The following is a 71,789-nucleotide window of genomic DNA, read 5'->3' as shown; positions in this document are numbered from 1 at the left end:
CCCAGCTCCTCATTTAATCCCATAACAACCCTGTGAGGTATGTTAGGCTGAGAAGCAAGGGCACCCGGTGGGCTTTGTGGCTCAGTGGGGAATTGAAGACTGGCCTCCCAGGTCTTAGTCTGGCACTGTAACCACTGCACCACCCTGGTTGGATAGGCAGCTAGTGCAAATCTCTTGAGCCGAGGTGTAATATGCTGATAGACTCTTGATCTCCTGTCAGCAATCGTGCCGCAGCATCCTGCAGCTTCAAGATTGCCCTGTGCTGCTCCGGAGGGCAGTGTCCAACCTAGTGGGTTGAAGTTACAAGAAAGGGGATTCCTACACATCAGAAAGAGCTTTTTGACAGTGGAACAGACTCCCTCAGAAAGTGGTGGACTCTCCTTCACCAGGGGTTTAAAAACAGAGGATGGATGGCCATCTGTGAGGGATTCTTCAGCTGCAATTTATGCATTGCAAGGGGCTGGGAAGGCTCTGTGGCTGTCCGGCATTCAGCAGGTGGTTGAAGCAGAAATCCTGCAAGACTCTCGTCCTACTCTGTGACTCTTTGAAATTTGGTTGTTGTTTTCATGGCCCCTTAGATCACAGTTATCTTTGACGGTTCCACCCCTCCGTCTCTGCAAGTCTGAGAATCACTCCATCTTAGCCTGGGAGCAGCGATGATGAGAACTATGCCAAAATATTCATTACTGTGGGAGGCATTGCATAGAAGTTATAATTCACTATTGTTGCTAACGATGCCTCAGGCTTTCCAGTCCAGCGTTTGCTTAGGTTAAAATGTTTTTGCCTACAGGCATCAGGTTAATGGGGCACTAGGGATTCCTCGCTTTTCCTCTCCTCCCCCTCACAACACAGAGGTCTTTTTTGTTTTATTTTGTTTTTTCTTCTTGATTAATGGGAAAAAATTATGGATATGTAAGAGGGAAGGAAGGTCTTCTATCTCTCTCCCACTCTCCTAAATCAATTAGAAAAACAAACACTTTCCATTATAACAAGGAAGCACACTCTTTCCATGTAAATCATGCTTCACCCAACTTTAAAGGGACAGCACACACACACACACATTTTGGAGTGTCACTACACTCTCCCCATCTCTGCCTCTGAACTTGCCTACCCTGTGGCCAACAGCAGTGCTCATCCACATTCTCACAGTTCATTAGATTTCCTTCTGCTGTGGGTATGTTGGCCATTGAACACATCTGCCGGTGGAGGCTGGTCCATATGAACCAATGGTTTGACTCAGTAAAAGGCAACTTCCTATGGTCACAGAATATTGCCATCTTCACTCTGAAGAGCCTAACGTCACATGTCAGCGATCCTCATGGGAATCTCCTTAGGTGGATCTCAGTGAGGAAGCAGCAGTGTGTATGTGTATGTCCCCTCCACTCCACTTCACTTCACTCAGCAGATTTATTTATTATGTTGCCACTCCGCAATATTATGATGATTTATTATGAAATATTGTTGTGTTTAATTTATACAGCAGGAAGGAGCAGTGTGTACCCAAAACACCTGGAGCAAAATACAGTAATTACAACCTACCATTTTATCCAGTCTTATTAGAGCCAAAGCTTATATCTTGTTAATTCTAGTTCCATGGGACCTTTACCTTGCTAACGGGCAGACACCCTGATGTCTCAATTTTCACTGGCGCCCTGTGCCAATCCAAAATCTGGCATGCCTTCCCTTGGACATAATGGTGGCACCTGCTGCAGCATCCCAGAAGCTCCTTACCTGGTGCAACCACACCAGTTGCACTCCCCTAGAGCCACTTCTGTTGCTAACAAATAAGATTGCAGCCTCAGACCAAGGATCTTATCAACTCCAGTACTCTCTCTTTCAACCAGCGGTGCCTTTTCTACAGAGGCCTTTCCAGCTTAGCTATTTTAACTGGAGAGCCAAGGGATTGAACCTGAGACCTGATACACACCAGGCACATGGCCTTGGTAGGAACATCCTTTGAGCGCAAGACAATGCTCTAGTGATGGCTCCTGAACATAGGGAGGGAGCTCAGATATATTCCTCTCCATTCTAGCACAGTTCCCTCCATAATAATTGTTTTGGCTCCTGATAATGATGCTTTGATGCTCAGTCAACAGGTAAAGGACCCCTGATAGTTAAGTCCAGTTGCGAACAACTCTGGGGTTGCTGCGCTCATCTTGCTTTACTGGCCGAGGGAGCCAACGTTTGTCCGCAAACAGTTTTTCCGAGTTATGTGGCCAGCATGACTAAGCCACTTCTGGCGAAACCAGAGCAGTGCACAGAAACGCTGTTTACCTTTCCATTGGAGCGGTACCTATTTATCTACTTGCACTTTGACGTGCTATCGAACTGCTAAGTTGGCATCACCGACCTTCTGATCGGCAAGCCCTAGGCTCAGTGGTTTAGACCACAGCGCCACCCGCCACTCACATGAAAGAGCCTGTAAATACAGTTTTACCTGAGGATGGGTGGTCATATATAACAAAAGGGCTTTAATGGTTTCTAATGGCCTGTAAATCTCTCTACTTTTTGGAATGTGACACCATTAGAATAGGGGGAAGGGTAGAGAGACAGCTGGAAGCCTTTGCAGTCTGAACTTGGGCGCTGATGAGGCAGAGAAGGGAGAGCTTTTAGCTGGAGTTAGCAAAAACCAAACTATCCTTGGGGTGCGGATACTCAATTTTGGGATCCAAGGCAGCATTAGTGGTTGTTTATTTGGTCCCAAAGCACACTGCTTGTATACTTGTAAATAAACAAATATGGCAAATTCCAGAGGGATGCCAACCGTGTAAGTCTGTTGCATGAAAGATTAACTGATACATGATTGCATAAACTTTTATGGACTGGAGTCCACTGCATCAGAAGTCTTGAAGCTTGAAGTAACATGAGAAACAGCCCTGAGGTTCTCAGGCATTCACATTCTCGGTCAGGCCCCAGATTCCATATAGTGTTTGAACAGATGGACTACGCTGGATGGAATTTACTCTACTGTATCGTATTGACAGTATTGGATGGAATGTTGTCTGGCCAAAGTAGCATGTCTAATCTAATGTATAGAAAGATGTGTGGATTCATTTAGCACAATGTCTTGAGGATGGCTGGTGCTGAATTGGAAGGTGCAAAGTTGTAAAAAGCTTTTTATACATTGCATTGCCCAAGTGAGAGTTCGATTCGCCCTTTTGAAACTGAACAGTAGCCAGGTGTAGAAAGAAGAAAACATAGGCAGTAGTGTTCATTGTGAATGTCGCAAAAGCATTTAAATAAATACATAGGAAGCTATGCTATATGGTTCAACTAGTTCAGTGCTGTCTACACTGCTGCTCTTCAAATGGTAGATTGTGGCTCACTACTGTTGGGTTGCAGACGGACCTAACATCAGTCAGAATGGCAACACTGCCACCATTTAAGTATGTTTAAAAATTTAAGAAGTAAGTCTTCTAATTATTATTATTGTTATTTCATTATTTACAGTCAAACCTCAGTCCCCGAACGCCTCTGTTTTGGAATGTTTTGGCTCCCAAATGGCAAAAACCCGGAAATAAATGCTCTGGTTTTTGAACGTTTTTTGGGAAGCTGAACGTCCAATGCAGTTTCCGCTTGAGCGCAAGAAGCTCCTGCAGCCAATCGGAAGTTGTCAAACATTTTGGAAGCCGAACGGGCTTCTGGAACAGATTAAGTTCGACAACCGAGGTTTGACTGTATATGCTACCCATCTGACTGGGTTGCCCCAGCCACTCTGAGTGGCTTCTCACAATATATATGTGTGTGTGTGCATATGTATGGGTTATAGGTAGGTCCTGGGTGGGAAAAAGTTTGAAGATCACTCATCTTCACTGATGGCAGCAGCTCTCCAGGGTTTCAGACAGGAGTCTTTTTCAGAGGTGTACCTAGGCTCCATTGTGCATCAGTGTCAGGAGAGACAATGGACCAGAAACTCAGAAAGTCTGCTTTTTGTCACCTTTTGTGCTCCACTAGTGACTTCCTCCACGGTCTTTGGGGCTGGATGTGCTCTGCTCCACCTCCCTTCCTCCTCCTACATCAGTCTGTTTCCCCAAACGGACTAGTTTTTCTGCCCAGAAGTGTTGATTAGGAACAGGCTAGGCTCCAATGTCCCCTCTGCTTATTGTGTCCCCCATCCAATCCATGGCTTTACATCAATCCAGTTGAGTTCAATGGAGTTTACTCCCAAGAGTATGCATAGGACTGCAGCCTTAAATCAGAATGTAAGAAGAGCCTTCTGGATCAGGCCAATAGCCCATCTAGTCCAGCATCCTGTTCTCACAGTGGCCAACCAGATGCCAATAAGAAGCCCACAAGCAGGATCTACCGGTAAGCACTAAAGCTCTCTCTCTCTGCAGTTTCCACAACTGGTATCCACAAGCATTACTGCCTCCAACCATTGTGTCTTCTAGCCATTGATAGCCTTTTCCTCCATGAATTTGTTTTATCCTCCTTTAAAGCCATCCGCATGCCACACTATCCACAACAGACAGCACTCTGAGAATAATTTTGTTGTTTAATTAAACTGATTATAAACTTTTGCATGCTTTCCAAAGCTAAAGTGTTCCTCAGCCTTTGCATGAGACGTACAGTGCACGGAATCTACTCACGCAGATTTATGTGTGACATTATTCTCAATCTGACTGTTTCTGTTTATTGCATTTGTTATTTCCAAAAACCAAGTAAACATAATGCTAAAGAAATGCATAAAAGTCTCTACATAAGGAATCCCAGAAGAATGGCGTGACTTAAAGGAGGCCATTTGGCAAAGCCAGAGGAAGAATCTACAGAAAGGTTTTTCACATGTGTTTGTTTGCTTGTGGTGCTACCAGGGTAAATTGGCCACATCCCAGTTTTTTGGAGCAGCCTGGTCAAACATTGGTGTCATTCTGAATTGTCTTTTTTTTTAAATGCAGCTGCAGCTGTAAAAATGGATTAGGAATACTCCTGCATAGTCCAAATTTCAGCACTGGGTGCTGCAGATGCTTCTGCCAGTCAGGGTGGAGTTGCAAGGGTGGAATTAACAGGCTGGGCGGGATATTAGGCATGGTTTGCAACAGCTCAAAGTGACTGGTGAATTTTCCCTAGGAAGGTCTGCATCTTTCCACTCACCTCCAGAAGCCTTGAGTCTGTTTGCCTTTCGTTCTCACAAGCGTTCCCAAAACCACAGCAGGCACTTGAAATTAAATAGCTGACTGTCAAAGCCATAAAACTTTGTGCTGCCAGCTACCTGTGTTTAATTGCTTCCAAACTGTTTGTTTAACTGTCTTGAGTTTTTCCCCAGCGGGATGTTTACAGGAGGGCAGGCTGCTCCCTCTAGGGTTGCCAGACACCCACATATGGCCTGCTCCAGGTTACCTAGAGCCCAGCATAAGCTTTGTCTTGGACCTGCAGTGCCCAGAATTAAATCACTGTACAGTGCCATGTAGGGACACGGGTGGTGCTGTGGTCTAAGCCACTGAGCCTAGGGCTTGCCGATCGGAAGGTCGGCGGTTCGAATCCCCGCGACTGGGTGAGCTCCTGTTGCTCGGTCCCTGCTCCTGCCAACCTAGCAGTTCAAAAGCACCAAAGGGCAAGTAGATAAATAGGTACCGCTCCGGCAGAAAGGTAAGTGGCGTTTCCGTGCGCTGCTCTGGTTTCGCCAGAAGCGGCTTAGTCATGCTGGCCACATGACCTGGAAGCTGTCTGCGGACAAACACCGGCCCGATCAACCTATAAAGCGAGATGAGCACCGCAACCCCCGAGTCGTCCGCTACTGGACCTAACGGTCAGGGGTACCTTTACCTTTACAATGCCAAGTGGCCCAATGTAATAGAATACCAAATCCAAAGAAATCTCCCTTCCCCACCAGGTCTATGATTTTTTTTTACTGTGGACTCTACCTGTCGCCATTGACAGAACACATAGAATTTTAGAGTTGGAAAGGAGCACAAGGGTCTTCTCATCTAGCCCCCAGCAATACAGGAATCTTTTGCCCAATCTGGGGCTCATACCCTGTCTCTATTCCTTGGGAGGAGAACAGTACCCTTGCTAGGAGATGGAAAGGGCTGTTCCGCTGCCGCCACTGCAGCTCCTCCTGCAGCTCTGCAGCTTGCCTCTCTCCTCCTCTTCTCAGGCCAACAGGAAGAGGCAGGAGAAGGAGCTGCAACAGTGTGGTGGTCAGGTCAGATCGCACCTGCACACCTCAGGTTCATCTGCAGCACCTGTAATGTTGGCGGCAGCACATGCATGGCCAGATGCTATATATGGGCTGTCTGCATTGCCAGTGCCCAGGACCACCTGAACTGTACAGGTAGAGTAGGCAGCTGCCTTTGGTGGACAAATTAAAGGGACACACTGTCCTGCCAGCCAGGAAGTCATACTTGAGTCCCTGCTGTTGAACTGCTTCTAGACTGGTCAGCTCTGCACACAAACCAAACTTGTGAGAGCTTGGAGACCTGGATTTTGAACCTCCCTGGTCTTCGTCTGGTGTTCTCTGACCACCACACCCAGGGTTCCCAAGCTGTGGTCCCCACATTCAGGTAGTCTGTGGTATGCCAGCAGTAAATATTCAGATTGTATTTTTAATTGCTTCTTCTAGTTCTTCTATTGCATTTTACTGTATCCTAATTTGAATTCTGTGAAATGCAATAGAAGAAATAAAAGAAGCAATATAAATACAAATTTTAAAAAATCTGGCATCAAGCACAGCAGATTACAGTGGCTCCAATGGGCAGGAAAACCATTAAGCAGTCTGCCAGGAACCTCCACAATTTTCAAGTGGGGAGAGGAAGCACAGGTGAGGGGGAAGAAACTAGCGCCCTTTCCCCCAACTGTGCATGTGATGCTTTAAATGTCCCCCCTCCCACCCCAGCCCCTGTTTTGCAGTGGTCCAAGGGGGGTCCTGATCCATTCCTAGCACAGAGCTCTGCTGCTCTCTCAGCTCGCTTGGCCCCAAGAATGCGATTCAAAAACCAGGACATATTTGCAGCTGTTCGCTCCTTATCCTCACACAACCCACAGGCAAATTTGATTGCTTTCTTGAGCACTGCCCCTAATCTTCCCATGACTAAGTGGACATAGCTTATGGCCTCAACGTTTCCCTTCTTTTAAAGGACTGTCTATGGTCATCAGCAATCTTCAGATTTCACATTTCAGGGTAGAAACTAATCCATCCTCTAGACTAGAATGTGGAGTGGGGTGAAACACACTCACTCAGTGAAAAGTGAAGCTCCGGCAGCTGGCCTGTACTTTATTGCCAAACAGCTGGCAAACTACTTTAACACATCTAGGGTAGCATAGCAGCTGAGCTATGAGCCCCAGAGCCCTTGTTCATATCTCACCTCTGCCTTGAATTGATCTACGTTGAATTGACCTACGTTGAAGGGTTGTTTGATTCCAGATAAATAGATAGATAGATAGATAGATAGATAGATAGATAGATAGATGATATAGATGATAGATAGATAGATAGATAGATAGATAGATGATAGAGATATGATAGAGACAGATGATAGATAGATAGATAGATGATATAGATGATAGATAGATAGATAGATAGATAGATAGATAGATGATAGATAGATAGACAGATAGATAGATAGATGATAGTGTTGGCTTTTCGCAGTATAGTAGCGCAGAGAGCTTGCTGGGGAGAGCTTGCATTAAAAAGAAGGGACTCAAAAATAACAAACAAGGTTTTAATAAGAAAAACAAAAACTCCTTAAACACTAAATACATCTACAACCAAACCAGACCCAACCACCAACCCATCCCCAGGGTAAATGGCAGAGCTAGGTGCTGCTCCTTATATACTGCAGCTAATTCCCAACACAGCTTAATCAATGCAACTCAGCAGCACCTGCTATGCCTCACAGCTGCAAGGCTGGATCTTGTTAGTTTACTCTGGCCCTTGCTCTGGCCCCTTAAAGGTATACACAACAGGTGATATGATAGAGATAGATGATAGATAGATAGATAGATAGATAGATAGATGATATAGATATAGATAGATAGATAGATAGATAGATAGATAGATAGATAGATGATAGATAATAGATAGATATGGATAGTATTTTTATATTGTGAACTGCCCTGAGATCTTTTGATGAAGAGCAGTATATAAATCTAATAAACAGAAGAATAACAACAGAATAATAAAGAGAGAGAGAGAGTGTAGGCCTCTTTCCCACCCAAAGACCTCCAAAAGATGACCACAACATTAAAACATGAGATATAAATTAACACCACACAAAGCAGCCACAGCAGAAGAGAACAGATGGTGCCCTCGTTCCATGTGCAAAAGCCAGCCGACCTGGGAACCGAATATTTATTCAATACAGGCAATGAGATTGTGTCCTCCGCTGCATTTTAGGGCAGCAGACTAGCTTTGGGTCGCAGGGCATGGCAGCCTTGTGGCACTCAGAGCTCTGTCCTTCAACAGCTCACTGCTACTCCCAGCATTCTTCACCAGAGTGGACTGCCTCACTCTTGCCTAGCAAGAGGGTCAGCAGCCACCCTAGTGCTGCAGAGGTGAGAAATTCTGCATGGGCTGAAATTCCAAAATCTCCTACCCAACTGTTCAGGCACTTGAGCTCTCTCCTCCATTACATCTGGTCACCCAAAGAGATACATTATGCTTTGCTCCGCAGTGAGTTTGGGTTATTTTCCTGGTTGCAAATAAGACGGTGGTGGGCCATTAGCATTGGTAAAGTCCATTGCCTTCACCTATTTGCTTCTGAGAGACTCTCAAAGACAGGATGGTTAAAGAGACCAAGGCAGTGCAGCTCCAGACATTATTGCAAGCTCACCGACAAAGTACCGTATTTTTTGCTCTATAAGACTCACTTTTTCCCTCCTAAAAAATAAGGGGAAATGTGTGTGCGTCTTATGGAGCAAATGCAGGCTGCGCAGCTATCTCAGAAGCCAGAACTGCAAGAGGGATCACTGCTTTCACTTCACAGCGATCCCTCTTGCTGTTCTGGCTTCTGAGATTCAGAATATTTTTTTTTCTTGTTTTCCTCCTCCAAAAACTAGGTGCGTCTTGTGCGTCTTATAGAGCGAAAAATACGATACTTCATTCAGGTGTATATTCATTATGATTTTAAACAGTCATTCCTGGTGTTCTGTGGGTTATTTTGCCAAGGGTGACTTTAGCAACTGGGCTCCTCCCTACCAGGAATGCATGAAAGGTCAGGATATTAAATTCCTTTGATATGAGGGGCAGAAGCAAAAATAGCAGCGATTGTGGCCTGATGATCCCATTAGCTCCAAAGGCTACTGGCAGATTTCATCAGTGTTCTCTCCGCCACAGAGACTGTTGATATGACTGATTGGGAAAACAAAATATTGGTAGACTTTGCAGAATGGAAAACCCAGCCCTGGGTATTCCCTTGCTAGCTAGCTGGAATTAAGCTGTAATAAGAATAACATAGCAGGTGTGTGTATTTGTGCTTCTTCCACATGCTCAAAGTGCTTCTAATAGACACCCCTCCCTCCCCAATAATCTTTACAACAACCCTCTAAAATATGCCCAGTGAAGATAATGGTTGCCTAAGGCAGGGAACCTGGTTTTGTTGTTGTTGAGGGTTTCATTCCATCAGCCGTGATCTGTTGGGAGGCCACATGGGCAGGCAAAGCTCTCGCACACTGCAGGGCTGTCCAACTCCAACGGCCCGAGACCCTCCCATTCCTCCTCTGGATCTGCCCATCCATCCCATGACATCTCCACAGGACTCATGGCAGCTAGGAGACATGTTCTATGGAAGACAGGACATTGTGCAAGAATAGCACACTCGCCTTTAACAATTGTTTATGACAAAGCGTGTTCTCCTTCATGGAGAGCACGTGTTGCGGTGGGGGCTAACAAGACACCCCACTGTTGCTGGGCGGGAAAAGAGGTTGGCCACCATTATAATTGAGTTCTTCTTGTTGCTGGGGAGATTTACATGTTGCCATTTTGTGACTGACAGCCATAGCCTTTATATGTCCTGTGTGCAGCATTGAGCTTCCTCTTTTTGCTGCGCGCATCGGATCACCCGCCCACCCTCCCTAATTTCAGGGTTGTTTGCTTGACATTGCTATGCCTGTCATGGGGTCATCTGCTTTTGGGGCAGGGGCCCGGTAGGAATTTTGTCCATTTGGCTGATTGGCTGGTGCCATTTGGTTTTTGCCTACTGCATAGCAAATCGTCACAACTTGTAAGGTTGCAGTTAGGCATTGGTTTTATGAATTGGTTGGTGGAGGGGTATGGACTGGCTGTGCCTGCCCCTCCAAATGCTGCTGCTGCAATGGTATTCTGTTAAAGGAATCCAGGGGCTCACCATGCTTTTGTCCGAACCCCTGTCAAGGGGCTATGGCCACGCAAGAGCCCCTGGGAGCATTTGGGAAGAGGTGAGGGCATGGTACCCAGCTCTGTCTCTCTCCCCAAAATGTTTTCCCTTCCTGACTTCGCAGGCACGCAAATGTCAGTCTGTCCCCATGCGAGGTCAGATAGTCGCAACCAATGCCTAAGCAACCACTCACATTTCTTGCATTTTAATATAGTTGTGGCCAAAATTATGCCAAAAAACCTTAAACAAAAATCATGTGTCAATTGTGTTTTATTTGGGGGGTGCCTTGGGGACCTCGACATGCAAGATTGTTTTACAAAATGTGGATTTAGGCAATGATCTATGCCATCCATTCACCATTTCCTAGAACTCTCTTGCTGGGCATTCAAATTGCTGGTAGATGCACAGAGTTACATAGTTGTTTTTAATTTAACTTCATTTTTAGTTTGATGGGTATACATCTTTTAAAAAGAAAGAAAGAAAAATACACAACAGATCCCACAGCAGCTCTTGGTATTTGGCCAGATGTGGGAAAAACTTTGGCCCTCAAAGTGTTTCTGAACCACAGTTCCCATCAGCCCCAGCAACATCTGAAGAGCCAAACATTCCCTAGATGGTGGCAGGTGAATGAACTACTTGTAAATTACGCTTAAAGTTACTGGGGATTGGCAGGGAACTGTGAGTGCAACCAGTGCTATTTTTCTAGAAAAGGAGGTGCCAGAACTCACTGTGAACACCTCCCTCATTCTCTTAGAATGGTGCCCACCTGAGAGATGCCAGAACTGAGTTCAGCTGAGTTCCAGCTAGGGGAAAAAAACCCCTGGGTGCAACTTACATTTATTTCGTTTATTTAGTCATTAATAATGTTTCTATGTGGAATTTTTATTGCATTTCTATATCTGATTTTTATTTGTACTGTTTTCTCTTTTTTAATGTTTAAGAGTACATTTGGTTTTCCTGTTAATTATGCTGATTTATACGTGGTTCATTATTGTCTCAGATTCTTATTTGTAAAGTTTTAGTTTGATATTCTGTAATCTTCTCTTTGCTTATTGGAAATGCAAAGGGGTATAGAAATGATTTAAATTGCATTACAATAAATGGATAGTTGGTCCTTTTACAGGGAGAAAAGGAGATTCCGGCAACTACTGGTTAAATAGGCAAGTTGCAGAAGACATTGTTTGTACCCATCCATGCCCTAACTGCATTGTGGCATTGGCTGGCATGCAGGTGCCAGTGTGTGCAACCACTTCCCTTACTCATAGGAAGGAAAACAATGTGCCCTTCTGAACTCTGAGCTGCAGCTGTCTAGACAATGACTAAGGGAGGAATACGTTCGCTTTTGCAAAGCTTTGAAGGGTGTAAAGAGCGAAGGGGGAGAGGAATTTTCGGAACGGTACGAAGTGCATTAAAATTAAGGGCAAGATGAAAATGTTGTCCTCTGGGATTGCTAGACGGAGATCTGAGATGAGAAAGAATTTGCCAGCAGTGACATTTTGATTAGACTGAGAAATCCCCATGACTTATTCACAGTGCGTTCCAGGTAATCTTGTGGTTCCTTGCAAATTTATCAGGGGTTCCTAGATTAAATGTTTAGGGACAGGAGACCAGTGGTGTAGCTTGGGGGGTGCATGGGGGGCCGGCCGCACCGGGCGCAACATCTGGGGGTTAGGGTTAGGGGGCGCAAATCCACGGTTAGGGGCGCAAATCCACGGGTTAGGGGGCGTAAATTACTTGCCTTGCCCCGGGTGCTGACAACCCACGCTACGCCACTGCAGGAGACAAATTCCCCTAAAATACAATATGCACATCAGTGACTGGTGTTCCTCTTTGACACACAGTTGATGTGTTTTAGGGCAGACACAGTTTGTGAAGGCTTGTAGTGAAGCTCCTAGCGGCAGTGCTGTTTGAAAAACTATGATTTGCATTAGATTAGGAAGGGTTCCCAACTCCCACTTGTTTAATAATAACAGCAACATGGCTTTCCTCACATATTAGGCTGTTGAAATGAAGAAAACTAACCAGGTGTGGACTTCTGTGAGATAGACCTGTGGGCTCAGTTCACTTCTACAACTGAAAACATATTCCTAGGCTCAGACTAACCTTGATGGTTATGTTCTTTCTACCTCTGCTGTTGAAGGCAGTGTGTTTCTGAATAACAGGTGCTAGAAATTGTAAGAGAGGAGAGTCCTGTTGCACTCATGATCATAGAATTATAGAGTTGGAGGGGACCATAAGAGTCATCTAGTCCAACCCCCTTCAATACAGGAATCTTTTGCCCAGCGTGGGGCTTGAAGCCACAGCTGAGATGCTTTACCAGTTGAGCTTCCCACAGGCATGTTTGGCCACTGTGAGCACTGGATGCTTGGACCATATGGGCCACTGGCCTGATCCAGCAGGCTCTTCTTATGCTTTATGATTGTGCTCAGAGGCATCTTGTTCTTTTCCATTCCATATCTGTAATTTGCCATTTGCATCTGCCTCTGGTTTGTTGGGTCTTGAGGTTCTAATAAAGAAATTGAATTGGACCTGAGAAGTCTGCCCACCTGTGATTTAAGTCTTAATCAGCAGCTTTCGCCTTGTTCCTGGGACTGTTGCAGTTCTGAGGAATTCACCTTCCTCCACCGAAGTTATTTATAGACAAAAGGTTTGCAGAGCCACTGGTCTAGATTGCAGTAAGCCTAGGAATAACCATGGTTTGCTGGCTCTCATCATCCTTGTGAGCAGTGGTTGGTACAAAGTGAGGATATTTTACTCTGGAGTAATGAAGACTATAGTCCGTATAGTAAAAGCTATGGTCCGTATAGTAAAAGCTATGGTTTTCCCAGTAGTGATGTATGGAAGTGAGAGCTGGACCATAAAGAAGGCTGATCGCCGAAGAATTGACGCTTTTGAATTATGGTGCTGGAGGAGACTCTTGAGAGTCCCATGGACTGCAAGAAGATCAAACGCATCCATTCTTAAGGAAATCAGCCCTGAGTGCTCACTGGAAGGACAGATCGTGAAGCTGAGGCTCCAATACTTTGGCCACCTCATGAGAAGAGAAGACTCACTGGAAAAGACCCTGATGTTGGGAAAGATGGAGGGCGCAAGGAGAAGGGGACGACAGAGGACGAGATGGTTAGACAGTGTTCTCGAAGCTACAAACATGAATCTGACCAAACTGCGGGTGGCAGTGGAAGACAGAAGTGCCTGGCGTGCTCTGGTCCATGGGGTCACGAAGAGTCGGACATGACTGAACGACTAAACAACAACAACAATGAAGACTATACATTCCCTGAGAGGGAGCCACATTAGTCTATTACAGCAAAAACTAAAAGACTACGGGACTGTTTGAAAAACTATAACTGTATGATCTCAATTTATGTTAGGGTAAATACCTTGGATAATAAAGCAGTTTGCTGCCTACAGTAAGCACAATCTCAGTGCCACATCCATAAAACAGAACAATGATCCTACTTCCTAGAGACACTGCAATTTTAACAGTGACTGCAAAGCATATAAAGGTCCAGTTCATGGGTAACTCCAAACCAAACCATGGCTAAGTGTGAATGTGCAAGCTTTAGGGTACTCACCGAAAATATTGTGGCCACTTCACTTCTCCCCAGTCATCCTGCCACTGCGCTATTTGGAACTAAGTAATGGTTTGCCTTAGCATTAGGTTTATCTGCTTCAAACAAACCACAAGCGGTTAGGCAAGAACAAACCACATGCTGCAGCAATGGTTTGTTCTTAGCTTACTTCTTTTGGTTTGTCTGGGGGAGACCATTCATGAGCCCAGGTATGGATGTAACATGAAACTCAACCATAGTCTAGCTCTGGGTAGGGTGGCAATAGGACAAGCACAGGGGAGCGAAGATAAGTGGCTGTGATCTTTATTGTGAGTACCCACACACTACTCACACTTAGCCATGGTTTGGCTTGTTGTGAACTGAGCTTCTACATGCTTCGAAACCACTATTAACACTATGTAGTCCTTACAAAGTAGGAAGATCATTGTTATTACTTCCGTTTTATGGACGTGGCACTGAGACTGTGCGTTTAACAACAGAGTTTGAGATTTACCTTTCCTGCCTACTAATAACAAGGCTGAGACGCTGCCCGCTGGGCTGTACCAGTTTTAACAAGATGCCAGGCCCTGAACACTCAAGAGCAAATTGCCATTCCACCCACCACGATAGGATGTTGTTGCCTTTGCTCATGAAACCTTTGGGGCACACAGCAAACAGTGAGTCATCCCAGTTACAAGCGGAGTGACTCATCTTGTCTGAGCAAAGCTTGTCTACATTCAGCTGTGCGATGTACCTGTTTTAAATAGGGCAGTGCTTAAGTTCTCATAATGCATCTAGAATTTGAGTTTTATATAACATTACTAGCCATAACCATGTCTTACATGAGATCACTAACCATATCTGTCTGGTACAATATTATCTGGCATTTCTGCTCTCGGAATGTTGTTGGGCAACCCCTGCATTTTGAACATGTGATTACTTTGGGGGAATGGGTAAGAAAAAAGACAGGCAAATTTATTACGTCTGGATTTATGACCTCTAAAAAGTGTTTCTTTCTTCCAGGTTGTAGAGTCGGCCTTTTGGAAACTCCTCTCCCCACCCCTGTCAAATTCCCGCCACCTTGCTTTTAGCTGCTTTAAAACAAGAGACACAAAACCGCAGAATTTTTGAATTTAAGGTTTTTTTAAAACAACTTTAAATACAGTACTGAGTATAAATTAATTTTTACATAAAATGGGTGTGGAGAGAGAGACCTTGCCCTCCTTACAAATGAAAAAGATGCAGGAAAACAAATGGTCTTTTAAAGACAACGAGAAGTAAGATTGAATAGCAAGAAGTGTTCTTTAATGTCAGAGAGCAAGCTTTGGGTGTAAGGCGGGTAGACAGGCAGGAAATCTCTGTTGTTTCCATCAGCCTTAAAAAAAAAAATTAAAAAATTCCTGCTACTGGCCTCCTCCATGAAACTAGATTGAGAGACCACAGCCGTTGCTGTAAGCTTACTTCTTTTATTCGCCAGTAGTGCCTGACCATAGTGCCAACTGATCGTTTTGCAAGGTTTGATCGGCCCATAGTCTTGGTTTGCAAGGAGAAAAGTGGACCTACCCAATACAGCAGATCAGGGAGGGGAAAGCCCTCCAGATGGTTTTGTCCTACAACTCCTATGTTCCCTAACCATTGGCCATGTTGGCAGAACTGGTGGGAACTGGAGTGTTTCCCATTCCAGTATTAGGCAGTACAGGAACCTGCCTCTAGCACCTGAATCCAAGTACTCCATACAAATGCAATTCAAGGGGGAAACAGTCCCCCACCCCCTTGGACCCTTTGGATAACAGGATCTGAGGTATGGGGGCAATTGTGTGAGCCACAAGTTTTCTCTCTCCCCCCGCCCACCTCCTACAACTGAAGAGAATGGAAATACCAGACCCAGTTTGTCCCACGAGTTTGCAGTCAGTGTGCCTACCTTCCTACCAGTCTCCCGGTTTGTAGCCTTTTCCTCTTGTTCCATACAAATGAATGGAGCAAAACAGCTTAAGCCAGCCTTGCAGGAAAAGGAGGAAGACCTGGATTTTCAATCCAACCTGGTCATCAGGCAAATGTTGCGTTTCACATGCTTCCTATAAAAGTGACTCCAGGGGCAGGTTATTCCTTCCCTTTCCTTGTGCCAAACATTTGCACAGATACATCTTTTAGGTAGCGTTGTGTGACGTGTCTGTCTCTTTCTAACAAATGCATGTGACTGCCATGCTTCAACTCTTCATCCGGTCTACCTGAGACATGGCAGGAAATCTTTCCAAGCATTAAGGTCTATCCAAGGTGCCTTTTGCTGGGCTTAATCCAGCACAAAGACCAGAGAAATGGCAGAGGCAGAGAGCAGGGGAGAAGGAGGGACTTACCTTGCAAAATTTTATTCACACTCTATCCCAGCCTTTGCCAACCCGATGCCCTCCAGGCGGGGCTGATGGGAGTTGTAGTCCAAAACATCTGGAGGGCACCAGGTTGCCAAAGGCAGCTCTACCCATTTCCCCACTCATTATGTGGTTTTTTTTGCCCTTCTTTTGCAAGAGAATACAGAGAGGTAGGTGGAAAGTAGAAGTTATGAAGTCTTGTCCTTCTTTACTCTTTCCTCCAACACTTTAAAGATAAACAGGTGAGTGATCCTTTCTCTGACTCGGGAAAAGTGAACGTCTTTCCTTCTTATTTTACCTCCCCGCAGGCCCCTGCAATCGTTCCTGAAGATAGGCCACTCTTTCTCTCACACACAAAACCTTCAGAGGTTATTATTCTTTGGTGATCTGGAATGGCTTGTGAACCTTTAAAGAGATAACCGTTCCCAGCTTTGAAGAGACAAAATATAGGACAGCTGAGAAAAACAGAGAAGATTAAAAATAGCCAGTGGTTAAAGAGGGCCAGTTATCTCTGCTCAGCTTCTTTGCCTCCCCCACATACATCGGATGCTACTGACTGGCTCCTTGTCCAGGGACTCTGGTGGAACAGCACTGGAAACAGAGGATGAGATGCAAAGCACCACTTGGCACACAGGCGCAACTACGCAATGCATCGTGCGGTCTTTTATGGCTGTTGAAAGGCTTGGCACAGCTCCGTTTTCATCCGATCAGATGATGATCACCTGAGGTTATTAAGACGAGTTAGCATCTGCATATTCGTTGCTGTATCATAGGAGGTAATAACACTGCCTTGGAAACAGAGTCACCCACAAGGGACCTGTGATATGGGCTGGGCTGGTGGTAATCACAGAGTCATACCAATGATCTGCGCAACCCGTTGCTGTTTGACCCCTGATGAGCAGCAGCTCTCCAAAATACCAAGCAAAGGTCTCTTTCTCGGTCTGCACTGCTACTTGAGATCGCTTAAACAGAGGTGGCATTGATTGTCATTCGAAGAACATGCTCTAATACGGTTATTATGATTAACCTACCTGTCCCATTAAAATATAAAGCCTCTGAAAAGGGGACTGCAGGTTGGGTTGGGGCTCCAGTTTATCCAGTGGTGGTAATCCTCAGTTTACTGAATGCAAAGCCATTAAGAAAACCTCATAGCGAGTCATTCAAAAAAAGGGGGGGGGGTTTCAAATTCCAGCTGCAATAGGAGAGTAGCAACAGGATAAGTCAAGCCCTCCATAATCATGTGCAAAGAAGGCCTCTTTAACCCAAGCAGCTCCCTGGATGGGTGTGGGGAGGGCCAGCGGTTCCCTAGAGTACAGCTGCTCCATTCCTGTTCCCTGTCCCCACCCCCAGCTGGCAGCAGAAAGCGTCGTCGGACAAATGAATTTTGCTTTCATTGTTTCCATTCCCAGAGCATGGCATGTTTTAGTGGTTTTAAAAAATAAAACATATATATATATATATATACACACACACACATTAAAGATATCTAGTCAGACATCACGATAGAAGTCCTTAGTGCATTTGCTGTCACTGGTTGCCACTCTGACTGCCTTGACTTGCATCTGTTGCGCTGTAAGCTGCCTGAGCCCAGCTAACAGTCTGGGTGGGAGCAAGGAGGAAGAAAGAGGGTGGGTGGGTGTGTGGGTGTGTGGGGAAATCAAGCCTCCTCCTTCAAAAGGAGATCGGGGCCACCAAGTCTTTGCCCGTTTCCAGTGCGTTTGCTCCAGCAGGCAGTACATTGTCCATCCAAATGGCTGTGTTTTCTTTCTTCCGTTTATTTCCCACCCCGGTTTCTTCCTTTTGGGACAATGCTGAAATGCAATTAGGTGAGAAGTCGAAGGGTCAACTTTGGTGGGAGAACGTCCAGCGAGCAAGGGATCAGGAAGCACCATTGGCCGTCCAAAAGTAGCATTGAGGCGGATGGACGGAGAGAAACTCTGAGGACCCCATGGGGGCAATACAGCAAATATATTAAATAATAAACCTGGAAGAAAAGCAAACAGAAAAAGTCGGTTTAAGAGTCCACCATGTGCTCAGTTCATCCTAGTTATTCTTTATGATGATGTGCTATGCCCTGCCTACAAGAAGGTTCACAGCTAATAGGCTGCTACTCTATACAAACATACTTATCATCCAGTTTGCTTACTTTAGGTAAAGGTAAAGGTACCCCTGCCCGTACGGGCCAGTCTTGACAGACTCTAGGGTTGTGCGCCCATCTTACTCAAGAGGCCAGGGGCCAGCGCTGTCTGGAGACACTTCCAGGTCACGTGGCCAGCGTGACATCGCTGCTCTGGCGAGCCAGAGCCGCACACGGAACGCCGTTTACCTTCCCGCTGGTAAGCGGTCCCTATTTATCTACTTGCACCTCGAGAGTGCTTTCGAACTGCTAGGTTGGCAGGCGCTGGGACCGAACAATGGGAGCGCACCCCGCCGCGGGGATTCGAACCGCCGACCTTTCGATCGGCAAGCCCTAGGCGCTGAGGCTTTTACCCACAGCGCCACCTGCGTCCCTTTTGCTTACTTTAGTCTCAATCTAAAGTTCTAGTTTCTATAAAATTTGGGGTTTTTGCTTTTTGGAGGGGAAAACAGTGTGGTGGTAGGAAGAGTAGCTGGGGCGGTGGATGGAGTGCCATAGAATCATATAACTGTAGCGCTGGAATGGACGCAAGGGCCATCTAGTCCAACCCCCTGCAATGCAGGAACCTCACCTAAAGCATCCATGACAGATGGCCATCCAACCTCTGCTTAAAAACCTCCAAGGAAAGAGAGTCCACAACCTCCCTAGGGAGACTGTTCTAGGCACAAATGGGCATGCTCTTATTACGCTCTATTTAATCACGGAAAAGCCATTTTTGCTACACTTAGATCCATTTTTCTGTTCAGTCTTTCTCAACCTGGTGTCCTCCAGATAATTTGCACAACAACTCTCTCATCAGTCTCAGTCGGCATGGCCAATGGAAACATCTGGAGGGCAGCCGATTCAGGAAGTGCTCTATCCCATCTCAAGAAGCAAGCTGCCAGCCTGACAGACCAGTCTGTTTGTTCCTTGCCTTTGATTAGGTCTTCCCAATCAGCAGAACTATGCGTCTACTACACCTATTACGCCTTCCTTCCTGGACAGGTGACAGACCACTAAGCCTAATCAAAGCTGTGCACAGTCACAGTGCTCCTTGATAAGACAAATCCCAGGGGAGGAAATATTTATTCCTTGTCTCTTCCTCTCATTCTTTGGCTTCCTAACATGAATGGCAAATTAAGTTTGATTTCCATGTGACTCACAATGGAACAACGTTTTTAATGATTCTGAGCTACATGGGCTTGATGAGCCCAACCGTCTCCAACTGCTTGACAACGTTTGTTGTAAGAGGCAGATTTGCAAAGCTACTTGGGCACCTTCCATTGGTAAACATGCTGCCTGCTGGATAGTCTCACACTGAGACTACCACACTGTGCGCCTGATTGAAACTTACGCAGCAAAGTGGGTGTGTGAGTAACCAGCGACAGGCATGGAAGCTGCAAGGAGGAAACTTCCAATGGGTACATTAGCTGAAGTAGGCTTCCTCATGAGTAAACATTGTAGAAGGAGCTTTGCTACGGGACACGCAGGAAGTTGCCTTATACTAAGTCAGACCATTGACTCAGTTGTCAACACTGTCTCTTGGCTCTTCAGGATCTTTGGCCTACAAAGATGTGCTCTGTTGCTTTGCCACGGCCTCCCCTTGTGACAGAGCACAACTACTTTCTGTGTGAAACTGTCATTTTAATTCTGCTTCCAGCCGATTGCCTGTGCAAAAGCACAAGTGGTGTTCTTGCGACAGAGGTTCCTGTGCATTCACAACATGGCAGCTGTGTTTGTCGCAGTTACCTGACATTTGCACTTTTGCCCGCCGGCATCTTCTATGCTGGGAAGATTTCTTTCAGGGCCTTCTTATCGTGCACATGCTTGAACTTCCGATGCTTTCTCTTTTGTGGTGGCAACCGGTGCGCTTGTGCCCTTGCTGGAAGAGAAGCCCGAGTGCTCAGGGGCGGCCCACCTGCTAGGAAAGGAAGGCGCATGAAATACACACTGGCAGGCAGCAGCTCATGGAGATTGCTAATCAAATTCTTCTCTTCCCAAACACCTTCCCTGACGTTACTTCTGACTCTTCCCCACCCACCCAACCCTCTGCAATGCTCACCTCTATGCTCTCGTGAGTTTGGCCGGCTGAACACTCTGGGTGATACTGCTTCACATCGACATTCCAGGTGGTCTTCCAAGGCCACAATGGCTTTATTAAAGACTGGTTTCTTTCGGACAATTTCAATCTTATTTACCTATTGGAAGAGATTAAAAACAACACAAATCTGTCATGTGTGTATATATAAAATATTAACTTCAGATCCACCAGCACCATTGATGTTATATATTTATATACATTTTGAAGCCCTTTGCAGCTTATGTGAAATACGGATACAGCAAAGTTCTTAATAAGTACCAAAATCACTTTCTTGGGCCTTCAGGATCATTTTTCTGAAACCAACCCAGTAATCATGAAAGTGCATTGTGAGATGCACCATGATCTAGGAATTGTCAAGCTTGCCATGTCGGATCCTATAATCAGGATAAGTTGGGTCCACAGGAATGGAAGAGACGGAGAGTGCATTCAGCCCAACCTCTTTGAAACAACGGCCACCCATCCATCTGTGCCTGCCCACCTGCCACATTGTGTTTCACAAGTGCAGAGCAGGTGCGTTGCAAAATGATATCTGCACAGCGAATAGGTCCATGTCACTCCAGATAGCTGTAGCATTGCTGCTGCTTGCTAGGAGCAGAATGGGGCAGGGCAACAGCAGTGTGCACAAGTGCAGCAGCATTTGCACCTGCAGCCGGCAACAGGATACTTCCCTGCCCTCGCTGCCCCTCTGCAGCGCTTCATCACAGTCCTGGTGCATGGCAGCACCACTGCAGACAGGAAGGTGGCACTTGTGCTTTTCCCCCCTAGAAAAATAGGTGCCGGTACTCACCATGAAGTTGTTAAAGTAAGTGCCAAACTTTTTAACAACAACAACAAAAGAGGTGCCGGTACTGCATGCCCTTGAGTGCCCCCTAAAAAACACCCAAGCACTGGTGGCACTCAATTCATGTGCCACAACTGATTATAGGACCAGGGAGTCCAAGTAATAACTGCTGCTTACATCTGGAAGAGATGGTAACTCTGCTGAAGGCAATTGGAAGTTACCCCTGAGCATAGAGCTGTTTCCTGCCTGAAGGCTTCACCACGACCATTTTTTCTCTTAATGCACACGTCAGGACACATGCTTCTGGCTAGACAAACATTTCCAACCAAACAATGCAGGCACCTCTATTTTCAGAGGAAGCATTTCCAGGTCACATTTTCTTGGCTGCCCTTTGACCTCTTGTTTGCTTTTTTCCCCACGAAAACAACTCCCTCTGCTGCTCTCTTCTCCCTCCCCGCGGCCTCATTTCATTCTCTCTATTCAGTGTGACTTTCTAGAGAAAGGAATTTCCTGGCAAATGTATGGTGTAATATCTTCCCACCCCCGTGCCTTCATACTATGGAAGACCCCTGGAATCCTCCCTCATGCATAGGTCAAGCAAGGGGATTTGCATTGTATTTTTAAATGATTTTTAAAGTCATTTGTCTGGGAGGAAGTGCAAAGATCACTTCTTGGCTGGATATTTAGCAGGATCAGAATGAGAGGTCAGATGGCAGGTATCCGCTTACAGCACATCCAGACAAGAGAATGAGGAGGAGCTGCTGGCTTAATGGAGTATTTGCTGGAAGAGCAAGTGCACTGGCATGGTAAAGAAGAACAGGTCAGCATCTTCAGATCTCCCGGTACTACCCTTAAAGGGTAAAGGTAAAGGGACCCCTGACCATTAGGTCCAGTCGTGACCGACTCTGGGGTTGCGGCGCTCATCTCGCTTTATTGGCCAAGGGAGCCGGTGTACAGCTTCCGGGTCACGTGGCCAGCATGACTAAGCCGCTTTTGGCGAACCAGAGCAGTGCACAGAAACACTGTTTACCTTCCCGCCAGAGCGGTACCTATTTATCTACTTGCACTTTGACGTGCTTTTGAACTGCTAGGTGGGCAGGAGCAGGGACCGAGCAACGGGAGCTCACCCCATCGCAGGGATTCAAACCACTGACCTTCTGATTGGCAAGTCCTAGGCTCTGTGGTTTAACCAACAGTGCCACCCGTGTCCCAGTGCTACCCTTAGCTGTGAGTTTTAAGGTTTTTTTCAATAGTCCTATTAAGTCATTCCCCCTCACGTGTATTAAATGATTAGAAACAAAGGCATGCACTGCAATTCTACGTGTGCTGCTTACTTGCTAGGTAAGTTCCACTTACTAACTCACAAAGTAAGTTCCATGGTGTCAAATGGTACCTTCTCCCTAGTAAGTGTGCTCTAAGGTGGCAGCCTTAAAATCTACACTTCTGCCTTGATATAAAGGCCGCAGGAAGGAGCCTTTTGCATTATTACAAAGATGCATCATGTTACACATTTTCCCGTCTTCGTGGGATGAAAAGTTCCAGGGCCAGTGCTACTGGATTTAGTTTCCTTTAGCACTGGAGACTCACTTTAGCAAGAAATATGCAAGAAGAGCATAATGAAAGTACAAAGACAACACTTTCAGCAGGCTGTTGCTTCCCCATATAAACTTCACTCCCCCGCCTCCCAAAGCAGGCCTTTGTCTTTGTCTACCTGGATGTGGCGCTCACGGACCCGCGTGGCGCGGCACTGCATGTTTCGGGTGTTGCAGCAGCCTGTGCACCGCTGCACTTCCACGCATGGCGGCCACACCAGGAAGTTGGCGTTGGTGGGATCCACCATGGTCCGGGAGATTTCAAAGACTTCTGTCCGTGTCTTGCACTCTGCAATTACTGCTGGCTCCACAGCTTCTCCTCCAACTGGAAAGATCCAATAAGAAAAGCTATTGGCTTAATCAACAAGGACTATATTCTTCCCTATTCCATTCAACTGCCTGTCCAGTTTTAATGGGTATCTCATATTACCCACATCATCATCTGTGGAATCATGAGCACTGTTGCACTGACATATTGGCCTTGTGTGAGATGGCAGGGCTATAGACAGATGAAAATCCAAATTCATGTTTATGGTGAAAAGTGTGGGGAAACTGTGGGTGATTTCTCACACATCCTTAGAAGCTACTAGGAGCCTTGGTAAGTCTCTTGCAATTGTCAAAGAGTGGAGGTTATTTCAGGCAACACAGAACTGCATCGTTCTTCAAGCCCGTGATATTTGTCCCTCTGCACTGAACACCTGGATTGCTCAGTTGGTTAGAGCATGGTGCTAATAACACCAAGGTGGCAAGTTCAATCCCCATATGGGACAGCTGCATATTCCTGAATTGCAGGGGGTTAGACTAGATGATCCTCAGGGCCCTTTCCAACTTTACAATTCTATGAAAACTCCTTAAAAACACAATCACCAATACCCTGTTTCTGTTTCATTCCAACTGCAGAACTTCAGGTTTTTCCATTGCAGAATCTGAGTGTTGAGCTTTCTTTTAAGGAATTAGAATCTCAGGGGTTGTATCCAACTTAGCTGCACTCAGAGCAGACACATTGAAATTACTGGACCTAAGTTCATAATGCCCATTATTTATTATATTTCTTTCCTGCACTGCCTCCCAAAGCAATTCAGAGCAACAAACAATGTGTCTGCTCTGAGTGTGATGAATGCTGGACACCACCCCATATCTCTCAGCTAAATTCCCAAAGTCAGAGAAACAGGGTGGTAGTCAACTAAAGTTTTACTCAGAGTAGACACATGGAAATGAATGGGCCTAACCCGGCCATGTCCATCAATTTCAATGGGTCTACTCTGAGTAAAGCTTTGTTGGCCCTCACCCACAACTTTAGGAGTTGACCTCAAGCATGTAGCCTTACGTCTCTGGAAATGCAACACCAAATGAATACTATCCCGTGTAAAAGGTATCTGTTTTATCTAACCACATTTGTAACCCTGTCCTTCTTCACAACAACCCTGTGAAGTAGGTGAGGCAGAAAGGGACTGGAACTCAACTTTTCCAGCTCCTAGTGCAACACAATCTACTACACCAAGCTGGCTTTGATGGGATGGCACCTAAAGTTATAAGAAAGCTCACAAAGCTGTCATATTACCTGAAGAGAAAGACACAGTGATACACATTTGGTTCATGGTGTCTACAGTGCCAGCCTTGTGCTTAAATTCCCTCACATAGATTAGATATGTCATGACTGCAACTTACCTAGACTTCGTCTCCCTCGGAGAAAAGAAACAGGATTTTGACCAGGATGTATTCTGGTAGTATTCAGGTATGAAGCGGAGTTATCTTCTTCTGCAAAAGAAAACACACACACATAAACTGTAATTGACAGTAATGCAGTGGAAAGGTTACATTATCAAAGTATGTACATGGAGATAAACATAATTTAAAAGGAGGAGACAGGAGAGACGCTAGTTCAGGTAAATTACTACTCTGTCTCCTTAGGGTAATCATTAGGAAGGTTAATGAGGGTTAATTGCAATGAGTGTAGTTCTGGGTGTGTAGGATAGTTCATACGCTTTCCAGTAAAACCTCCATAAACTGCAGCCTCTCTCCCAACCAACCAAATGTATATAAATTGGTTTATTTTCCAGAGACTTGCTGAGTCTCCATGCTTTATTCTGTATATTTGCCAATCACACACAGAGAGAACGAGCATGAAAGTGCAGGGAGCAAAGATAAATCTTAGAAAGGCAATAGAAATGTAAAGGAACTTGATCAGGGGCCACAAGGAAGACGCACAGTCACGCCAAGCAAGGAATCTCTACCTCTTCAATAATGGGATTCTTTTATAAACGTAACCCTGCAAATGTACATTGCAGTTGTCAGAAAGACAAGAAACATAGCTTTAAAAAATAAATAAAAGTAAAGATAAAGCTAGCTGTTGGATAGCTCAGTTGGTAGAGCACTAGACTCTTAATCTCAGAGTTGTGGGGTTCAGAGTTGTGGGCAAAAGATTGCAGGGGGTTGGGCTGGATCACCATCATAGTGCCTTCCAACTCTACTATTCTATGATTTTGTTATTCTATTAGGAATCCACATTCTGTACCAGATGCCAACTTTCACAAAATTGGGATTGTGGCAAATAAACAGCTTTAAGAGTATGCATATCTCAGCAGCATACCCTTGAATGGTTGAAATGGAAAATGCTACTCATTTCATGTGAACATGGTGTAATTCACAGAGCAGCAGTGAGCAAGCCCCAAGCCACTTCCATGGAATTAAGTAACAAGCAGTGTGCCAAAGACGTTAACTTTAAAATATATTTCTCTACATTCCAGGAAACGTGTTTTTAAAATATTTGGAGATGTTATCGGGTAGCAGAATTTTAATGTTACACCATATCTACCTCCCAAATTACTAAGATTTTTTCCCTCCAGCATTCCAAAATACCATGCATGTTACTTGTTTTGTAAATTGTTCTACAGCAATTCCCCCAGTCTTTCTCTGCCTGGGAAAAAAAGGGCTTTTGCGCAAAATGGAGAGTGGAGAGTAGCTGGAGAGCAACCTACAGACTGAATCGCAACAAAGACCAGTCAAAGATTGCAGCCTCTAAATAAGGGAGCACCTATTGTGCCATCCGAAAGAGCAACACAAAAACTTCAACAAACCTGTAACATATAGTGGAAAAACCATATTCCGTACCTACTGTACAGGTGCAGCTGGGACTATGCAAAGTATAGCACAACCCAGAATGGGTTGACTGGCAGCAACTCTCAGATCTTTTACATCATCTGCTATTTTATTCTTTTGAGTGGAGGGGGGGGGGCTAGGGTTTGAACCTGGGACCCTTTGCATGCTAAGCATGCGCTCCACAAATGAGGTATGCAGTTCCTCCCATCTCACTGGCTCACAGAGTAAGAAAACCATATGCTAGTTTTTTTTAAAAATATATTCACAAAATATAGAACTGAAGAATAAAAGAAAAAAGGAAAGAAACAGAAGAATAAAAGGGGGGAGGATAGATACATTACATCCATCCATAATTCTATTCCATCTATTTCCTGTCCATCCTTCCATGACTCCCTAAAGTTTTCCATTCCTGCTGCATATTCTTCCTAACTATTTAAACATTCAAATTCTTCTCATTATAAACTATAACTGCTGAGTTTACTCCAAACTGACTAAAGTTCTAACATTTTCACAATGTTTTTAAGGTAGTCTACAAATGGCTTCCATTCCTCTTTAAAACTTTTCTCTTCTTGCTCTCTAATTTTGGTGGTTAAGCTTGCTAATTCTGGATATTCCATTCATTTCATCTGCAGCTCCTTCTTTGTAGGTACTACTCTCTTTGTGCATATAGGATTCTCGCTGCTGTAGTGGTATACATGAATAAACTTACTAGTTTACTTGGTACCTCGGACCTCATTATTCCTAACACAAGCATATGTTAAATTTTAGGCTCTGAGGGTAGCCTACAAGAGATGGAAAGGCCTGCCAGCTTTCAATTCAGTTCCCTATGAGCACACCCATGTGTTTTCCCATAGGAAATGCTGGATAGAGCAATTCCCGTCACACCTCCTAGACTTTCCCTGGAGCTACCAGTCCCTCTAGAGTCTAGAACAATGGCAATTTTTGATGATAGATCCTGCTCAGCTGCAGGTCTTTCCTTGTTTGAACTACTCGCTTTGTAAGGGGAATCAGGACAGGTGCCAATATTATGGGATTCATGCGGATTGTGAGGCTCAGGGAACTGATGGCCTGTGTTTGTCTATGGAACACAGAATGAAAACAAGCTTTCCACACACACACACACCACCAGCAGACATCTTTATGGCCAAACAAACCGCAGCCACAAATTTTCTACATGGGATTCAACATCAGTATCCCAGGGGATGGTGTGAAGGGGCATGAGATTAACCACCTTGCAGAAGCTAAGCAGGTCAGGGTCTGGTGGGTGCTTGAATGAGAAACCTCCTGGGAACTACATGCATACGGCTTTGGGTTATGTGACGTAAGAAAGGAAGGGATATAAATAAAACAAATATTTCTCTCCCTCTCTCGCAATACTAGAATTTGAGGACAGCCAATGAAATTAAACGTTGGGAGATGCAAGACAGACAAAAGAAAGTACTTTCACAGAGCACATCCTTAAACTATGGAACTCGCTCCCACAAGAAATTTGGATGACTTTAAAAGAGGGTTATAGGGATGCGGGTGGTGCTGTGGGTTAAACCACAGAGCCTAGGACTTGCTGATCAGAAGGTCAGCGGTTCGAATCCCCACGACGGGGTGAGCTCCCGTTGCTCGGTCCCTGCTCCTGCCAACCTAGCAGTTTGAAAGCACACCAGTGCAAGTAGATAAATAGGTACTGCTCTGGTGGGAAGGTAAACGGCATTTCCGTGCGCTGCTCTGGTTCGCCAGAAGCAGCTTAGTCGTGCTGGCCACATGACCCAGAAGCTGTACGCCGGCTCCCTTGGCCAATAAAGCGAGATGAGCGCCGCAACCCCAGAGTCGGCCACGACTGGACCTAATGGTCAGGGGTCCCTTTACCTTTACCTAAAAGAGGGTTGGACAAATGCATGAAGGAGACAAATGCATAGGTTCTGCTGCACTGTCAGAGGCAGTGCGAATCACAAGTGGGGCAAGTGCTGATGTGCTTTCGGGCTTCCCACAGGCAACACCCCACTTCCCAAGGGAATGTGAAAGATTAGTCACTGGAACAAAACTGTATCTCTTATTCATGTGTTAGGGCCTGCTAGGCTCTTCCCTGACCCTCTTCCATCCCCCGTTCTCTGGAATTTTATCAGGCTAGGGTGGGGGCTGCATTTGCGCAAAGGTTAAACAGACAAGGAAAAAATAGCCGCGCTGTTGACTTGAAACAAATCTTCTATTGAAAAACAGAGTTCTCCCCTCGACCCCACCCCCCCCTTCCCCCAAGGGTACCCTTCGCCTCAATATATGGGCAGTGCAGCTACTACTGATGGGGAGAGCACGCCCAGCCTTGGAAAAGCCAGTGCTGCTAATTTTGGAAGCCATGCTATTGTACGGCTTTGTGGAATCCAAGTTGGGGGGGGGGAGAGACTAGCCGCTTTTCTCTAAGGGAAACAATAGCAGAGCACAGCTGGTGCCCTCCCTCTGCCTTTCCCTCCTCCCCTCTCGGGCATTTTTGAAAGGGAGCGGGAATGCTTTTGAGAGCGCGCCAGTGGTCCGACTGGCATAGGAAACAAAAGCAGGAAATTCTGTTCCCCCGTAGATAGTGTCTCGGCAAAGATTACAAAGCTACAAACAGTCAAACACAAGAGAGAAGGCCGGGGGCTGGGAGGGGGGCAGGTGGCGGGCAGGCAGGACAGGCGGGAGCAAAAAGGCTATAGCAGAATGGAATTCACTCTGAAGAAAACGTTTATAAATACATTCCAGGGCCAACCCGGTGGCCATGACGTGTGCTCACATTCCTGCACGTGCCAAAAACCTCCTCAGTCCGGCCGCTGCTGGGTGACCTCAGTCATGTGGGCAGGTATCCCCAGAGCCCCACCACAAAGCCAGGAAAAAAAAAATCCATTATCCAGGCACCATGATAAAGCAGCAAATCTGCTCCCTTCCAGCTGCCTTATGCTGCTCATTTCTTCTTTCCACAGGGGAGAAAAGAGCAGGATTCTAAAAATGAGACAGGGCAGCTCCAACCCCTTCACTATGAATCATGGAAGGCTATAGATTTTTCTAGTGAAGAAACTGATGTAGTTCCCAGACTCCTGGAGACCTTTGCCCTAATCTAAAAGAAACACAGTGTGGGGTTTGTTTGTTTTTGTGTGTGTGTGTTGTTGTTGTTTTTAAGTGCTAATAATAATTCTGGAGGGAAAGGAGAAATCTTGTTAAAAATAAAAACAGAGCTATTCATTAGCTAGCTGAGCCTTGAGGGTATTTCTTAATGTTCCTTTGCACCTCCTGTATATCCACTTCACGCCTTCAGTAGGGCTCTCGCCTCCACATAAGAGTGCTTAGAACTGCAGCCTTCCCTGCCTGTACGCCAGATAGCACTTCATTAATCCTAGCAACCACCTTTTGTGGAAGCCCAACTTTATTATTCACAGATTACTGATTAGAAAAGTGAAGCAGATCACATCCGCACCATGCATATAAAGCTCATGGCTTCCCCCAAAGAATCATGGGAACTGTACTTTGTTAAGGGTGCTGGAAATTGCAGTTGTGTGAGGGGTACACTACAGTTCCCAGGGTTCTTTGGGGGAAGCCTCTTGCTTTAAATGTGTGGTATGGATGTGATCGTGATCAGGAGCAGTTGCTGGAAACTGCAGGCGTGGGTGAGGGCTCTTGCACTTTTGTTTGTGGGCTTTCCACAGGCATTGGCTGGCCGCTGTGAGAACAGGTTGCTAGACTAGATGGGTCAGTGACCTGACCCAATAGGCTCTTCTTACATTCTGCAAAATACTTGGGTTCCCTAAGGCCCTTCTAGCAAGTCCACAGCTGAGGCTAATATTAAATTTAAGATTTCTTGGCTCACAGCTCATGCTCTTGGCTGCTCTCCTACAGCAGCTATGAAGGCATGGAAGAGAAGGAGACAGGCAATGAAAAGAAAGAAAGAAAGAAAGAAAGAAAGAAAGAAAGAAAGAAAGAAAGAAAGAAAGAGGGAGCATGCCGGCCGGTGGAGGTGGCATCAGTGTGGCGTTTGTTCAAAAGAGCCACATAGCAACAGCTATATTTGTTAAGTCTGCATGAGCCATATTTTATTCAATAGGTTACATGTTAAGCTGTGTTTCAAAATGTTTATCTCTAAGAGAGGTATGTTTTATTACACTTGCCGCCCTATTAAACGTTTCCTTGATCTAGATTTGCCTTTGGCAATTCCTAGTGAATACTGTTGAGCTAAAGTTTCTCAGAAAACAGAAGGGGGGGGGGGGAGGAAGAGAAGAGTTCAGCAGCTAGGAGCCAGGACTCCTCTGCTGTTACATGCCACAATATTTCCATGTATACAGTCATCATGCAAAGTAAGTTCCCAGAGGAGTTTTCTTTCTTTCTTTCCTTTTTTATTTTTTGCAACTGTGCTAATCCTTTAGCAAAGGGCAGCTTCAAACATTACATAATTTACAGGAACGCTGCATTGGCACCAAACATATGTGAGAGCTTCATGCATTTTTACTGCCAAGCACACATGTGGGAGGGAGCTGTGATGGGTCCCCACTCCCCACCTCTCATACACTTGGAGTACCTTGGGCATGTAGCCATCTCACATAATACATTGTACATGAGGTATAATGGGCTGAAAAGGGCATATATCCCATAGCGCCCTAGGTCCGGTTCCACCTCCTGCTCAGACTTGTCTGCCAGCAGTGGAGCTGTCTCCTCTTCTGCTTTCCATATAGATTGTGCTGCAACTAGCATAATCTTCCTAGAGTTCCCAGGCTTCTTGCAGGACTTCCAGCTGGTAGAATTACATTCCTGCCACTATCTCAAGGGGGCTGCAGCTCATCCTCACTTGTGGCTCTGGACTGGAGGAATGCATGGCTCTATGAAAGGGCCACATGTGTTTTCCTGTTTTATTTCTTTCACCGCTTGAGATGATGGACAAGTAGGATGAGGAAACAGTGTCTGGATCAGTTGCATGGAAGGTAAGACTTTGATCCCAGTCATTTATTTGCCCATACACTCAACCTTTCCATTTTTTGTCCCATGCACCCAACCTTAGGGGAAGGGCTGTACCTCAGCGGTAGAGAATCTGCCTTGCATGCAGAAGCTCCCAAATTCAATCCCCAGCAATTCCAAATGGGAGATCCTCCTGCCTGAAACCCTGGGAGCCACTGCCAATCAGTGTATACAATGCTGAGCTAGACGGACTAATGGCCTGAGTCATAAGCCAGCTTCCTATGTCCCCCATTTTTGTTGTTTCCATCGTGCACATTTCCTAGGAGATCCACTGCGCATAGATCAGATGCCCAGGACAGAGATATAAGCAGGGTATGCAACTGTCCTGTGGATAAGTTGCCACACCCTCACTTTGTGAGCTGTGTGGAAAGGGATTCAGCAACCCAGACGGAGTTAGCAGTCTTAAATTAAGGTAGTGTAAATGATCCACAGACACACTGGGGAAAAAATGTGAGCAGGAATTGGGAAGATGCATGGGATAGTCTTGTCCTCCTATTCACTGACACATTTTGCAGTCCATTCGCCCTCATGCATTTGGTGGGCATGGGAAGGGGCTCAGACTGTGGCCACAACAGATGTGAGCAGGATGGCTTGATCTGAATGCCCTTATTTGTATACAAAACAATATTCTACAACACAACGTATTTCTTATCTGGAGTGAGTGCCCACAGTGGCATCTTGTTGGGTGATATATACATTTGTTCTTGTCTTACTGTTGCTTTTGACTGGGGGTTAAGGAAGAGAAGCATTCAGTGTTGAGGAGATTTACCTACGGAGTCTATCCGAAGGACCTGCTGAAGGTCTCTGATGGAGCGCAACGAGCTGTCACTCAGCAATTCATATATCTCTTCAGGGATGGGGTCTCCCTGCCAAAGAATAAAGAGAAAGAGAGAGAATAACTGTTAGGGTACTGTAGGTGCCATGTGCCAGTTTTGTACCAGCTACTTCACATGTATCACATGTATCACAGAGAGAGGGACGACGAGACAAAATGTGCACAAGATTGTTCTAAACGGTGGAATCAGAAACTTCAGAGGGTCCAGCAGCCATGAAAAAAATCCCTCTCTTTCTACAGTGTGACACTTGATGACTTGTACAATCACATGCCAATGAATTAAGAGCAGTCTGTTAACAGGCAAATCATCTGGAAAAGCTTTTTGCAGTGCCATCCTATGCATGTGCATGAAAGTCCACTTGCTTACTCTCTTGTAAGTTCCATTTTCCAGCCTTAATGTACACCTTTCTAGTGTCTTTCAAAGGAAAAACCTTATTATACGCCCCCTTGCTATCAAGTTAACTGTTTGAAGATGTTCTCCAGGTGCTTTTTGTCAACCCTTGCTGATTTTATAGTGTTGACCCAGTATATGGAGGCTATGAGAACTGTTAAAACTTAAAGCGCAGAAACGGATGTTGATTTTTCTTTGACAGCTTGATTTCTTCTTTTTGCTTCAAACAAACCATGAGTTTATAACCAAGGTTTGCTCTTGGTTTGCCACTCATTGTTTGCCTGGGAGGAACAAAACAGATGCCCAGGTTTGTAACACCAAATGAAACCATAGCTCAATGTAGCACGGGAGGAGTGCGGTCACCACAATCTTTGACCTTGAAACTTGCATTTTGTTTGTTCATGCTAAGCCATAGTTTGGTTTAGCATTAGATATGAACTGGGCAATTATTCTCACATGCAACAGCCTATAGGTGTTTCTATATATTGGATCTCCATATAGAACAGATATGTTCTGTAGAACAAATGTTATGTGTGGGGCAGACACCAAAAGCATATGGGTCACATTCACAACTTGAGATAGTTCACATAGCACAAAACGGAAATCCGCATGAGGCCAACATGAGATATGCTAATTCTGTACTTTGTGTATTCAGTAACTTTGCAGCAGGGATTAGGCAAGAAGGAGATTAAGCAGGGGATGGACATGGGTAATTGATCTAGGTTTTCAAGGAGAGATTACCTACATCGATCCAGTATTTAGTTACAATTGTGCCAAGTGTTTGCCAAGATGTTGTTACACACACATAAGCACACAAAAATCTCCAGGGCAGACTTTTGGAATCCGTGAGTTGAAACACAAGTAAAGTTATGATGAAAGGGGGGCAATTCAGTCCCTCCCCCAACATTTGTGTGCACATGTAGCCTCTTCAAATACACTGGACACAATTCACCATGAGGTTCTCCTGCACAAGCTCAAACTGAAATGAACAGGAGCTATGCAAGAACATGGAAGTGCTTTTCACTGGGTCCCATTAATTTCAGTTAGGGCTTGTACTGGTGGATTGTGGCCATTGTGAAATAAAACGCTCTGGGTTGTATCTGATTTAAGCCATATTCAGAGTGGACCCATTGAAATGAATAGATTTTTGTTATGACTAGCTTATCCCAGTGTTTCTACGCTATCATTCAATCAGATATAACCCTCTGTATCCATAGAAACTTTCCTTATGTAGAGCCAGACCATTAATCGCTCAGGTCTGTACATTGACTGGCAGCAGCTATCCAAAGTTTCAGACAGGTGTCTTTTTGGGACTTGATCCCAAGACCTTTTGCACGAGGTGCCTGTGCTTTTCCAGTGAACTGCACTCTTTTCTTTTCGCTATCAAAGTAACAGTTTTTCATTAAAATATGCACAAAATTAATTGCAACCTTTTATTAAATGATAGGGTCATCCGTGCGTCGTCCCCCCCTCCCCGCTTTTCAATATATAATCCCCCTAAAGTTAAAAGCCCAACCCTGGCTGCCTAATATTGCATCAGCTCTAGTTAAAGCCAAACTGCATAAACAATAAGGAAAAATACTGCTCCATAAATGTTTCTTCATGGCTCATTGTGCTCCCTATTGTCTTTTGTGACGGGGGGGGGGGGGGAGATTGTGCTACAACTGTTGAACTGGGATGTGAATTGTAAGGATTTGTTGCTGCAGCCTGGAGGGACATACCATGTGGATTAAACAGATTTTGCACAGTACTTTGCGGTTCAAAATTGAACTCCACAGAATCATGAAATACAACAATTATATGGTGTTTATTTGGATACAACCATATTCCCAGCCCAAGACTACTTTCCCATAGCTTGCCTGTATGATCAGGGATACATATAACATCAGGTCTGGAAGAGAACAGAAATCAGGTATATCAGGCATGATCCTTCACAGACCTGTTCCAACTTCACAGAGACCAGCAGTACCGGTATTCCAAATAACAAACACTTGTTTGCATGTGCAAAGTACCCCAGGATCTTTCACAAACATTGAACTTTACACTTTTCTATGCTACACAAGCATGCACACGCACACGGACACAGACAACTTCTGACCACATTCAAGTCATGGTTGGATTGCCAAGCATTTGAGACTGCATATTCTTCTATATACCAGAGTTATGCAGACTGCACTATTTTGCAGGTTTAAGGTGCAACAGAAATATGTTAAGGGCTTCACATTAGCTGGAAGGGTGGGTGGGAGGTTTCCCTCTTTTCAGCGGGATCAGGGGTCTTTTGGTCAACAGTGACAGCAGACACTCCAGAAAAGGGAACTTTTTAAAAAAGCAATGAGTTTGAAAAAGGACCAGGTACTATTGAGATACTATCAAGACCAGTGTGGTGTAGCAGTTTGAAAGCACACCAGTGCAAGTAGATAAATAGGTACTGTTGCAGCGGGAAGGTAAACAACGCTTCCATGCGCTCTGGTTTCTGCTGCAGTGTCCCATTGCACCAGAAGCAGTTTAGTCATGCTGGCCACATGACCCAGAAAGCTGTCTGTGGACAAACACCGGCTCCCTCGGCCTGAAAAGCGAGATGAGCGCCGCACCCCATAGTTGCCTTTGACTGGACTTAACCATCCAAGGGTCATTTACCTTTTATTTACCTAGCAGAGTGTTGAACTAGGGCCTGGGAGATCAGGGATCAAATCCCCACACAACCATGAAAAATGACACCACACACACACACACACAAACAACAACAAGTATATGGCAGGCTGACAAACAAGGTGATGGCGGACGACCATCACCTGAACAACTTAGGAGATATTTTGACCCTAAGACTAGGAAGCTTTGTAATGGTGAGGAGATAATGAACATGTATCTATTTTTGGGATTATGCTAGTAAGTCAGACAATTTGCTGCGTATTTGTGGGTTTGTTTGTGTTATCTATATCTGCAGGAGGATCATGGCAATGAAGAGCCAGCCCTCACTTACAAACAAGTTAAAACATCCTGGCTTCCCACAAAAGAACCCAGGGAGTAAAGTACTGAGAATTTTCTGTAGGAAATCTCTGGTCCTGCAGAAAAGCCCACAGTTCCTAAGATTCCCCAGGGGAAAGAGAATAACTGTTAAGGCAGTTGGCAGTGGGGCAGATATGTCCAGAGAACACACATCTCCCTCCGGAATCAGTAGCTGGGGGAAATAGCACGAGTGATATCATGGTGAAATACTGCATATCCTGCTCTCAACACCCCATTGGTGTGCTTAACCAGGGAAAACAGATAAACAGAAACATGTAGAAAGTGTTGCACCTGCCAGGAAAAGCAGTTGTGACTTAATAGAGCAATTACTTGGATGACTCTGGTGCTTCCTGATACTTAATACATGGAATACAGAACTTTATTTTAAACTCAGGAACCTCCGAGACATGAGCAAACGCTGAAGGGCTACTGAGAAGTGCAATACGCTCCTGTGAGAACAGGGGAGGAAGGAAAATTGGGTGGATGTTTTATGGATCAAAGCTCTACTGGAGGAATTGCAAAAGAAGATCATGAGAGGCCAACATGCAAAAGAACTGATTACATGAATTAGAGCTCCACTCCCTGTTCAGAGAGGTGGGTTTAGGTGCCAAGTTTTTCTTGTCAGAGATGTTATCAGTAGGACCAAAGCATGTCAACACACCCAGCTTGTAAAGTACATTATCCTCTGTCTCACAGAGGGGCTTGGGCCACAAAGACTCTTTATTCTCTCTTTGGATCAGTTCTGAAGGCTGAAGCTCTATGAACACTTGTTTAGCAAAAAGTACCATTGAGCTCAGGTGTACTTTCCCAGTAAACATGCTTCGGATTGGGCTGCAAGGGTGTGCGTCTGCACAGAAGGGCTCCATGTGTGAATTAAGGTGCTTCTTTTACTGCTTTCTACACTTATCAACAGGAAACTGGTTTATTTCAAACTGTCCCAGTAAGCTGATGACACAGAGCCCAGTTTAGAAGAGGCACTGTGGGCAGGCAATTATACATACAGGTTCCAGACAAGCAGACATTCATAAGCCTGATAAGGAAAGGTGCCCAGTGCAAACAATGAACAATCCACTCATGCACATGAGTCTGTGAATTAGCTGGGAGAAAGGTGGAATGGCAACAAGGAGGCAGAGCCTGTCTATGAGCCAATCAGGATAGCTGGAGTTACTTTCTTCTCTGCTTTTGGAAAGGTATATGCCCAGAACAGGTTAATGATCTCCTTTTAACTGCTCTGTGGATCAAAGAAGACTCTTGCCTGGCTGGCTATCAAGTGCCTCAGGGCTGGCCTTGCATTGCTGCAAGGCTGCAAATTCCCAGCCCAGCGATTTTTATATCTCTTTGTCTGCCTTGCCTTCCCTTCTTACGGTTTCCCCAGTGGACAGTATGTACTGGCAGGCACAGCCTTATTATGGTCGCTAGTCACAAGGCAGCAGCCACACAGCCAGTACAAGAGCACACACACACTTTTTCAACAGCGGCTCATGGACTTTGCTTGTGAGGGCTGGGCTGGGCGGAAGACAATGCCAGGAACCAGATGCGGAGCGTGTGTTCTACAACCCAAGGTAGTTCCTGCAGTAAACTTCTTGATCTGAGCATTTGAGCCAGGGATGAAGTCTTGAAAGAGGGTTTCTGTTCTGCTGCCCTGGCTAGAGCATCAGGCAGTGCTGGTCCAAGCCATTCTGCTGTCTGAAGCAAAGCCCACATGCCCCCAAGCCATGCTGAAGTCTTACTGCACCATTTGGACACCAGTTCCCGCCTTCATCTATCTCTCCTTTCTCCCTCTATCTTCCACCACAGTGCTTGGCTTCCCTAAGTCACCCCCTAGCAACACTCCAAATTCCGACTTTAAAATATTATAAAGTCTGCATTGGGGGTGTTGTCAGCGGGTGGCTCAGGGAGGCTGAGCACTGGGTCTTGGCTCTGGACCCCAGCTCTTCTGCCTCTTTCCTTCCCTTAAAAAACAACAACCATGGGCCTGCCTAGGATTATGCTGCCTATACTTTCACCCACCCACACCTTCTATTCACTGCCCCCTCCCAAAGCATATCTGTTTCCCTTGAAGCCTGCCAGAGACACTGGCCAGTCATGATGCCTGCCATTCTGCTTTCCCATTGCCAGCACCATTCTTCAGCCTGCTTAAATTCAGCAACTGTGTGGCTGCTGCCGGCTGCATCACCTCACCTAGCACAAGAGAACAGGGGCACAGGAAGTTTTAGGAGTGCATCTGAAGTGTTTTTCCTGGTCCTACCTGGAGCTGTTTGGGATTGAACCTTAGACCTTCTGCATGCAAAACAAATGCTGTATCACTGAGCTGTTGCCTTGCCTCTGCAACCCTTGACAATGGTGCTTACCAGAAGTAGATCACTTCACGCTCCTTCATGGCAAGACCAGCCCTTACAGCAGGCCAGACTCTTAGTATTGACCCTTATCCAGGTCAATCCAAAAGTTTGCAATGACTGCCAATCACAGGGGACACATTGCATATTCGCCTCTGTTTCTCAAGAGGACTCTGGAGCCATGCGCTTTTGGACTGCTTAGCAGCTAAGTTCCAAATTTGGACTATTTTCCTTCCCTCTTTGTTGCCAACTAATCTGTGCAATTCAGGCCTATCTAAAATCATAATCAGAGATTATCTTGGTTTCCCAAGTTCTAAAAAGTCACATAGCTTTGGATTATTTCAACCACTCCTGTTCTACAACATCTACTGGCCTTTTAGCCTTAAGAGTAGTCCCCCCCCCCAAGGTAACTAGTACCCAAGGCCACCCAAAATATTTTGGCACTCAAGGCAGAAAATCTTCCAAGCATCTCCCTTCCTGGCAGTAAAATACAGCAATAATACATTAAATTTGCTGCCTTTTCATGACATCCGAAATCAGCTGCCCAAGGCAGCTGCTTCATTCTGTCAAACAGTAGGACCAGCACAGAATCATTCCCCCCCCCCCCGACATTTCTAGTGTCATGGACCATATATAATGAAGTCTGTGAAGGTAGGAATAGAAAAGGCAGCCAGTTTAGTACCCTGCAGGCATGATATAATAGACTGTGATCAAGGGAAGGCTTAGGAGCCACACCTTTTTGCCAAATCCATATGAATGTGGGAGTGCTGCAAAGTCCTGGGAAGTTCCCATGAAAAAAGGCAGGCATGAGCTATGCAACTCTACAACAGCCCCATTACAGCTCAGTAGTTCCTCGTGGTTATTCTGAGGTTCTGGCCGGAAATATATTTCATCCTGACATCATGGCCCCAAGGAAACAAATATTGTGAAACTGGAGTCTGAGGGTGGTAGCAGAAGGAAGAACTTCTCAAGGCTCAGAGAGGAACACCAAGTGCATTTCTGCGTTCCATTTTATTTGAAAAGTCATTCTGAGTATCTAGAGTGTCAGGCCAGTGTCATGGAAGATGAGATTGAAAAGGACGCCTTCTGGCTTGCAAACTGCAGGGAAAACCTCTAACACCTTCCCTTGCTCCCAGTTTGTTTCTTTTGTTCCATGAAATAAGAGCAATTCAAGGAACTCCTCCTGGCCCACCTCATTAAGGAACTGAAAGAGAGACAAAAGCCATACATGCCCTCTTGGCATTGGCTCCTCTCCTCCCTTAAGGCAGTTTAGTTCACCTCTAAACAGATCCAAGCTCCCAACTTTGCAGTTCAACCTGTCCCTTGAGCTACTATATCTTCCTGCTATATTTTGGAAAGGAATATTCTGTTTAAGCCAAAACATTTCCTTTCCTCATAGGAAACAAAATGATAGTGCGAAGTGAGTGGGAGCGGGAACCCTAAACTGCCAATCTGGAAAATGTGATCCAGGCAATGCCAGGTTGATACCCTCACTTTTGCCAACCTGACAGCCCACCCACAAGGTCCCAGCCGAGCTTTTGGAAACCTGTGCCTTACAAGTGATTAACTGCTGCAGCTCTGTGCTATACCAGGGTGGGGTGCATTCTGCACACCTGGAGGACTGGAAGAGCAAAGCAGCTTTTTAACTTTTTTTGAAGATGTTATTTCTCAAAATTGTGCTTGGGGTGGTGGTGGGGAAGCACCGTGACATTCCTCAGCATGGAGTAACATCAACGAGTCCCAGCAGAACCTAGCAAGAGATACACAAGCTGACTTAACCCCCAAAGGCCATGGCTTCCGCATTTGGGGAAAATGCCTTTTAACCCTTCTGTTGCCACACCCAGCAATGGGTGGTCACCTCTGCAAACCTGGCAAACTATCTCTCTTTCATATGTCAGTGAAATCCTCTCTCTGAAGAAGTCTGTTCTTCATGAAGAGAGAAATGCCATTTTAACGATGGCCTTGTCAAATAAGAATTCTTCCGTTTGGATTTTCTTTTTCTCTTGGTTCACCTTTGACCTTTTAACCCTCGGTCCTCACCAACCAAGATGACCAGAGGACATTTACTCCCAGCTATCCTTCATACAATGGCAGGTCTTCAGATAAATGCAAACTGGAGGGATTTCCCCAATCACCATGATGCACTTTTGGTGAGTCTTGGAAACGTCATTCTCTCCTAGTCCCACACATCAGCTGATGGAGAGGAAGACACACGTACACTCTGCTTTGCTGTTTCGGGTGCCGCCTCATCTGAGCAACCTTCACACACTCTTAATTGCTCTGGCACTTTGTCTGCTCCTCTAGCATACAGGGATTTCCTAGCAGGCAGGTGCTGTCCTCTGCAAGGGGATACATGTCTTGTCAGGGGATGGAATTTCTGCAACCTAATCCCAGATCCAAGTGACAATGCGTATGTGCGAGCATGTGCCTGTACGTGCCGAGGGATGAGTACGCCAAGTAGGACTGGGCCAAATGGCATGGCACGGGGACACGTTTCCTTTCAAACCTAGATTACACGATCCATCAAGGAAAGACAAATGTTTACTGCTTTGGGAAGAAATACAACCGGCTACATCTATACAACCGCAGTGCAGCCCACATCTCCAACCGCTTCCCTTTATGGCCCGGATAACAATGGGACAGCTAGGGGAAGGAAGGCTTCACACCCACTCACTCCCTTTCCATCACATGGGGGCTGACTCTAATGAAGAAGGAGGATTTGTATCAATTTGGTGGGAGTTTTAAAGAGAGGGGCTTTCCCACATCCACTACCTCACTTGAATCTATCCCACCAGACTCCTACTGAGGAGTCACTGGGTAAATTCTAAAGATTTTTGCATCCCCTCCTATCTTTGCAGGATTGTCAGTTGCTGTTTGTGCCATAGATGCAAAAACAGGGTGTGTTCTTAGGATTTATTGAGCCCAGTGCAAGGGAGTGGAGGAAAACATCCAAAACTGAACAACACTGAGCTGGCACAGACCTAGTCCCAGCACACCAGGGGTGGGGAACCTCAGGCCTGGGGTCAACTGCAGCCCTCCAGGCCTTGCTATTTGACCACGCCTTTCACTGCATCTTCCTCCAGTTCTTTTGCTTGGCTGGAATGTGTCTTTGAACTGTAATCATGCCCCTTGCTTGCCTGGATGAGGAGTTATACATGCAGATACCTCTGACTTTTGCATGACTGGATTGTAGCCTACTGTACAGAGCTAAGAGTCACAGGAAACTAGGCAGAGTGCTTTCTCAGTAGTGGCACCCAACCCGGGCAATGCCCTCACATCAAATGCAAACAGATAAACAACTACACAACTCTCCAAAGTCATTTCTATATGGGGAAGTTTTTAATATTCAACATTTTACTGTGTTTTTATTATGTTTGAAGCTGCCGAGAGTGGCTGGGGCAGCCCAGGCAGATGGGCAGGCTAATAATAATAATAATAATTTGTTGCCACAGCCACCACTGACATGCACCTCCAAGAAGGTTGCCCATGAGAAAATGTGGCCTTCAGGCTGAAAAATGTTCTCTACCCCACTATTCCCTGCAGAGAACTGAGTCAAATAAAAAAGTAGGGAATGTGGGTGTCACAGAAATAATTGGCTGATGAGTGAATGGATGGGAATTGGGCTACATTGGGAAAGGAGAGACGCTGTGTTGAGGCTCTACAACAAATGTAGGAAGGATAGCTTGCAAAAGAAATGCGGTAGATTGCAGGACATGCAGAGAAGCTGAAATAATGTAAAGTTGTTCTGTGATAGTAACTCTCCAGATGAGAACAGCAAGGGATTGGGGCCTGCAGCACACACTTGGTTCTCTGCAAGTTCACTTCATGGACTTCTCCAAGAAAGTCTATGAGGCAGCAACCCAACTTTACCATGTAGATGGAGCTAACCTGGTGCTCTACATATTTTGTTGGACTCCTGTTCTCGTCAGCCCTAGAGAGCATGGCAAAGGTCAGGGATAATGGGAGTCATTGTCCAACAACTTAGAGGACACGAAGTTGCGGAAGGCTGCCATTTGTTTAATTTAGAGGACAGCTTTTGAGTCATTCAGATATGGTGGTGGTCAAACCAATCCTAGATCATGTACGGTATATATAAATTGTGCATTTGGAAATAATGTGAAACAGATCTGAACATATTTGAGCTCTTGTCACACATGATTGAAGCAACTGTGCCTATCTCTGCTCCAAGAAGTTGACTTGTGTACAAATTGTTTTATTAAATCCCACCTCTTCCTCTAAAGGAGACCACAATTTGTGCGTGTGAGCAAATGTGTTCTCCTGAAGATTACCTGCAGGCATGTCTATGGGTTGCTCAGAGATCCATGTCTTGCCTTAATTTAGGTGAACGCTTGAACTGAGTGTGCATCACACTATGCAAGCTTACAGTGTCAATGGTGTACTGATGATGTCTCAAAGACTTATTCTGCTCCATAGCAGACCCCATTCTGTTGGTGTATTCATTGCTATACCATGTTTCAATGACAACTGTACGCTCCTCAGGGGCAGAGACTGTGCCTTTACTTGCCTTCATTAACCATCCTGCATACTTTTGGATGATTAAAAGCAATATATTCATGGTGTTCGCTTGCAGTTGCTTTGTCAGTTCATACATGTTTGCTTGAATAGGACCGGAATAGCCATGAAGCTTAATGAATGGTTCACACTGTGATTGTGAACAACAGTAGTATATGTATTGGCATAAAAAGGGGAGGCAACATTTGAAAGGTTTATTCTTCCCATTACGCTTTGGCCACAGTGGGACAAATTATCTCTTGCCATTAACTAACCTGGACATTTTTACTTAGATACCAACCTATAAAGCAAATAAATGAATAGCACTTATTATGTTTGTATTCAGATACAGAACTCTTTGGAATATATGCAATAGGAACTGGCCTCAGCTCACATTTTTTTAAAGGAGAATTTATATCCACCATAGTTCACTGATAATGCAACATGTACATGTCATGCACTTTGATATCTATGACCTGAGATCAAAGTAGACTGCAAGAAGTAGCCTGGTTTACAGCAGACTATCCCCAAGCCAGAGAAGCGGATCTCTGCATGGTCTGAGAAAAAAAGTATAAAGGCAACTCTCCATTTACGCAGGAGTTACGTTCCGAGGCACCACACGTTTAAGTGAAATTGTGTATATTTGAAACACCACGGGGGGAAACCTGCAAGCACCCTCTAAACTTCTAGAAACCCTTGAAAACCCCTTAAAAAAACAGTAGCACTTATCAGACACCAAATTTCACAACAATCACTCCCTCCAAACCTCCTTGCTCAAACACCAACTCTCCCCAGGTCTCAACAATTGGTGCAAGGGCTCCTGGGGTGGGATTGCTAGGTGCTGTTTTCGTGCCCTTTTGGGACTCTTTCAGGGCCATTTTTAAAGTCACTTCCAGGTTCGGGTGCATAAATTGGCTGTTGCCTGTACTATAGAATTGTCTAAATTACATCAGCTCTTCATCGGTAGGATACAAAGGAAAGCTAACATTCTAACGAAGAAAATAAGGTAGCTTAAAACCCAATCCTATGCCATGTAACCCAATGGAGCTCTTTCCTTTCTTTCTAAGTGTGGCCAGACTTGCAATTTTGGTGTAGTATATTATATCATTTTTAAAAATGTAATTACAACAAAATAAAATATAGTGCACTAAACAAATGTTTATGATGGGTATACAAAGAGATGCTGTAGGCTGGGGCTGTAAACTTGAAGCCACTCTTATTGCAGGGATACTTCCCTGGAGTTACAGGTATAACTATACCAGTGCAATAATGTTGAAGCACTGCGTAGGTGTGTGAAGATTGACTTATTAATATACCATCCTTCCTCACTGGAGTTCAAGCCAGGATACATGGAGTTCACCCTTGCTGCTACTTTGTGACGAGGATAAATACTGACTAGCCCAAGGTCACTTAAGAGAACGTCATGGCTCAACGGGAACTTAACTTAGACCTTCTCAAATTTGAGCTCAAACCTTCTCAAACCAACTCTCTCCAGTACTGGCCTCCATTTATTTTTGCAGATGCACCACAGGCAAAACCATCTTGCCAGGTAGAACCTTTTCCTACCCCCCGCACCTTCAAGCTGAGAAAAGCTTCACCAGTTGAATTTCTTCCATGACACTGTTGGAGTGCTGGAGCTTCTTTGGTGGGGTAGGGAAAGAACTAAAAACCACCCAGATGGGCCTGCAAAGAAAAAAATGAAAACACCCACAAGCAGCAGGAGAGCAAGGAGAGGCAGGCTCACCCCTACCATTGCACAGAGGACTCTACCTGTTCCGTGTCATGAAAAGGCAGCAAATTCTTAGTTATTATTGCTTGCTTGCTTGCTTTCTCCTAAGAAATGCTGTTGGGGCATTTCCCCTTCTTGAGTATAATTCGGGTGCCTATTTATGTCACTATTTGCTGTGCCACCTTAGGCAATTGCCAGTGCCAATTTTGCACCCTGGGCAAGCCTTACCACTTCCACCCCCCGAAAATGCTAATTGCAATGTCACAAGGAGATGTCGAAATAGAAAACCAAAATGTATAAAACTCTGCACCTCCAAAGGTCAGTACTGCGCTCCTGTGAGGTCTGTGCAAAAGGCCTAGCTGGGCTCAGGATAGCACCGGCCCCCTTGGCCTCAGGCAACAAAACGCCTTCGAGCCGGTCCCGAGGACAGCGGGAGAGCAAGGAGCGTGCAGGCCACACGGGCCGCCCCGGCTACCGTTGCCTTGCGAAGACCTCCCCGTACAGGAAAGCCCTTCCCCTCCCGCCGGCGTGTTGCTTTGGGAAAGCGAGAAGCAGCTTGGCGGAGCAAGAGCAGGGCGCGCGCCGCCCTCCTCAGACAAAGGTGAGCTGCCGGCGGGCGCTGCGCCCGGGGAGGGGCGGGGAGCGGGCGCGCTCCTGATCCCCCTGCTTCTCGCGACCCCCTCGGGGCGGGATTGGCAGGCCCGGACGGCGGGGGGAGCGCGTGACGCGCCTCCTCCTCCCTCCCTCGCGCGCTCTCCCAGAGAGAACAAAAGGAGAATTCTTCGCGCAGGTTTGTGGGCACAACAACCTGAGGCTTGGCTGCTTCCCAAGCCTTGGCTCCCAAACGCCACACTCCTTCCCCCCCCCCCCACCTCCAGAGGAGCAGGCACTTAATGTTATTTACTTAAAATATAAAATGAGCGGCGCTGATAAGCCAAGCCCATCTGGGGTGGGAAGTCGAGGCTGCAGCCCTGAAACGAAGAGGCGCGCCGTGGTGGCTTAGGGGGGAAGGCAGCTCTGCCCATGCTTAGAGCTGCTTTGTTTTCTGGTGTGTGGTTTTTTTTGGAAGCTCTCAGGCGCTGCCTTCCTCAGCTGGTGAGCCGTGGCACAAATTAAGCCCTGGTATGACCCCCTAACCCCTTGGACAACCCCCCCCCCCCACTTTCCTGCTTCCTATTTGGAAAGGGCGGCGTGGCACCGCGTCGAGTTTGCTGATGCTTGCCTGTGCCATTCTCCGGCTTCCTCTGCAAATAACGTGACTGCAGGATTAGGACGCCCCCTGCTCCGAGTTCCTGCTGTTTCCTACTCTGGCTCCGGACCGAAGCAGTCCTGCCTCCCGGCAAGCGATGCATTCCCCTGACAACCTGCTGCGTGTTTCCAGACTCCTCTGGATATATTACTCTGCACATGCTCGCTAAAACAAGGCCCTTAAGTTACCTCGGTAGGTTGACTAACGAGCGCGTGCTTGAGATCGCAACAGCCTTGTGCCCTGCATTAATTAACCTGGAATATTTTACCGCGCCGGGTTCTTTTGTATTCACAACCGGAAACCTCGCTTTGCCATTTATCCCGGAGGGTGGAAACTGTTGAGAAAATCGAACCCCTTTTCTCTCTTGAGTTGTCAGGGTTGTGAGAGGTAACTAACCAGTGCTAAATGAGCCATACACCAGCTCCAGGTGGTGGCCCTCAAAACAAAGGACTTGGGGTCCCACCTTGGTGTAAATCTGGTGTTTGTTCTGCAGTGTCCAATGCCTGGAATGTAGATCTGGTAGGCGTCTCTTCAAAGTGAAAATGAAATAAAGCAGCACTGGCCCTTTAAGAACCGCTCCCTAGCTCAAGTCTCTGCATTCCCTCTCTTTCCTCTTGGGCATTTCTTTGGAACTGATACAGGATCCCTCCTGCGGCAGTTTCCAACTTGGAACAGCTGGAAAACCGTGCCCTCCGCTAGTAAACCCCGGTTGGAATTCAGCTGCCAGCCAAAACTGCAATATCCAACTCCCTTTGGTCTGACCTCTTATCCTGGGAGAGAGAGAAATTCTCTGCGCTTTCCAATTCAGTCTGACTCCCCCAGGCAGTATGATAATATTCTGCAGACTCCTATAAACTACCAGAGACTTTCCCACCCTCATTGCAGCAGCAGGTACCTGGGCAGAATTCCCAGGTAGAAATGCCTGATTTCATCAAAGGCCTATCTCACTGATCCTCTGGGGCAATCTGATATGGTTTCTTTGTGGAAGAGCTGCTTTACCTTTGAGGAGCCTAAGATGCCAATTCATGAGCCACCAAGGCAGAGGGTACAGTGCACTGCAAATAAGAACTCTTACTCCCTAAAACTATTGGAGGGACCATCAAAACATTGGAACGGTGATAAGTATTTATAGATGTGTGTTATCCTACATGGTAATATCAGTGTTGGGACATAGAATGAACAGGATAATCTGAAGATTTGGTCTGCATAATCAGGGCTCTACAAAACCTAAACACCAGAGGGAAGGCAGTGAAGAGCAAGTTAGCTTTTCAAGCAGGTTGCTCAAGTAATTAAAAGTTTGCATGGAATGAAACCCACAAGCCTCCTTCAATAATACACTTTCTGTTTGTCTACTGATTAGATTAAGGCTGCAATTTAATTCACATCTGCTGAGGCATATATCAAACTGAATTTGTGGGAACTTTCAGGTAAACAGGCATAGGATTGTGCTGCAATGCTGTAATCCTAAACATTGCTTTCAACAAAGTATTTCTTAGCAAATAGGATTTCTTCCAATGAGGCTTTCTTTCAAGTAAAAGGAAGTTAATTTCCTTGATCTTGGGGGGGGGGGACCCCTCCATGCATTAAACACTTTTGTACACATACATTGCTGATAATCACCTGTGCAGAGTCTTCTCCCTCATTTGCTTTCACACACTTATCACAAGTCTGAAGTTCACCAGGTAGGTGTTCCTTTCTCATTTCTTAAGGAAATACAATAAATTACTCACCTCGCTGCTGACGAGTGGCAGGTAGCAGAAACACACGAAGAGCACTCCGAAATTCATGCCGACTCCAATTCCCAGAAGTTCCAGACACATTGAAGGAGAGGTGGGTTATTTTTTAAGAAAAGAAAAGAAATAAGGTTCCTAGAGTTCAGGCACAGAGGTGAGAAAGGGATACAGTCTCTGGTATCATACACAGGGGGTCCTGCGCTTTCTCATTTCTCCTGTGCAAACGCTTGTTCTCCAAAAAAATAACATGCACTCTTACTTAGGTAAGATATCTCTGAAAGGCTCTGAGGAAAAAAATATTTACTGGTTACCTTTCTGCCTCCTCCTTAGGGGAGAGAAAGCGTAGGTATGAACGTAGAAGGAATAAAATGGGGGGAAATGTCCCCATCAAAACTTGCGCTTCCAGAGTTGGTCTCTTGCATACCCCATAACTTTTCTACAAGAAGTCTCTCAACATTTCCCTTGATTTAGCAGTCCGCATCAAATCAGGGTCTTCTTTTAAGGAGAAAAGTGTCTGCTGGCAAAAGCAAAATTTATTTGCAGTATTCCTTCAAAATCTTTTAAGCTTCGAAAGGTTAAAAACTTCCCTCATTCTTTCTTGTTTGACTTCTTGAAACAGTTCCCGCTCCCTTCGGTTTGAATCTCCTCTTCGCTGTTAAATTTCTGCTGGAGGCTTCTTTCCAAAGAGTACTGGTAGCTTTGGTCTGGTGAGAGTTTGAGGCTTGAGTTGTTATGTTTGCAGACAGGTGAAGAAATAGCTCTGGAGAAGCAGCCTCCGTGTGTGTTAAGCCTTGCTAAGTCTCCAGACTGGAATCGCTGCTGCTGATCTCTTGTATTCTTGTTGCAGCAAGAAAGGAAAAGGTAAGCTCTGGTGGGAGGAGAGACAGCACCAGGGAGAGAGCTAGCATGAATCTGGATTTTAGCCTGTGAGAAAATAAGGTGCTAGCAGTTCAGTTGTTCCTTCTTTTATAAGAGAAGAGCAAGAAAGGGGTGGAGACGGGTCTCGCAGGAACTCCTCTCTTGGCTGTGAATCAAAGAGAGAGGGGTGTGGAAATTCAGCACTCCAGATTTTTAAAAGATCTTCAATAACAAACACAGCAAATGTAGAACACCGTTGTTTTCAAAGGGGTGAATCTGACCTGGGAAAATTGTGATTAAGAGAGGGTGGGTAGCTCTCATCAGAACATGGTTGTGTTAAATGCTCTTGGCACCTAGTATTCTCTCTTGAAGCTCCTACTTTTTTTAAAAAAAGACAAGATTAATTTGTGTTCTTTCAGCCCTGCCACCTCAGTGGTTCTGAAGGAAGAGAGAATTTTTAATATCTTTGATCTGCATACTAATGGAGAAGAGAGCCAAAGAAATCTTTAAAAGTTGTTACAACAAGATCCCTGCAAAGGTTGGCACTTGGCATTACTTTCAGTGCTGGAAGGCAGTTTGTTGCATAGTAATTTCCACAATGTAATAAACATCCAAGCTTTGGAAAGTTGAGCCAGCAGATATTTGCTGAGGGAAGTAGGGGCAATTAGTTAATAGGTGAGAGCAAGACAGAGTCATCATTTTCTTTTGAAATAATAACACCATTTCCCCCACTTAAACCAGGGCATGTTTATCGTTATATTTTCTCTACTCCAGTTGTGCATCCATGTATAGAAAAGTCGTACCAGTCACATCTCTTTAAATCTATACCCCATTTGGCAAAGCTTCAAGACCCTGCTCTGCTAATCCTTTTTACTGAGTCAGACCATTGGTCCATCTAGCTGAGCATTCTGTGCTCTGATTGGCAGTTGCTTCTCAAGCAAAGGTCTTTCCTAGCCCTACTGTTTAGAATCCTTGCCCACAGGAAAGGCTGAAGTCATGGTATTTGTGAGCACACAAGAACGAGATTATGGGGCAGGTCTGGTTCTTTCCACCAAGCGATGACCCCACAAGGAAATGCAGCCCCCAACAGGTTGCCTAAAGTGCTCGTCTAGATTTTTCCACCCAGACGTGCACATGCGAGACCTAGAGTGGTGATGGCTATTTTCTGACACCTGTTTGAAAACAGCTGTTTTCAGAGCAGACCTCATCTACACATAACTTCGATGGTTACAGTATAATGACTACTGTATATTAGATGGTCAAGGTAGGAATTCAGAGTGGGAAAGTCAAAGGCTGATTAAGGTCAAGGAGAGTAAGGACATTGGAGAGACAGAAGAGGAATATACAGTGGCGAAATCAGATGTAGATCGCCCACAGTCAGATGCACTAGTCTGAACACTTTCTGCATGTTCAGCCACCCCCAACTCAGCACACTTGAGCAAATGCAATCACATAGCTTCTGACTGAGCCAGGGGTTTCCTGCAGGTTTTTGCCATTTCAGGGGTGGTCTAGTGCACGTCCCATATGTGGAATTTGCACTATGTTGTGCATGCATAGACACAAACACACAAAGCATCCTGCAGCTGGGGAGGGGCACAGTGTCAGTGCTGCAGGGGATCAGTTGGAAGCCGCATGCATCTGTGGTGGTTGCTGCCAGCCACTTCATTTCTCTTTTAAAACAGAATCATTCCTTGCCCTGCCATTCCCCCCCTTCTGAGGACCACCTCTTGAGTCTTTAACATGCCTTGCCTTGCAGAAGTTTTCTAGGCTTTGCACAAATGGCCCATGAGACTGAGTGATGGGGGGAACCTGTGGTGCTCCAGATGTTTGACCACAACACCCCTCACTCCTGGCCACAATTTCTCCATTCCTGATGTCAAGCCACCTTGTGGCTCTTTGGGGCGATCCTTTGCCCTGGTGTTGAGTTGTGTACACATTACTGGCTCAAAACACAGTGAAGTCATTACCCCTGCCCTCCGTGCTTCAAATCACATTTCCACATCATCATATGGAACAGTACGATTGGATGAGTTTCCAAGTCGCTGTCTGTGCACACCAGTGAGTAGAGGGTGTGTGTGGATGTCTACAAATGGCTTATGTTTTCAAACTGAACCAAAGCTGGGGGGGGGGGTGCATCAGAAAGCAGTATTTCTCAAGACACTACAGGATTGATGTGGATTGGGGCTCAAGTCTGTGCACATGGCTTCAGAAACCAGCAACTGGAGTGCACTGGGTGCAGAGTAATCAGGAGTGCGTGCACAGCCTTAGTGTTTGAGTCAGTGGCGTAGCGTGGGTTGTCAGCACCCGGGGCAAGGCAAGTAATTTGCACCCCCTAACCTGGGGCAAGGCAAGTAATTTGCGCCCCCCCCCCCCGCTGCACTGTCCCTCCCCCAGATAGTCCCTCGCTCTCTCTCCGCACCGCACCGCACGCCTGGCACCCTCCCCTCCACAGTGGGTGGCGACCCGGGGCAAGGCAAGTAATTTGCGCCCCCCCCCCGCTGCACTATCCCTCCCCCAGATAGTCCCTCGCTCTCTCTCCACACCGCACGCCTGGCACCCTCCCCTCCACAGTGGGCGGCGACCCGGCGGCTCGGATCGGATTTGCACAGCCAGCACTGCAGTGAGAGAGAGTGAGTGAGCCAGGTAGGGGCAGAGAGCTGTGAGTGCGAGTGCCCCCCCCAGATGTTGCGCCCGGTGCGGCCAGCCCCCCCTGCACCCCCACGCTACGCCACTGGTTTGAGTGCTTTTTTGGAGAAAAAGTTGGGTAAGATGCTATCTTAACACAGGTGCAGGAGACAAGGGGTCATGATTACAGCTGCCCTTGCTTTGAGGAAACCTCGCTGTAAGCGTAGGGGTTGCTCCCACACTTCCCTTTGTCCCTTGAGTCATTTCACTGTTATCATTTCTTCACCCCTGTTGGGGTTGATGTAATCAAGGATTCAACAAGGAAGTATTTTTTTGCTGGGAGGAAATGGGTTATGTGGTGGTTGCAGGGAGGGTTGGGGGGGGGGTTAGTCCACGAGTGCCTCCTCAGTTCTGTTTTAAATAAAAGCACCATAAAGCTATATAGATGTACCAACATCCTCTTAGCCAGAAAAGCCCACACGTACCCTATCCAGACAGCTCACACATGTTATAGAATGACACAGCTACTTCATTCTCTTTTTCTGTCACAGAGATATAGTCAGACACATGTTGGATTATAGAGCATGGTCTAATTTCAGCTTTATACCTCTGGGATTTAGAAATACTTTACAGTGCAAAAATTAAGCAGAGCACAGACATCTCATGCTAAAGCTGACAGCCTGCCTCTGTATCAGCTGTGACAGGCACTCAACCACCAAGACCAGAATTTCATTACAGTCAGAACATTGAGTCTGCTATCTGTGTGGTGCCCCAAGACCCATCAAGGCATCCCCTGAGGCTCTGCCATTGTCTGGCAGACTGGCTTAGCCATTCATTTCCTTAAAGGCTCCATTGTGATTCCACGTAATCCAGTACAGCCTCAGGATTCAAAGATTTACATTACCATGCGTAGCTGAACTGGATACATGCATCCCCAGGCCCTCTTTTATATGGATTATCTAACAGAGCCATGGCTCAGCAGTGCAGCGCTTGCTGTTGCATGAAGAAGGTCCCAGGTTCAATACCCAGGGAGACCTAGAGAGACTCCTGCCTGAAACCCTGGAGAACTACTGCCAGCCGATGTAGACAAATGCTCAGCTCAATGGTCCAATGATGTGACTCAGTGCAAGGTCGCTTCCTGTGTTCCTAGTCGTGCTGGAGAACAATGTCACAAGAAAATGCAGAAGTGACAGGAGACAGTGATGGCCACTACCCTAGATGGACTTAAAAGAGGGTTGGCCAAATTCATGGAGGATAGGGCTATTTATGGCTACTAGCCTTCAAGGCTATGTTCTGCCTCCACAGTTGGAGGCAGCAATGCTACTGAATACCAGTTGTTGGAAACCACAGGCAGGAAGAGGGCTCTTGTGCCTAAATCTTGCTTGCTGGTTCCCCACTGGACTAGATGGGCCATTGGCCTGATCAGCAGGCTCTTCTTGTGTTCTTAGATGCTTGGGAAAGGCTAGAGGGGATAAGGGTTGAGGAGTGCTTTTTCTTTGAACACATGAAGCCAACTTTCATGGAGTCAGACCACTGGTCCATCCAGCCCAGTGCTGCCTATTCTGACTAGCTGTGGCTCTCCAAGGCCTTGATAAGTCTTAACCCTGCTGTCATTAAGATCCCCAGCTGGGTTCTTGAAGAGGTACCTAATCCACCAAGTCCTCTTGTGGGATAAGACCATCCAGCTCTTGATTCTATCATTCTGTCCTGCTCATTGTCACCTTTTGACAAGTTAACCCAGCTTGGGAGAGGAGGATTGCTAGGGAATCGTTAGCTGCAGTCCTTAGCATACTTGTTAGGAAAGAAATCTCAATCGAACTTTCCTAACAAGTTCTGAAGGCCAAACTACACAGATTGCAGCCCTCCAGGCCCCTCTAGACGACCTGTTTGTTCAGCATTCATCCCAATATGTTTGCAGAAAGCTTATGTGCAAGTTAGGTTATGTCTGGTCTTTGTTTTTTTTAAGATCATCATTATATTTTATTTTCCAAATAAATCATAATCCATAGAATTTACATAAATCATGAATTGCCAGAATAAATGTCTCTGGAGCCGGTTATATCCCAAATTCATGTGGCAATGATTTACAAAACATGTATATCTCTCACCAAAATTTGCATTATAGCCAGTTATATTATATCCAGTCTTTATTGAGCATTTGTTCTTATTTGTTTGTAAGTCAGGTTTACCACAATGAACATTCTTCTGTAAGAACACAAGTTCTCACAGTGGCCAACCAAATGCCTGTGGACAGTCTGCAAGCTGGACATTAGTGCAACAGTACTCTACCCACCAGATATTGCCTCTGACATAGGTGTCCTGATCTGCTTGTCACTTACCATTACAGTAATACCTTGGTTCTCGAATTTAATCTGTTCTGGGAGTCCATTCGACTCCCGAAACCATTTGAAAACCAAGGCACAACTTCCGATTGGCTGCAGGAGCTTCCTGCACTCAATCTGAAGTTGCGTTGGACATTCGGCTTCTGAAAAATGTTCGCAAACTGGAACACTTGCTTCTGGGTTTGCGGCATTCGGGAGCCGATTTATTCGACAACTAAACCCTTCGGGAACCAAGGTACCACTGTATTCATTCACCCCACACTTTTCAATTCATTTCCCCATAATTTCCAAAACTCAAAAAGCCTGTGTGTTGTTTAAAAAAGTGGTTTTGTTTCACTAGGGAAATGGAGCACCTTAATCCACTTTAAATGTGGAAACTTAAATTTTGAATACATGCGTGAATTCCTCCAGCAAAATACTGATAGTCTGAAGAAGCTTTTATGTATCTTTTAACACTGGTATAACAGGGTCTCTGGATCTGAAACATACTTTACAGATTAGAGCTGAGAAGAAACATTATTAAATTTGAATGCCTGTTGGAGCAACTATGGTAGGTGTTTTCTTTTTGGAGATTTTAGTAATGCTGTTTGTATTGTATTGTTTTATTACATGTTTACTGGCTGGTATTCTGTAAGCAGTGTTGATTATATATTTTACAGAAAAGGCATGATAAAATTAAATTACAGTTTTGAGGAATGTAAAAATGAGTGTACACGCCAATTCTTTTTATATGGACTTTGAAAAATAAACCTGTGGACTTTGATGTTTTTATTATAGATTTTATTTTTTATTATTACCGTATACTGCTTTGTGCATTCTGAAGGAAACGTAGTATATTGTGCAGTGCTTTTTTTCTAAAAAAATGTTTAGGGGTACTCTCATTTTGACTCAAGAAAATCACCATTTTATAGTTCACAATGGGGAAAATGAATACAGTAAATGTACAAAAGTACAAAGATTCACTAATTATCTAGGGGTATGAGTACCCCTGCATACCCCCAGAAAAATAGCACTGATATTGTATATATTTTAATAATCCACTCTGTGATTCCTTGGACGTTCCATTGACGCATGTAGCTGAAAGTCAAGGCAATATGCCTTTCACATGTATGTACAATTGATATATTTTGTTCATTTGGTAATTTTTTGGGCCAAATCATAGTGGCTACATTACTTGTACTGTAAAAGGTGCTAATAGCCCTACCAGGACAAATTTAAAAGTGGCACTTGTGACACAAGAATATAGGAAATCTCAGGTTACGTTTTTGAGCCCTTGGCACACTGTCTTCTCCAAATCCGGTTTAATTACGTGGGAGCTGAGATGGGAAGAAGGTTATTTATTTACACGTGGATGATGCTGAGAGGAATTTTTAGAAGCATGGCTGTAGAGAAGCTGATTCTTACTGATTTTTCAGACAATGAGGAAAAGGATGTTTGGAAACAAGACTATCCACCTATAGCACTGGATGAGGCCAGAAGTAAATAATATTCAAAGGCTTTTAAGGATTTCAGTAACTATTTATTTAACATGGGAAGGGAACGGATTGTCTTTCCCTGAGAAATCTTTAGAAGGGTTCCAGACCAGATTTGAACAAGGTTGCTCAGCTGCCATCTCATTGGGTGTCCTTAGGCAGGTCAGTGCCTTTCACCATCTCCTATTTTGCAGGGTTATTGAGACCAAAACATCAACTTGAGTTGTTCTTAAGTGTGCAAATGACATGGATAGACACTATGCAAGGAGGTTCCCAGACCTCCCCACTCACATACATTATCCTCACCGAACCAGGAGAATTGGCACCAAACCACTGGACACTCGCCTGGTTCTTCCCCATCATCATTCTCCAACTAAGGTTGGTTTTCATTGACACCTTAAAATGTTCTTGCATGCTTGTTTTGACCTATTTTTTCTCCAAACTAAAAGTGAATACTTCAAGCTGCTTGAACTTGTGTGCAGAGCGTGTTTCCTACCAGAGCAGAGCATTTGCTGTACTTAGTGTGTGTGTTTTTAATGCTGCTGCTTTACATTCAGTATCTCAGTAATCCTTACAATGGAGGTGGGGAACCTGGGGCTCTCTAGATGCGGTTGGACTGTGACTCCATCTCCTCAGGCCATTGGCCCTGTTGACTGGGGCTACTGGGAGCTGGGGTCCAACAACATACGGAGGGCTATATCCCTGTATTGCAGATTGAGAAATGAGGCAGAGAAAGAGGAGGTTGCTTGAGCATGAATGGCTGTTTGAGTACCTTGCTATAAAGCCAGTTCTTATGAATGGAGTCCTACTGCATCCTCTTCTCACAGTGGCCAACCAGATGCCCATGGGAAACCTGCAAGCAGGACATCAGCACAACAGGACACTGCCTACCTGTGATTCCCAGCAGCTGGGATTCAGAGACATACCTGCTCTGAAGGTGGAGGTAGAACATAGCCATTGTGTGGCTTGTTGATATCCTTATCCTCCTTGAATTTGTCTTCTCTTTTAAAGCCATCCATTTTAAAGCCTAATCCTCTTTTTGAAGCTAATGGCACCATAAGCTGCAGTGGCTTCCTCTGCCTTTCAATTAGGAGAGAACCACAGCTCCTCTGCCAGAAAGTAAAATTTAAGAAATCCATAGAACTTGGCTTGCATGCTTTGTTTGAGCTACTTGATGTCTCATAAGGCATCAAGGGAGGGACTGGAGGTCAGCGGTTTGAACACTGTGTGAAACAGGATGCTAGACTAGGTTATGGTTACCCGATGTACCCCTTTTCCGGGGACAGTCCCTGGATTCACAAATCTGTCCCCAGACAAATTCCGTCCCCGGAATGTCCCCAGATTTCATTTAATGTCCCCGGATTTATATTTTAAGTGTTGTGGATTTATTAGTAGGGAATGGATGTTGCGTGATTGGTTCAACGGCACAAGACACATCATATGGGGACTTCTGGCGAGGCAAAATGGCGGGTGCCATGGCAATGAGCAGCTCCTGAAGCCAGCCAGAGCCAACTGCACTACCAGGCTGGCTACGGGCTGCTGAGACTGCCGCCTCCACTGCCGAGGGGGAACCGGGGATGCCCGGAGCGTCAACTGGGGGAACTGCTGACACCCCCCGTGACCTAAATCGAGCCGGGAGCAAGAGCGCCTGGCCACCCAGCCAACTGCCCAGCAGCTCTCCAGGGCCAGGAAAACCCCGGAGCCAACGTAGGGAGAAGGAGAAGAGGAGGAGAAGGAACAGAGAGAAAGAGGAAGGAGAAAAAAGAGGGAGCCCTGACCTTGCCATGCTGCTGCCGCCGCTGAGGAAGAGAAGTAGGAGAGCACTGGGAGGGCAAGGACATGTGGCCAAGCCCAGGCCCGACCCAAGCCTACTCCACGGTGGCTAGCACTCCAAGAGAGCAGGCCGGGCCCAGAGGAAGGCCGTGCGACAGAGGAGACCACAGAATAGAAGATATTACTTCTTAATATTTTTTTAAATAACTTTTCCCCCTCTTTTTTAAAAAAAGTGTCCCCAGATTCTTTGGAAAAAAATCTGGTAACCTTAGACTAGGTAGGCCTTTGGCTTAGTCTAGGTGGGTTCTTCCAGTGGCTTTGGGAGCAAGTCCTATGGTTCCACATCTATGGCTCATAGAGTGCCATTATAGCAGAGTGGCTAAGAGACCTCTCTACAAATCAGGAAGATCCTGCTGTTTTGAATCTCCCTTCTGTAATAAACACATTAGGTGGCTGTATAGGCAAGCCAATCTCTTACAGCTTCAGCTCCCACCTCCCTTTGCAACATATGAAGACTTGCAGGATTGTTGCAAGAATTATACCCAAATGATGCATGGCAAACCATTTTTCATGGAAATGATTGCTCCATTAGCCTAGGCCAGGGTGACCATGTTTGGGAAATTGTAGCCCAAAGGCAGCATTTTAGGCATAAAGCAGGGGCGTGTTGACATAGTGGATTAGAGAATTAAAGGGTGCTTTGCATTTGAATAGACTATGCTGAATTCTAGGAACTGGAAGCAGAAAAAAAGACTTTTGAGCTCAGTCTTTACAGGTATCAAAGGATTATAAAGCTACTGAGCAAGATGCCACCTAGGTGGAGATTTGCTGCAGAAGAACATGGGAAGAGCCCTGGCCAATGACCTATCTAGCCCAGCTTCCTGTTATCAGTGGCTGACCAGATGCCTATGGAAAGCCCAAAAGCAGGACCTGAGTGCATGACATGCCACCAGCAGAGTTGGCACACCTCCGAACTCTGCATTTATTGACCTAGAAATACCACCCTCTGGTTGCATACAGTAACTAAAGTGGATGAGAACCCCTGCTTTATCATTGGAATGCATTGGAAGTAATGAAAAGGTGCACTCTTTAGCAGCTTTGATTACTAGACCCCTTGGATGGCTGAAGAGTTCTCTAAGGAGCACCTGATCCACGATGGGTCAACTTGACTCTTCTGCCTTACTATGCAGTCTTATGAATAGCTGCTCAGAGGCAAGCCCTATTAAGTCTAATGAGACTTCCAGATAGGTGTGTATTGCGTTGCAACCTAAGGACATAATATTCAAGTTATTCCAGCTGAGGGGGGGGACACGGGACATCAGGTTAGGTGACAGCCCTGTGACTCCTGCAGAACTGGCAGCAGCACAACAGATAAAGCCTGTAGGTTTGCCTATCACTCTGGCAGAATGATCAAAACAGGATATGTTGACCCCAACCTGCAAAGCCAGACTCCAGAATTAAATCGGGTAGGAATTTTTCAAAGTTTCTTTTTATAAAAAAACAACAACCCAAAACTTCTAAATATTATAGGAAAACAAAGTACAGCTTTACAATCCAAAGCAAAAATAGAAATGTGGTCAAAACAGATAAAATGACAAAGATGATACAAGAAAAAAAATTGACTTGTTATTTGAATCAAAGCCTGACCAAAATAATTATATGACAACAGATAACAAAATGTGTTGAAGACCACATGCGTTTCAACCCAATTGGTCGTCTTCAGTGGTCGGAAGATCATTATGGAGGTGACAGAGTGGGGGCATTGTTTTGTGATGCCATGGTGTGCAGGGGGTGTGTCCCCTTGGCCTGATGGCGGGCTTTGGCGGTGTTTCAAGGTGGGGGTGCCTGCTCTTTCTGTGCCCTTGGGGGGGGGGGTTAGTGGTGCGTTTCCACCTTCTTTTCCAAGCCAAGCATGCATAGGAGATGGCGGTCATTCAACGGGCAAAACAGTAACGTATTTTCCCACCCCCTTCGACAAAACTGGAATGCAGGATTGCTTCGTAAGTCTCCTTCCTAAGTGAAAGCATAGGGGAAATTAAGGCTGTCACCGGAGGGGTGTGGGGTGAGCTGATGTGCGCTGATGCCTGTGTATTTTTATGAGATGGGGATTAAAAACCCTTCCCCTGTACGAAGACACACATGCACATCATTCCATTCATTTCTCTCTCTCTCTGGCTTCAGGACATTATGGAACTCCTTTCCTGCGCCGGGAGGAGCATTTGATGATGGGTACACCCCCCCTTCTCCCCCCTCCATCACCTCTTTCCTGTTTTGATGGGGGGGGTGCCCTGTTTTCCTTCTTTATTTTTCCAAAGTACCAAATAGCACTGGAAAAGGAATATCTCCCCCTACCCTCTTCCATGCTACCACCAATATAACAATATATATGTCTATTTATGACATATAACACATCACAGCCTGTTCTTTGAGGATAATAAACATACCCCCCCCTAATTTGAGGAGGGTGGGAAACACCTTCATCTCCCCCTCCTTTCCACCCACCACCCAACCCCATCTCTTATAACCCGCCTGTTTCCCCCAACTCACCATTCTCCTGTCCTTCACCTCTTCACGCAGCAGCCGCTGAGGAAAGGAAGCCTGCTGAACAAGAGTAAAAATAGACCCGGCAGTTACTCAGCGCCTGAGAACATGATGACATGACTCATGAGGTAAAATAAAGAGATGTGAAAATCAAAAGCCCGTTGCATTCCCACCACCATCCATCCATCCATCCTTGCACGTAGCAAACCCCACTTCACTCCAGGCCTGTCTTGCATCTCGTATCTAAGGAAGGGGGGAAATAAATTGCTCTTGAATTTTGGAAATCGCCAAGCACTCAGGTAAATACTCGGGTAAAAGGGAACTAACAGGCTGCCTCCCCCCAAGCAGATTTTTGACCAGGCACCAGTTTGCATACGACATCTGATGGGGTCACTTTCCAGGGTTCTTCTCCCCCCCCCCCCACTTTTCAGGGGGTTCTTCAGGGTTTTCACCACCGGCTCGCAGGGAGGCCTGTGCATTTGCTGGGGGCCCAGGATCGTTCATGGGCCTCACTTAGCCAGCACTGCGTTCTGTCTGTTCTCCATTGGGCACTGGGATGTCAGAAGAAGAAGAAGAGTTTGGATTTGATATCCCGCTTTATCACTACCCTAAGCAGTCTCAAAGCAGCTAACAATCTCCTTTCCCTTCCTCCCCCACAACAAACACTCTGTGAGGTGAGTGGGGCTGAGAGACTGTGACTGGCCCAAGGTCACCCAGCAGCTGCATGTGGAGGAGCGGAGACGTGAACCTGGTTCACCAGATTACGAGTCTACTGCTCTTAACCACTACACCACACTGGCAACATGTACGGCCTCTGGTCCACGAAGGCTTTGCACTGCCTTCGTGTCCACTTCTGCAGGCTGAAGCACTCTCAGTTTGCACATCCCATGCCACACCACATGTGGCTCATGCTGTAACAAGCCTTTTAGTGCTTCAAGTGTCACATGATAGATCTTGCTCCTTTCACTTTTAGCTCTTGCCACGTACTGGGGGTCAGCGTTGAATCATTTAGGGCCAGTTTTATACATCATCATTGCCACCATTAAACCAAGGTAGTTTCAGCAGGGGGACTGGCCATCAAGTGAGCCATTCATCTATATCAAACTTTTTCAGCATCTCGTTATGAGAAAACATTGGGCCACGAGGGAAATCATCTAATTCATGTAATGAGCCATTGCACATCAACAGCTTGCTACGTAGAGCAGTTTCATTTGATTTTCATATGGTGGTCATAATGTGTAAGGTAAAAGGTAAAGGACCCCTGGATGATTAAGTCCAGTCAAAGGCGACTATGGGGTGCGGTGCTCATCTCGCTTTTCAGGCCGAGGGAGCCGGCATTTGCCACAGACAGCTTTCTGGATCCTGTGACCAGCATGACTAAACTGCTTGTGGTGCAACAGGACACCATGAGGGAAACCAGACAGCATGGAAACACTGTTTCCCACAGCAGCGATACCTAATTATCTACTTGCACTGGTGTGCTTTCAAACTGCTAGGTTGGCAGGAGCTGGGACAGAGCAACAGGAGCTCACCCAGTTGTGGGGATTTGAACCGCCAAGCTTCTGATCAGCAAGCCCAAGAGGCTCAGTGGTTTAGACCACAGCAGCACACGCATCCCACAATGTCTAAACATGCGGTAAGAGGGAGGCTGGGGCATGGGGTGGGGTGTCAGGCAGCAAAGGAAGAGCCCAGTTCGAGAGTGTTTGAACCGAGCTACACAGAACGGTGCGGTGCAGCTCTTGCTGAACTTTACCAGTATGGACTCAGTTGGGGATTGTTTGAATGCTTCCCCATATTTTAAAACTGGCAGGGAAGCACCCTTCCTGCAACTAATCAGTGTGATAGAAGGGGAAAGGTGCCCTCCCACAAATAAATAAGGGTTCTTTGTTTAAAGATATGGCCCCCTCACATCCTGGCAAATGAACCTCCAAAAGATGCATCCCATGGTTGTCTTGATCTTGCAGCTTGTCTGTTATAAGAGCAAAATCTGCTGCTCACCCACCAGGTTTGCAAGTTTGTATGGGTCAGGCCAGATGCAGATTCAGCACTTTCTACCATTGCAATAATTTCCCCTCTGTTTCCTATCGTGAGAAGTCAGGTAAGAACTGGACTGGGCATTCTCCAGTGTTGGTATAATAGCTGCATATAAACTGGAGGGTGGGATGTGCTGAAATTATGCTTGGCCGTATACTCTGTATTGGCGAGCCATGTGTTTTACCAGCCTGGCATTAAAGTCCTCATACTTTGATAAGGTCTTTTGGGGAGAGTGGCTCTGTGTGCAGTTAGCCCAATATTGTCACTGCTCTGTATAATAGCATGGGGCAGGGGGTTGGAGTGGAGAATGGCTATTGACTTCTCGGGATTTAGCCCTGCCTACAAACCCTGAAGCTGGAATGATACCCTCAAATCCCTCTGCACCAGCTTATTGAGTGCTGCACAGGTGCGCACTATGCTCATGCAATACACACCACTCTCCCACAATCCCTACTCCAACCATGCGCCTGAAATCTATATGGGCAAACAGAGAAAGGAGTCAGGCAAGCTGTCACAATGACTTGTACCCATTGGGAGCCATGTGGCTCCAGCTATGAAGTGGGCCTCTCTTTTCTCTGGAAGCAGGGTAGCCTCTTCATCAACCTGGTGCCCTCCATCTATTTTGGACTACAATTTCCTGGCTGGGGCTGATGGGAATTGCAGTCTAAAACAGCTGGACGGCACTAGGCTGATGAAAGCTGTGCTGGGGCATTTGTGGTTTTCCACTGACCCTTCTCAGCACCATTTTCTGCGCAGCCTTTTGCTCCCTTCCCTTGAGCTGAGGGAGATCCTGTTGCTCCTCCATCTGTTTTTCATGGTGTTTAAATTTTCCAGCTTGCTTTTTGCATGCCGTGAGCTGAGGTGGCCACTGGCCACACAGTTCCTGTGGCTTTTCCTGAGAGTCCCCCCATTTTCCCCATCTTTTAAAGACATGCTTTTTATTTGAGGGCATTTTGGCCCCATATAACCATATATGTTGCGATGATTATTTTACATGGTTGAATGAGCCGTCATAGGCTGCATCTCCTGGAGCAAAATATTAAATGAATAAATAAACATCCAATTAAGAATTGTCTAGTGGCGATGAGCATAGCGCCTACAAATCGGTCCACGAGATAACATTTTTGCTGTGAGATATTGTATGCGGGTGGCGCTGTGGATTAAACCACAGAGCCTAGGGCTTGCCGATCAGAAGGTCGGCGGTTCAAATCCCCGTGACGGGGTGAGCTCCCGTTGTTCGGTCCCTGCTTCTGCCAACCTAGCAGTCTGAAAGCACATCAAAGTGCAAGTAGGTACCACTCTGGCGGGAAGGTAAACAGTGTTTCAGTGCGCTGCTCTGGTTCGCCAGAAGCGGCTTAGTCATGCTGACCACATGACCCGGAAGCTGTCTGCAGACAAACACCGGCTTCCTCAGCCAGTAAAGCGAGATAAGCGCCGTAACCACAGGGTCGTCCGCGACTGGACCTAATGGCCAGGGGTCCCTTTACCTTTACCTATTGCCTGTGGAAAACCCCAGTGACTGGGAATTTATTTCTATTTGCTTCCAGACATCCTTGCACAATGCCATAACTCCAGCAGCATTTGTCATGCTGTATTCAGCCTACAGCTGAACACCTCTGCTGATGCCTGCCCCCCCCCACCGAAAGGTAATAACAATTAACCTTAGCCATATAAGTGACAGGAGGTGGTTCTTAATTGATTCCGCACTTGAAAATGGAGAGCAGTGTGTCAGCTGTCTCCAGACAGGTACCACATCACCATCACTCACGCAATATTCCTCTGCCCCTCCGGCACCCGGACTAGGGCATCTTCTCTAACAACACAAAACAAAAGCTCCCGCGTCTGAGCAGGTTAACAAGTCCCCCCCCCCGCCCCCCCTCAACGGACCCAGACAAAGTGGCATCTCTGAAGACAAAGGGTTTCAATAGCGCTCCTGCCCTCTGCCCTCTCCTAAACAATGTGAAATCAAGGAATATTGTCCTCAGCTGAATAAAAGCCTCTAAATATAGTGTGTCTGATGTGTTCTTGGTTTCCTGCCCGTCATTCCCCTCCCCTCCCCCTCCGCCGGCCCACTTTGCCACTAATCCAACACATTAACACAAAAGAGGGTGAGATCACACTAGGAAGACCACCTCCTCCCCACATGATGAGGCAGAGGGGATTTCCAGTGTTTTGTGCCTCTTGTTTGCAAGCTAGAGGTGGGCTGGCTTGGAGGGGGTGGGTAAATGTCAGGAGGCACCAGTGCTGCATGTGGGGTAGGTTGCTGTCAAACAAACAGAGAGCCTTTCACTCCAGCTTCCGCCTGTGCCCACTTCTAATTCTGGACCATGCGCATGACCCTGCCAGTGCACACTAGCCTCTAATATCACAGTCCTGGGTTGCTGCTCCGATCTGTGAAGCTATGTTTGCCCCTGTGCATTTCTAGACATTGGCATTTTGCATGATGCAAGTGCATCAGACTTGCATGACCGATGCATTGAACTGCTCCCGCAACATTGTTTCCCCCCAGGGCCAAAGCAGGGTCTTCTGTGTGTGGTATCAGATGGTGGACCACCTTTGCAGTGATGAAGGGGGATGGAGCAACTTCTCTATGAGGAAAAGTGGCAGCATTAAGGACCTTTTAGTATAGAGAAAGGGCAAGTCAAAGGTGACATGACAGAGATGTGCAAAACAAGATGTGTTATGGAGAAAGCAGGTGGAGAGAGGTTTGTCTCCCTCCCTTATAGTATTTGAACTCTGGGATGTAATTCACTATCTGGTCTCATTTTGGCATCACTCTTCTTGCTGCAAATTGTGAATTCCACTCAGACCTTCCTCTTGAAGGGTTGAAATAAGAGTTCTTTAATTAGGGACACTTCTCCACATTCATATTTCCTCCTTGGCTATGAAAATAAATTACAGGTCAATTAAAGGACCTGTCAATTAAAGTCAATCAAAGGACCTGCGACCTCTATATGCAAATCCCCAAGTGAAGATACCTTGTGTGAAGCTATGCAATGGCTGGGAGTTTCTCACCAGCCCAGGTTCCTCCCTGAAAAGTAAAAAAAGCAAGTCCACTAACTCAGAGATTTGGCAAAAGGCAACCGAGACCACCACATTCCTTCTTCCTCTTCTCTTCTATACCATTTTTAATGTTGTGGCCAAGTAAGTTTTCCTATGCCTTCTCATGTCCTTTCTTTAATATTCTTTAATTTAATTCAATTAATTCCATATTTTTTGGGGCCAATTATCTGGGGGCAGCTTCTGTGGAATGTTGTCTTTATTTGCCATGGCTGATGTGCCAAAAGTGGCAGAGGCGTGGGGGGAAAACACCGGATCCCCACAAGGAGCGGGGGAGGAAGCAGGAGAACAGCAGCTACAATCTGAATCACAGACAGAGAAGCAAGGCAGGGTGAGGAGAAGTGGGGAGGAGGGCGCTTTCTCTCTCTCTCAAGTCACAAAAAGCCTTTGTCAGCAGGTAAGAGATGAAGGGTGAACTGTGGAAGCCTCTTGTCCTGTGAGTCACTTGCTTCTAATCTCATCCCAGACAGGGAGGGATGGGGATGCCCAGGAAAGCAGCGATGGGGAATGACTGATGGCACAGTGATGGATAATAAAGCAATTGTTTTCTAAAGTGTGGTAGGGCTCCAGGAGGGGAGCCAGCATCGTACCAGAGATGAACAGAACCCCAAGGCAGGGTGGTATCTTCCACTCATACCAGCAAGTGTTGCTTGTCCCCTGGCATGGGACGTCACTGATTCACACTGGATTTGTGGGCATGGCTGAACCCGTGATGCTCCATCATCCCAGTCATATGGATCAATAATGGCAAGGAAACCTGCTTCACCCCGCTGTGACGTGGGTGGAATGGCCTCACACGCAATGCGGTAATGCCGGTGTTGCTTGTTACGCCATTCTGCGAAGACTCCAAACTCAGCATCAGGTCAAAGCACACGGAATAAAGCATCCCAATTCATTGCAGAGTCAACACATTCTTGCTGTGCAGAATCCCTACCATTAAAGCACATTTAAAGCACTTGCCTTCCCCAAGGAATCCTGGGCACCATAGTTCACTGCCACAGGCTTTCAGTTCCCAGCACCGTTAACTACAGTTTCCAGAATTCTTTGGGGGAAGCCATATGCTTAAATGTGTTTTGAATGCATGGTGCGTAGACAGCCATGCATACATAAATATATTTTGCATGCAGTTTGCGTGCAGAGTATGGACCTTCTGTAGCATCCCTCTTACCTACATTTACATGGTTTGATTGGTCACACTCACACCATACATTTAAAGCACTCTTCTGCCACTCTTATTCGCCATGGTTTCCCCCCAAGAGCCCTGGGAACTGTAGTTTGTTAAAGGATGCTGGGAATTATAGCTCTGTGAGAGGTGCCCTAAGCACTCTCAGCACCCTTAGCAAACCACGGTTCCCCAGGGTGAAGCCAAGGCCATTGAAGTGGTATAAGAGTGCTTTGAATGTGCTGTGTGGGTGTCTGCGCTGCCTTGCCAGCAAAGTGCCTGCTCAGTTTTTCGAGAACTGGAAAGGAAAATGCAGGAATGCAAAGACCCAGTTATGAACTTGAATTAGCTGCTTTCTTGCCATGCTTTCCTACCTCTGAGCAGGATGCTGGGCTGCCTCCACCTCCCAGACCCCATGCCAAGAAGCCTTTATTTTTAAAATCGCAAACAATGAATGAGCAGCTGTTATGATCCTGGAGGAAAATTATATATACATTTTAATTAGCTGCTTTGAGTCAATTTCCCTTCCCATCATTCATTAGCAAGGGCAGGTGCCAAAATGACCCCCCTAACCCCTTATCTATAGGGTGGAGAACCTTATTTATTCCCTGGCACACCTGGCATTTATTTTTGGTATTGACTATTTAGGGTGCCCAAGCCTACCATCTCAAACAGACCCCCACCCCTTTGGCCTTGCCGTGATCCTGCACATCGGTATAAACACATCAGGGATTTGTTATGTGTCTGTGTCCGAGGAACACAATCCCAACACCATACTTGTGACATGTTGTCTTTTGGATGCATGTGCTATTTCTTCGGGCACATCTGGCTTACTTGTCATTCTCCCCTTGGGAACACCGGAAACTGAAGTTATTGGGTATGGCTACTGAAACCTAGCAGAATGTTTGCACCCTCATTGTTCTATAATCCCCATGATTCTTTTGGAGGAAGACATGGGAGTTAAAATGCTATAAGAATGATTTTGGGAAGATTGTTGCATGTAGATATGCCACTTGGCTTTCCCCACCTAACGGAGTTAAAAAGAGCTACAGTGGTACCTTGGGTTACATACGCTTCAGGTTATAGATGCTTCAGGTTACAGTCTCCGCTAACCCAGAAATAGTACCTCGGGTTAAGAACTTTGCTTCAGGGAGAGAACAGAAATTGTGGCGGCAGCGGGAGGCCCCATTAGCTAAAGTGGTACCTCAGGTTAAGAACAGTTTCAGGTTAAGAATGGACCTCCAGAACGAATTAAGTTCTTAACCTGAGGTACCACTGTAATGACACATGCTGGCCAGGTACAAAAGAAAGTCCAACCTTTAATTTAATTTCAGCAAATCCCCTCCTCTACAGAACTATGAAAGGTGCAGCAGCCCAGCCCCCTTTTGCAGCCGGACACCTTACACAGAAGAGGCAAGGTGAGACACACCAGGCCCCCAAGAATGTACAACAACACAGTGTATAGATGGATCTGCACACTTGAAATGGGATGCTGGGTTGTGACAGACATCCTTCCATCCACCCCACCTTGGAATCCCACCTTGGAATCCATGATCCTTCAGTTTCCCTGTTGATTAACATAAGAAGATTGTGCTGGATCAGCCAATGGCCCATTCAGCCCAGCATCCTGTTCTCACAGTGGCCAACTAGAGGCCTGTGGGAAACCTACAAGCAAGACCCAAGCACAAGAGCCCTCTCCCCTCCTGCACTTTCCCGCAACTGGTATTCAGAAGCATAGCTGTCTCCAACTGTGGAAGCAGAATATAATTATCATGGTTGCACATGCTGGAGTCAGCTTTGCCAAGGATTTGATGCCCTATTGCAGAAGCAACTTTTCAGGTGTTGTGATTGCATGTGGAAAGCTGGCCCATGTGCATTTCAGTGCATGGTGCAGGCATAATCAACACCTGCTATGTCCATGGTACAGTGGTACCTCGGGTTACATATGCTTCAAGTTACAGATTCTGCTCACCCAGAAACAGTACCTCGGATTAAGAACTTTGCTTCAGGATGAGAACAGAAATCGTGCAGCAGCGGCAGCGGGAGGCCCCATTAGCTAAAGTGGTGCTTCAGGTTAAGAACAGTTTCAGGTTAAGAACGGACCTCCAGAACGAATTAAGTTCTTAACCCGAGGTACCACTGTATTGCTAAATTGCAGGACATGGATAAAGAACTGCTGCTGACTCACACTTTGCTCTGGAGGGCTCCAGATTACCCGGTCTGGAGGACTCCAGAGTCAAACCAGCAGTGAATGTTGTCTGACACACAAGGAGGCCAACAGGCTTGCAAGGGTTTGCTGCCAACTGGCCTGGATGCTCCTTTGCTTCCATTCTGCAGGAAGATCCAGGACATGTACCGAACTTAAACAAAGCAGTGTGTCCACCCTGAAACTTCCACAGAGAAAGCTGGATCACATGGACCCATCCTTTTAACCATCATGAGCACAAATCTTCATGAATGCACATTTTTTTATATTAAAAGATGTCTGGGGGGGTGTCGCTTTGAGAGACGTTATGGGGAGCTGTTGTGGGAAAGGTTGGATCACTGCACTCCATCGTCTGCTAGCGTCACCATGCTACAATGGAAGGTCAAGTCAGACGCAAAGTTTCGGCTTCTGCCTCAGCTATGGAGCGAGCGTGAATAGGCCGCCCTTATCTCAAGAAAACACTGCCATAGCCAAGGCATGGCGTCTGGCCCCCTGTGCCCTCAGCTTGCCAGCCCTTCCAGCCTTCCTCTCCGCCTGTGCTCTTGGAGGTTCCCTTCTCCTGCAGCTCTTGCCATGTTGCCAAGCCCACTGGAATGTCAGCAATGCCACTGAGATGAAACACTTCCACGTCCCTCAGAGTCTGGCCTCTGCCACTCAGAGGCACGGGGAAGGTTGGCTCCCAAAGGGTCCCCTTAGCAAAAGTTCTTCCACTCCCACCCCTGAGTTGCCGTTTGGGACAAGGGTGGAAGGCTAGCTGATGAGGTAATGCAAATGAACGTGCTTTTGCACCCCTGTTGAGCAAACATGTATACACTGTAGGCATGTTAGGACCTTCCTGTGATTGTCTGGCTCTGCATTCCTGCCAGTGCCCTTGTGAGGATGTTCTTCCTAACTGTGTGTCTGCGTTTGCTGTTATTGTTCATCTTGTTTATTTCAGCTACCTCTTCTCCAGGGGCTGCGGGGAGGGAGAGCTACTCATTAACACTGCATGTTAAATTTTTTTTTAACCTATGCAAGCCTTCAAACCTCCACCCTGTCAAATCCAGGTAAAATAAGGGCCAGCCAAGGCAGGGCAGTAGTGATGTGTCTCCCAAAACACTTCTGTGACTGCGGATAAAAGGTTTTGATTGTAGTTTTCTTAGAACAGGGACTATACCCATTGCTTCTTTGGTAAAGCGCCAGGTCTGTTAATGGTATTGTGCTGCTGCTGCTACCAGTAGTAATGGTAGCATTATATATTTCAAGGCTTTGTAATGTTTTGCCAGTACTGCATGCTTATGCCTGCCACTGTCGCCAACCTTACGCATTTAGCTCCACTGGATAGGAGTCTGGTTGTAAACCTGTATGGTCTGCGCATCTGTTCTTATTTTCACATAGTGAGCCTGACGTAAAGGGACCCCTGACTGCTAGGTCCAGTCGCAGACGACTCTGGGGTTGCGGTGCTCATCTCGCTTTACTGGCCGAGGGCGCTGGCGTACAGCTTCCGGGTCATGTGGCCAGCAGGACTAAACCTCTTCTGGTGCAATGGAACACCGAGACGGAAACCAGAGCACATAGAAACGCCGTTTAACTTCCCGGCGCAGTGGTACCTAATTATCTACTTGCACTAGAGTGCTTTCGAACTGCTAGATTGGCAGGTGCTGGGACAGAGCGACGGGAGCTCACCCCGTCACGGGGATTCAAACCACCGACCTTCTGATCAGCAAGTCGAGGAGGCTCAGTGGTTTAGACCACAGTGCCACCCGTGTCCCAGCATATTGCTGGGATCACAACAGCAGAGTGGAAGCAAGATCAGAGGAGTGCCCTTAAACTCCTGCACCCTTTTAACATGTTTTTCCTCCTGTTGAAAACAATGTGAGGGAAATTAATGGGATAGCCTAAGGCCAGCTGCTGAACTAGTTTAAATCACAGAATAATAGAATTGAAAGGGACCCTGAGGGGCCACTGGTCCAACCCACTTCAATGCAGGAAATCTCTCACTGGTTTGGGGGCTGAGGAGGATACAGTTCCTTCAGCTCCTTGCACTTTCCTGATCTGCCCTCAGCATGCGGCTGACATGCCATATAGCTGATGTCAGTAAGGCCAGGGCCACAGAAATTGCACCAACAGTGTTGACAAATACTGAGCCAGCCCGGGAGACACTTAAGGGCTCCCTGGATTCCACCATCCCAGAGGTACAGCTCCTGCAGAGAAAGGAGGGTTATGCAACAGGTATCCCTCTAGGCCAGCACAGAGCAATGAAGGGGTGGCAGGGAGAAGAGGAGATAAAGAGATAGGTCATTGACTTCTTAATGGGTGACAGCTTTCCCACATTGCATGCAAAAGGCATTCCCTGCATTCCAGGGCTAGTGACCCCCCAGACCAGCCAAGCTTTTCACTGGCATGCTGCAGGGTGGTCTCTCTGTCTGCCTCTGCAGAAGCCCTTGAACACTGGGAAGAAATGCATCTCTCTCCCAATGAGAGCCTTTTGCTTAATTGCTCCTCAAGCTGTAGCTGGCGGGCCACCTGCTGCCAGCAGAGCCTTTTGATGTGGTTACCAGACTCTTAGATTAAGAGGAGTCAGGGCTCAGAGGAGACCAGCAGTGTATGAAGGATCTTCCACCCGCCTCCCCTCAGCTCCGGCTGGAAAGGGCAGCGCTGCTTCTCCTGCAGGAAGTGGTGCACTGGAGGCTGGAGTGGGCAACCCTGCAATCCTTTGCACGCTTATAGCACAATTCCACACATCATGCCTATTCAGAAGACCAATGCAACTCCCACTGAGTTCAATGGGGCTCGCTCCCAGATAAGGGTATAGGAATAGGATAAGGGTTTAGGCACAGGAATTTCATGCAGGGTGTGCTTCCTAAAATCTTCTGTTCACAACTTGTGAAGCTGCAGGAGCCCAGTATGTGAAGTGATTTGAACACCTGAACCACACTTTAATACTCAGACCCACCACTTCGTTTCTGAGATATGCATTTTTGGTTCCCATCAGTTTGACGGGACTTTCAAAGAACAGCGCTGCCTTCAAGAACTTACATGGGGGCTGCTTGGCAGCACAATCCTATGTGTTTTACTCAGAAATCAGGCTGTGATCCCAACCCCCACTTAGCTGGGGGTATGCCCCATTGAATTCAATAGGACTTCTGAGTAGTCATGGTTAATGCATGTCAGAATGCCAAGACATCCATCCTTGCTATGGCTAACTATCCATGCGGAGAGCTGCTAAATATTTACTGGATGCGATATGTACTCTTGTGAATCCCTTGGCACAATGAAGCTCAGCCCTGAGATGGCAGACTCTAGAGGAAGAGGAAGAGGCTGGAACAGATGGGAGCCCCCCACCCCTCATTCTGTCAGGTTCTGTTCTGGATATAGGACTTCTAGCTCACATCACTCACATCAAAGAAAACTCTAAAAGCCAGTATAGGCCCCACCCATTTTTCATTTCGTACAGAAAAAGGTACCATTCCTTTGTTCCCTTAATGGCCCATCACCCAGGCAATCAGCTGGCTCATCTTTGGCTCATCTTTTGTTCCTTAAAAAAAACTCTCAACAATTCTGAGGTCTTAAAGGAAGAAGCTCAATAACTTTTGGGGTGTCCTGGTTTTTACTTTTTGAAACCCTAAGTAGATCCAAAACAAAATATCACACTCACACACTTGCTTATACCTTTAGCTGCTGCACAACAGGGAGAAATTTCCCCCGGCGCTGTCTCTTAAAGCATAGGAATAGCAGAACCTGCTTACTTCCTGCCCATTGTGGAGAATTGTAAAATGCACAGGTGTATTCCAGAAAATGAGATGGCAGGCTTGAGGGTTTTCCAAAATAACCGTGTTGCTTAACTCCTGCTGCCATTGAGTTCCCTTTCCTTTTCTTAACTTCTTAGTGCATCTTTGCCTCCCACCTTTCTTTCATCCTCTGCTGTTTCCAAGCAACTAACACACATGCCCACCCCAAACACAGCAACAGGCAAAGAAGCTGTGTACACTATGGGTAGGCAAACTAAGGCCTGGGGGGGGGGGGGGAGATCTGGCCCAATCACCTTCTAAATCCGGCCTGTGGAGGGTCCGGGAATCAGCGTGTTTTTACATGAGTAGAATGTGTCCTTTTATTTAAAATGCATCTCTGGGTGATTTGTGGGGCATAGGAATTCGTTCATTTCCCCAAAAAATATAGTCCGCCCCCCCCCCCAAGGTCTGAGGGACAGTGGACCGGCCCCCTGCTGAAAAAGTTTGCTGACCCCGTGGTGTACACATTGCCAGCTTAAAACACAGCTAGGTCTTTCCCCCTCTCGATTCAGGTCAAAGCTGATGGGGGCGGAAATGCATCAAAATGCAGTATTTCTTAAGAAACAACAGGATAGGCATTATGTGTACACCATTTCCCAAAACAGCAGTGGGAGCACATTTAATGCAGAGTAAATGAGTGTCTGGTCACCTTAAAGGTAAAGGTTAAGGTACCCCTGACCATTAGGTTCAGTCGTGGATGACTCTGGGGTTGCGGCGCTCATTTTGCTCTATAGGCCAAGGGAGCTGGCATTTGTCCGCAGACAGCTTCTGGATCATGTGGCCAGCATGACTAAGCTGCTTCTGACGAACCAGAGCAGTGCACGGAAACACCATTTACCGTATTTTTCAGCCCATAGGGCGCACCTAGTTTTTTGGGGGGGAAATCAAGGGAAATTTTTTTATCCCCCCCCCCCCGCAGCCATCCCCAAGCTAGAAGAGGGAGACGGCGCACTCAGTCTCCCTCTTCTGCCTTCAGGGACAGCCTCCCTAGCCTCCGTGGGGCAGTGGCTTGCCCCGTTGTCCCCCGAGCTTGTGGGGCTGCCCAATATCTGCCCGAAGCCCGGGGTGCGCTCCGGAGCGTGCCTCGTGCTTCGGGCTGCAGGCTGCCGCCCACAAGCCTTGCAAGCCCGGCGGGAACTCCTGCCGGGCTTGCAAGGCATGCAGATAGCTTCCTGAAGCCTGCATTCGCCCCATAGGACGCACACACATTTCCTCTTCATTTTTGGAGGGGGGAAAGTGCGTCCTATAGGGCGAAAAATACGGTACCTTCCCTCCGAAGCAGTACCTATTTATCTACT

General features: G+C 46.2%; 1 protein-coding gene and 1 long non-coding RNA gene across 5 annotated transcripts; one reads left to right on the top strand and one right to left on the bottom strand.

Moving 5' to 3' along the window:
* Window positions 1-15,234: 15,234 nt before the first annotated feature.
* On the bottom strand, window positions 15,235-58,331 carry PDGFB (platelet derived growth factor subunit B). Of its 4 annotated transcripts, none has more exons than XM_083400470.1 (7): window positions 58,266-58,331; window positions 31,630-31,726; window positions 24,465-24,554; window positions 22,916-23,121; window positions 20,385-20,520; window positions 20,072-20,243; window positions 15,235-18,190 (listed from the first exon to the last, which is right to left on the bottom strand). In XM_083400470.1, the coding sequence occupies exons 1-6, from the start codon at window positions 58,266-58,268 to the stop codon at window positions 20,104-20,106; spliced, it is 672 nt and encodes a 223-aa protein (XP_083256596.1). In that variant the 5' UTR covers window positions 58,269-58,331; the 3' UTR covers window positions 15,235-18,190; window positions 20,072-20,103. The 4 variants fall into 4 exon arrangements, with proteins under 4 accessions (XP_083256596.1, XP_083256593.1, XP_083256594.1 ...); XM_083400467.1 differs by lacking the exon at window positions 58,266-58,331 and adding an exon at window positions 46,649-46,788; XM_083400468.1 differs by lacking the exon at window positions 58,266-58,331 and adding an exon at window positions 46,649-46,788 and having other exon boundaries at window positions 20,072-20,240.
* LOC310658496 lies at window positions 44,006-51,913 on the top strand. Its single transcript, XR_014502348.1, has 3 exons — window positions 44,006-44,270; window positions 44,855-49,788; window positions 50,251-51,913. It is a non-coding gene; the product is annotated as an uncharacterized lncRNA (long non-coding RNA).
* Window positions 58,332-71,789: the final 13,458 nt, after the last annotated feature.

The sequence above is a fragment of the Podarcis tiliguerta genome, assembly GCF_965153285.1.
Source record: "Podarcis tiliguerta genome assembly, chromosome: 10".
NCBI lineage: Eukaryota > Metazoa > Chordata > Lepidosauria > Squamata > Lacertidae > Podarcis > Podarcis tiliguerta.
The sequence above is the reverse complement of the archived record's forward strand: the minus strand, read 5'-3'. Positions and strand labels throughout refer to the sequence as shown.

Bases quoted from the DNA above. Each gene is read 5' to 3' on its own strand.
- PDGFB (XM_083400467.1), bottom strand. From the start codon at position 46,738: ATGTGTCTGGAACTTCTGGGAATTGGAGTCGGCATGAATTTCGGAGTG. The intron at 24,555-31,629 runs GTAAATCTCCTC...TTTCTTTTGCAG, and splicing joins CCTTCGGATAGACTCCGTAG to AAGAAGATAACTCCGCTTCA. The intron at 20,521-22,915 runs GTAGACAAAGAC...CTCTTCCAATAG, and splicing joins TCCGTGAGCGCCACATCCAG to GTAAATAAGATTGAAATTGT.